This window comes from Arachis ipaensis, chromosome B1 (genome assembly GCF_059453495.1).
Source record: "Arachis ipaensis isolate K30076 ecotype BB chromosome B1, ASM5945349v1, whole genome shotgun sequence".
Lineage (NCBI taxonomy): Eukaryota > Viridiplantae > Streptophyta > Magnoliopsida > Fabales > Fabaceae > Arachis > Arachis ipaensis.
The window spans coordinates 10411234-10483132 of NC_142436.1; the positions used below are offsets into that span (position 1 = coordinate 10411234).

General features: G+C 37.2%; 4 protein-coding genes across 8 annotated transcripts; 3 read left to right on the forward strand and 1 right to left on the reverse strand.

Moving 5' to 3' along the window:
* The first annotated feature begins 11063 nt into the window (after nucleotides 1-11063).
* LOC107622338 (protein ENHANCED DOWNY MILDEW 2) lies at nucleotides 11064-25411 on the forward strand. 3 transcript variants are annotated; one of them, XM_016324231.3, is made up of 18 exons: nucleotides 11064-11707; nucleotides 11800-11896; nucleotides 12740-12793; nucleotides 12931-13079; nucleotides 13257-13353; nucleotides 13477-13575; nucleotides 14925-15172; nucleotides 15270-15359; nucleotides 15473-16015; nucleotides 16125-16266; nucleotides 16349-16450; nucleotides 16714-16806; nucleotides 17942-17983; nucleotides 21144-21254; nucleotides 22915-22986; nucleotides 23086-23204; nucleotides 23374-23437; nucleotides 23539-25411. In XM_016324231.3, exons 1-18 carry the CDS (start codon nucleotides 11289-11291, stop codon nucleotides 25159-25161), a joined length of 4164 nt encoding a protein of 1387 aa, XP_016179717.1. In that variant the 5' UTR covers nucleotides 11064-11288; the 3' UTR covers nucleotides 25162-25411. The 3 variants fall into 3 exon arrangements, with proteins under 3 accessions (XP_016179717.1, XP_020972916.1, XP_088357123.1); XM_021117257.2 differs by having other exon boundaries at nucleotides 11091-11688; XM_088500997.1 differs by having other exon boundaries at nucleotides 11116-11707; nucleotides 11800-12053; nucleotides 12427-12793.
* A 3592-nt stretch (nucleotides 25412-29003) lies between these two features.
* LOC107616484 (putative long-chain-alcohol O-fatty-acyltransferase 5) lies at nucleotides 29004-30381 on the forward strand. The gene has a single exon (XM_016318438.3). The coding sequence runs from the start codon at nucleotides 29247-29249 to the stop codon at nucleotides 30288-30290; it is 1044 nt and encodes a 347-aa protein (XP_016173924.1). The 5' UTR covers nucleotides 29004-29246; the 3' UTR covers nucleotides 30291-30381.
* A 1125-nt stretch (nucleotides 30382-31506) lies between these two features.
* LOC107622172 (V-type proton ATPase subunit e1) lies at nucleotides 31507-34999 on the reverse strand. Of its 2 annotated transcripts, XM_016324140.3 has the most exons (4): nucleotides 34787-34924; nucleotides 34471-34608; nucleotides 33215-33262; nucleotides 31507-32004 (listed from the first exon to the last, which is right to left on the reverse strand). In XM_016324140.3, the coding sequence occupies exons 2-4, from the start codon at nucleotides 34566-34568 to the stop codon at nucleotides 31938-31940; spliced, it is 213 nt and encodes a 70-aa protein (XP_016179626.1). In that variant the 5' UTR covers nucleotides 34569-34608; nucleotides 34787-34924; the 3' UTR covers nucleotides 31507-31937. The 2 variants fall into 2 exon arrangements, with proteins under 2 accessions (XP_016179626.1, XP_016179572.1); XM_016324086.3 differs by lacking the exon at nucleotides 34471-34608 and having other exon boundaries at nucleotides 34787-34999.
* Nucleotides 35000-39333: 4334 nt separating this feature from the next.
* Nucleotides 39334-44282, forward strand: LOC107622062 (FBD-associated F-box protein At4g10400-like). Of its 2 annotated transcripts, XM_021117265.2 has the most exons (5): nucleotides 39334-39763; nucleotides 39992-40380; nucleotides 40486-40632; nucleotides 40720-41029; nucleotides 44048-44282. In XM_021117265.2, exons 1-4 carry the CDS (start codon nucleotides 39457-39459, stop codon nucleotides 41011-41013), a joined length of 1137 nt encoding a protein of 378 aa, XP_020972924.1. In that variant the 5' UTR covers nucleotides 39334-39456; the 3' UTR covers nucleotides 41014-41029; nucleotides 44048-44282. The 2 variants fall into 2 exon arrangements, with proteins under 2 accessions (XP_020972924.1, XP_016179503.1); XM_016324017.3 differs by having other exon boundaries at nucleotides 39334-40380.
* The last annotated feature ends 27617 nt before the right edge of the window (nucleotides 44283-71899 follow it).

Consider the following 71899-nt stretch of genomic DNA (forward strand, 5'->3'; position numbering starts at 1 on the left):
TGATTAAGACGGATGGGCAACTTAGAGCTCTTTATTGAGTCAAGAGTAGGAGAGAGTTGTGTAGTGGTTGAAAACATCACTCTAAGTTTATAATGGTTGCATGCCCAAAGTTGAATGGCAATGGTTGGTGTAAAACCAAATTGCATGGGTCTAGGAGAATGTTTGGATGCTCAATTGAGAATTCTAAGGCTAAACCACCCAATTGGAATCATGATGATCAATTTGAAGATGAGTGTCAAAACAAAGTGTGGGATCCCGGATCGCACAATGAGGATCAATTTTGGGAGCTCATATCTTGGGAAGAATCTCACCCAAGCTTGGTGGAAATGGTTGGAAATTCTGACAACCAATTGAGGAGCAAGCATTCTTGGAAGATCAAGGATGAATACAAGCATAAGCCACCATGACAAGGAGCTCCCCATAAGTCCAACTTAAGGACAATAAACAAAAGTGCTAGGTGGGAGACACCCCACCATGGTAAACTCTTTTCATTTTTCCCTTTTGTACATATTGGTAATTAGTTTAATTTCATATTTTGTTTTGTTTGTTGAGTTCATTTGGTAGTATAGTAGGTTAAATAAGGTTTTATGGTGTTTGGGTAGCTGTTTGGAGGTTTGGAATGCTTGGTTTGGTGCAAGAACTTGGAAAATTTTGAAAAACAGAGCACCAACCCGCGCGTGTGCGCACTTGGCGCGTGCGCGCGCCTCAAGCATTTTCGACCATCCACGCGGACGCGTCATGTACACAGACGCGTGGATGCAAAAATCTCACCCCTCCATACATTGACCCGAGAGTTGCGCCTACACTGCGCCAGCACCATGCCTGAGGCACAAAACCACCCACGCGTGCGCGCACCTGGCGCGTACGTGCCCTTGAAGCTAATCGTGCAATGCGCGTGCGCACCGATAGCGCCACCTGCCCTCCTGGTACATGTTCCAGAGAGTTATGCCCAGTTTGTGCCTATTTTGTGCCCGCAACCCACGCGTGCGCGCACCTGGCGCGTACGCGTCCTTTAGCCAAACTGTGCATCGGTGCGGAAACGTGCATGACGCGTCCGCGCCGGTAAAAAAAAAAAGATTTTTTTTCTTTTCTTCCATTTTCTTTTATTGCATTTGCCTATTTTCATTCATTGCATTTTAATTTTGTTTTTATAGCTTAGTCTTATTTTCTTTTCTAAGTTTCTTATTTTAATAATGGTGTTGAATTCTCTTACTCAATTGTTGAGAATTTCTTGGTTAATCTTGGTGCTTCTTGACTTGTTTGATATTGATGGATAATGAAATTTCTAATTCAATGCTTAATCTTGTTTGATCCTTATATCCTTTGTGCATTGATATGAGCTTACATGTCTTTCATGACCCACTCTTTTTAGTTGAACTTGATGCTCTTGAGTGCTCTTCATGCTTTGACTTTACTCTTGCATCAAGTATTAGTTAATATGCCTTAGCTTATATTATTTTCTCACTTACATGCGTAGCTAACATGTGGTGAGAACCTTACTCTTATTTGGCATTAGCCCCGCCTATGTTCTACTTGCTTTGATATCTTTGATGTAGGCTTAATTATCCTTCTTTCTCTTTTCTTTTAGGTTGGCCACCAAGAAGGAAAGGATGGGAAAGGCTTCTAAATGGGGCAACAAACAAGTTCATCCGCACAACCTTTTGAAGGAGTTCATCAATTGTAGCAACCCGTCCACCTTGCTCTTCTTTGCATGCATCGAGGACGGTGCAAATTTTTAAGTGTGGGGAGGTCGTTCGACCGATCTCCATGGGTAGCAATTTCCTTTTTCAACACCAATTCTTGATTTTCTTTGTTAGATTAGTTGTTGCATTGCATGATAGGTTGCATGTTAGTTAGAATTTGTATATATTTTATTACTTCTTTTTATTTTAGGACTACTTGGTTAGGGTGATGATTTCTTTTCCAAGAAAACTGTTTTTAGGGTACCCTACCGATTCGAAAAATTTTTTTTCTTGTTGAACTTGCTTGAAGAATTTATTTTAGAAGATGGTTTTTGAGCTAAGAACACAAGCATGTGAGTTTTGAGCCCAATGGTGTGGTTACATCTTATAACCACTTATTTTCATTCTTGTGTATATTATTCTCTCTCTATGATTGTAATCTTTGATTTGTTTGATTCTTTATGTCCATTGTTCCATGTATACATGCATTTATATGATTGAGGCCATCATTTCATTTAGCTCACTTACCCAAATAGCCTACCCTTCATCAACAATTGTTAGCCAAATTTGAGCCTATTTAATCCCTTTTGTTCTTAATTATAGCACATCACTACCCCTAAGTGAAAAACATTAAATGTCCTTAATTTGGATCTTTGATTAGCTTAGGCTAGTGAGGGTGTGTATCATTTGGGTATGGAAAACTTGGGACATTGGTTGAGAGAAAAAAAATGTGTTTTTGTATTTTGTTGAATATTTTTGGGAGTTGGGTACATGCTTATGCATTAAATATGTAAAACCATATGCATTGATACGTTTGTATATACTTTAGAAAAAAAATAAAAAAATGAAAAAAAATGAAAAAGAACATATATATATATATATATATATATATATATATATATATATATATATATATATATATAAAAGAAAAAAATAGAAAAAGAAAAAAAGAAAAAGAAATAAAAAGGGGACAAAAATGCCCCAAAGTAAAGTTCAATAAAAAAATCAATGCATATGGAATGTGAATTAAAGAGAATGTATGAGTATGTGGAAAAAGTGGGAATCATTGGTAGCTAGGCATTGTATTAGAGTTGTATAGGTTGTTATATGTGTTAGGTGAGAGCTTAGGCTAATCAAAGATTCAAATTTCAAGCTCACTTGACCATATGCATCCTACCTTGACCCTAGCCCAATTACAACCTATAAATAAGCCCTTATGATGAATGTATGCATGCATTGAATAATTGTTGATTGTTAGATGAAAAATAAATCATGGAAAGCATGAGTAGAAGAGAATTGAGTGAATCGACCCTATACACTTGAGCGATTAGAGCGGATACACTTCCGGTGAGGGTTCGATGCTCAATTCCTTGTTCCCAGCTTTCATGAGCGTTCTTCTTGTAAGTCTCTTTAAACTTTATTTTGATATTCAAATTGGTAGGATTCATGAGTTATCATACTACTTAGCCCTACTTGATATATATTCTTGGGGATTGATTTACTTTTGACCAAGTAGGTAGAATCATCTTGCATTTAGTGCATTCATGTAGATAGGTTTATATAGTTTCTTTGCATTGAATAAATGTTCATATCCCTTTCTTGTCCTTCTTTATTCTTAGCATGAGGACATGCTCGGTTTAAGTGTGGGGAGATTTGATAAACCCCGATTTTGTGGTTTATCTTGTGCTTATTTTGGGGGATTTTATCACCTTTTCTCACATTTATTCAATGAAATAGCATGGTTTTGCAATTCTCCCTTGATTTGTGCTTAAAAGTGAAAACATGCTTTTTAGGCCCTAAAATTGATGATTTTAATTCACTTTAATTCCATTCGATGTCTTGATGTATTTGTTGAGTGATTTTAGGTTCATAGGGCAAGTATTGGATGGAAGAAGTGAAGAGAAAAGCATGCAAAGTGGGAGAATTCATGAAGAAATGAAGGAACCGTAAAGCTGTCAAGTCCGACCTCTTCGCACTCAATTGACCATAACTTGAGCTACAAAAGTCCAAATGAGGCGGTTCTAGTTGCGGTGGAAAGCTAACATCCGGGGCTTCGAAATGATATAAAATTTGCTATATGTTGCTTCACGTTAAGGGGCGTGCACGCGCCATATACGCGTGCGTGCCGATTCTGCCCGTGGGTCCACTTTAATGAAATCGCCCCCAGCGATTTTGCAGCTCATTTTGGGCCCAATCCAACCCATTTCTGATGCTATTGAATCCAAGGATTGAGAGGGAAATGAACAAAGTAGTCATAGTTTAGTTTTCATCATGTTTTAGGGTAGAATTCTAGAGAGAGAGGCTCTCTCCTCTCTCTAAAATTTAGGGTAGTTTAGGTTTAATTTTCTTGAATCTCACTTTTAATTCTTGTTTTGATTTAGTTTTCCTTTTAATTTTTTGTTGTTACATCTTAATCTTCTTAGTTTCTCTTGTTCATTTCCTTTATTTTGTTACTTTTATGTTGATGAACTCTTGTTAGATTTGGATCTTTACTTTTAATGCAATTTAATGTTTCCATGTTCTTTTAATTGATGATTTGAGTTGTGATTTACTTTCCTTGCAATTGATAGTTGGTAGACTTATATTTCTTGCACATTTTACTATGCTTTCCATGTATGCCTTCCAAGTATTTGACAAAATGCTTGGTTGGGGTTTAGAGTAGATTTTGAGCATTCTTGGCTTGGAAAGAGTGATTGGGCAATCTTGAGTCATGAAAACCCAACTTATGTTGGTGATCTAGAGTTGTTAGCTAATATTGTTTCCATTGACGCTAATCTTTTACTAATTTAATTAGTGAGTTGATTAGGACTTATGGAATATTGTTTCCATTGACGCTAATCTTTTGCTAATTTAATTAGTAAGTTGATTAGGACTTTTGGATTGAGATTAGCTAGTCTTATTAGACTTTCTCTCATGGAAGATAATATGATACCTTCTTCCAATGTTGGAGATGACGTAATAAGATAAATTCTTATCTATTATTGTGATATGATTGATTAGTCTTGTTTGACATTCTCCCTATTTATTGGAGTTGACTAAATAAGATGCATTAATCATCGCATGACTAGGATAGAAAGCCTATGATCTCAACACTTGCCATGAATGTCTCTATTTATTACTTGCTTTCTTTAATTGCTCTCTTTATTTTTCTTGTCATTTATTTTATTGCCCCTCTTATCAACCAAACCCCCTCTTGACCTTCATAGCCAATAATTGAGCACTTCATTGCAATTCCTTGTGAGACGACCCGGAGTCCAAATACTCCGGTTAATTTTCATTTGGGGTTTGTACATGTGACAACTCAAAATTTTTGCATGTGAGGACTCTTTGTTGGTGTAGAACTATACTTGTAACGAGAATTCATCCAATTGAGGAAATTCTATATCAACAAAAGTTCGCACATCACCGCCGCCAGGGCCTCGTTGGTCACTGACAAGTACAAGTATAGCGTTTCTCCCTTCTTAGGTCTTGCGAGGACAGGTGGTGCCGAGACTATGTTTGAATTGCTTGAAAGCTTCTTCACATGCCGGGGTCCACTCGAACGCGATTTCCTTCTTCATTAGGTTAAAGAAAGGTAGAGCCTTGGCCGCCGACGCGCCAAGGAAATTGGATAGTGCTGTGAGTCTGCCCGCCAACCTTTGGACATCTTTTACGCTTCCCGGGCTCTTCATCTGAAGGATTGCGTTGCATTTTTCCGAGTTGGCCTTCACCCCTCGTTGGGTTATCATAAACCCCAAGAACTTACCGGCTTCGACAGCGAAGGCACACTTCAGCGGATTGAGCCTCATTCCGTGCTGACGAATAGACGCGAAGACGCTTTCCAGGTCACTTAAAAGGGCCTCGGGCCTGGCGGTCTTGACCATGATGTCGTCTACGTATACCTCTACCGTCTTGCCGATGAGGTCCTTGAAGACCTTGTTTATCAGCCTTTGGTATGTGGCTCCCGCGTTCTTCAGTCCGAACGGCATGACTCTGTAGCAATATGTCCCTCCCGGCGTTATGAATGTCGTTATCTCTTCGTCTGGCGGGTGCATCGGTATCTGATTATACCCAGAATAGGCATCCATGAAGCTCAGATATCGATAGCCCGCCACCGCGTCGACAAGTGCATCAATGTTCGGCAGAGGGAAGGAATCTTTGGGACATGCTTTGTTAAGGTCGGAGTAATCCACGCACATTCTCCATTTCCCGCTAGGTTTTTTAACCAGAACCACGTTTGCAAGCCAAGTCGAGTAATTGAGTTCCCGAATGAAGCCCGCTTCTAATAGGCTGGCCGTCTGCTTGGCCACCTCTTTTGCCTTTTCTTGGGACATTTTTCTCCTCCTTTGGGCCACTGGCTTTGCCTCCGGTCTCACGGCCAGCTGGTGTGACATGAACTGGGGGTCTATACCCGGCATGTCAGCCGGCGTCCAGGCAAACAAGTCGCCATTGGCTCTGATAATCTCTATGAGGGGTTCTTTTAGGTTATGGGGTAGATTCCTATTTACAAAGGTAAAATTCTCGTCTGAATCACCGACCTTGAACTTTTCAAGATCTCCCTCTGGTTCCGGCCTGGGTTTGTCATCAACCCTGGCGTCTAGGTCAGCGAGAAAGACACCGGATGCTTCCTTAGATTTCTTTCTCAGGGAGAGGCTGGCGTTGTCGCATGCGACTGCCGTCTCTACTCTCTAGGTCTCCCCTGATGATCCCAACTGACCCATCATCAGCTATGAACTTCATTAGCAATAGCTTGGTGGAGATCACCACCCCAAATTCGTTAATGGTCTTCCTCCCCAGGATGAGGTTGTAGGCCGTCGAGTCTCTTAAGACCACGAACTCCACCATTAGCGACCTCTTCCCCCTGCCTCTGTCCATGGAGACCGGGAGGGAAATTACGCCGTCTGGCTTGATAAAGTTATCACCTAGGTCTACCACGTCGTGCTGGTGACCTCTGAGGTCGGCGTCTCATAGGCCCAAGGCGTCAAAAACATTGCGAAACATGATATTGGAATCAGCTCATGTGTCCACCAAGATCCGCTTTACTAGGCCGGTGCCCACCCTAGCCGTGATCACCATCGGCGGACTGATGAGCGGATAATTTATACGCTTTTTGGCATTGTTTTTACATAGTTTTTAGTATGATTTGATTAGTTTTTAGTATATTTTTATTAGTTTTTAAATAAAATTCACATTTCTGGACTTTACTATGAGTTTGTGTGTTTTTCCGTGATTTTAGGTATTTTCTGGCTGAAATTGAGGGACTTGAGCAAAAATCAGATTCAGAGGTTGAAGAAGGACTGCAGATGCTGTTGGATTCTGACCTCCCTGCACTCAAAGTGAATTTTCTGGAGCTACAGAAGTCCAAATGGCGCGCTCTCAATTGCGTTGGAAAGTAGACATCCAGGGCTTTCCAGCAATATATAATAGTTCAACTTTACCCGAGTTTAGATGACGCAAACTGGCGTTCAACACCAGCTCTCTGCCCTATTCTAGAGTTAAACGCCAGAAACAGGTTGCAAAGCAGAGTTAAACGCCAGAAACAGGTTACAAACTGGCGTTTAACTCCAAGGAAGACCTCTACACGTGAAAGCTTCAATGCTCAGCCCAAGCACACACCAAGTGGGCCCGAAAGTGGATTTCTGCATCATTTACTCATTTCTGTAACCCTAGTAACTAGTTTAGTATAAATAGAACTTTTTACTATCATGTTAAGAGCTGATCTTTGATTAGTTTTATGCTATCTTAGAGAGGCTGACCATTCTGCCATGCCTAGACCATTATCACTTATGTATTTTCAACGGTAGAGTTTCTACACACCATAGAGTAAGGTGTGGAGCTCTGCTGTTTCTCATGAATTAATGCAAAGTACTATTGTTTTTCTATTCAATTCAAGCCTATTTCTTCTCTAAGATATTCATTCGCACACAAGAACATGATGAATGTGATGATTATGTGACGCTCATCATCATTCTCACTTATGAACGCGTGCCTGACAAACACTTCCGTTCTACATGCAAACAAGCTTGAATGTGTATCTCTTAGCCTTCTGATCGTGAGATCAGAGTCTTCGTGGTATAGGCTAGAACTATTGGCGGCCATTCTTGAGATCCAGAAAGTCTAAACCTTGTATGTGGTATTCCGAGTAGGATCCGGGAAGAGATGGCTGTGACGAGCTTCAAACTCGCGAGTGCTGGACGTAGTGACAGACGCAAAAGGATTACTGAATCCTATTCCAGTATGATCGAGAACCGACAGATGAATAGCCGTGCAGTGATAGCGCATCTTGGACCATTTTCACTAAGAGGATGGAAAGTAGCCATTGACAACGGTGATGCCCTACACAAAGCTTGCCATAGAAAGGAGTGAGAATGATTGGATGAAGACAACAGGAAAGCAGAGGTTCAAGAGGAACAAAAGCATCTCTATACGCTTATCTGAAATTCTCACCAATGAATTACATAAGTATCTCTATCCCACTTTACGTTTTATTTATCTTTTAATTATTAAAACTCTATAACCATTTGAATCCGCTTGACTGAGATTTACAAGGTGACCATAGCTTGCTTCAAGCCGACAATCTCCGTGGGATCGACCCTTACTCACGTAAGGTTTATTACTTGGACGACCCAGTACACTTGCTGGTTAGTTGTGCGAAGTTGTGACAAAGAATTGAGATTACGATTGTGCGTACCAAGTTGTTGGCACCATTGAGATCACAATTTCGTGCACCACGGACTCTCCGCAACCTCATCGAACCACTGATCCTCGGGGCCGAAAGACATCGAGGGCAACCTGCGAGAGGTCGGTACGGGGCCAGAGGACATAGCCAGAACCTTGGCGTCCTTATTACTGGCCGACTTCGACCTAGGAGGGACATCCCTTCCTATCACCACATTCACCACGGTGAGCGCACGCTCCGTGTCCTCCTCGGGTTCCCGTCTCTGCTTTACGGCACGGCTTTTGTCCTCGGTTGACTGGTCCCTCCTCCTAGGTTCCCTTATTTGATGGGCGAACTCGGCCAGCTTCCCTTCTCAGATGGCCTGCTCCAGGGCGTCCTTCGGGTCGAAGCAGTCTTGGGTTTTGTGGCCATATCCCTTGTGATAATCACAATAGAGGTTCTTGTTTCCTCTCGTCCTGTCCCTGAGTTGTCAGGGCTTCGACAAGATGCCCTTGTCGGCAATTTGCTGATAAACCTCGACAATTGGAGCTGCTAAGAGGGTGTAGTTGGTGAACTTCCCAACACGGGAAAAGGGTTTGAAAGCCTTGGCCGTTCCTCCGTCTCTAGAGTGTTCCTTGGACCTCTCTCCGCCACCGGATGGGCGGGCACTAGGGTACGCGGGCTACTGTTTATTGGCTGCCATGACCTGACTTACCTCTTCATCTTTAATGTATTCCCTAGCTACGTTCTGGATTTCTTGCATTGTCTAGATGGGCTTGGTGGTGAGGTGTTTTCGGAAATCCTCATTTAGCAAACCGTTGGTCAAGCATAAGCTTGCCACTGAGTCAGTTAAGCTGTCTATCTCGAGGCACTCATCGTTGAATCTGTCCAGGTATTTTCGGGTCGGCTCGCTGTTTCGCTGCGTCACCCCTAGCAGGTTAATCAGGTGTTTCGCTTTGGCGATGCGTGTGGTGAACTGGGCCAAGAAAGAACGACTGATGTCGGCAAACGTGGTGATGGAGCCCTGGAGGAGTGCATTAAACCAACGAATCGCCGGCCCGGCTAAGGTTACCGGAAAAGCCCGGCATCTCACTTCGTCGCCTACCCCTTCCAGGTTCATTCTGGCCTCGAAGGCCGTTAGATGTTCCTGGGGATCTTGGGTACCGTCGTACCTCATATCTATCGGCTTGTCAAAGTGCTTTGGTAGTCGCACTCCAAGGATTGAGTGGTGGAAAGGGGTTGCCCCCATGACCACCGGTTGCCTTTCCCTACCGGGTTCTCTGTTAGGCCGGCCTCTCCTCGTCCTTTCTCGGCGGTGAACTTGATGTGGCCGGCCTCTTCTTCTCCGTCTTCTGTCACTTTCCCAGTCTTCTTCTTCGGTGTCTCTCATTGGCGATCGGTTGTAGACCAGCGGGTCTCACCTTCTCCTTGGCACCTCTCTGCTCTCCTGGCTTTCTGATTCTGTCCGGGGGCTCGAGGTGCGCCTGGAGCGACTCCTCCGGAGACTCCTTTCTCCCTTTTGAGTGGATCGGGAAGGCTCCTGGCTAGGAGTGGGCTGACGACTTTCACGGTTGGCTACTTCTCGCTCCAAGTTCTGCACCCTGTGGTGCAGCTCTTGTATTATCCTGGCGCTGTCGCTGCCTGTCCCTCCAAAGGGTCTTCCCTTTGTGTGTCGCGGGGGAGATCTACTGCCTTCGCGAACGGGGGCTCCGGTGGCTACCCCGCTGCCTCGGGGATCTACCCCCTTCCCGCAGGTCCCGGCCCCGCCGTCAGCCACACCAGAAACCAAAACAAAATCTATGTTGGGGGGAGAATCCCCACAGACGGCGCCAATGTTCGGTACGTCGTGTTACCGGACGGTTCGGGTTGTAGGTTGGTGTGAAGATGGGTCTCCGCCTCGGTCTGGATTCTGGGAACGATTTGCGCTGGCTGCCGGTCTGCCGAGCTCTTGATAGGTTGAGGGGGGTGCGTCACCTGCAATGACACTCCGACGCCCAAGTCAGTAGAGTGTATAGGTGATGTGAGAATTTTGAGTAGGGTGACGTACCTTGGGGGAGGGGTAGGACCCTCCCCATATATACCCTGTCAGGAGTGGACCCCACGTGGGTAAACCCACCTTCCTCGAAGCTTCCCAATACAACTGTAGCAGTGAGCTGTAAAAGACGCGTGTCCGGGTCGGTTGTGGGGCGTATCGTGCCCATCCGTTCACGTCGGGTGGTCTATGGATCGGGTCGGCCAGCATGACGTTTGGGCTGGGCCGTAACAATAACATCATCACATACATAATATAAATTAAAGTAAAAATTTAAATATGATACAATATTATTAATCATTTTATTAATTATTTTAATTTATTACACATATTATATATTAAAATTATATATATACCGGACGGGTATCATCTAAACCCGCCCACGCCCATGTCCAAGAACCCGTCCCACTAAAAACTCGCCCCAATGCGGTTACCCGCCCTGAGCAGGTAGAGGCGGGATGGGTACCCGCGTATTCGGGGGTGTTGCCATCCCTAGCGGTCTCATACTCTTGTTCAAGGTTTTGAAAATCGGACCGGACTGACCAGTTCGATTGGATTAACTAGAAACCGGTCATTTATCCGATCCGGTTAACTTTCAAAACCTTTCTACAAAGAACCGGTTTTAAACCGGATGAACCGGTGGTAAACCGGCGATCCAGTCAAACCGGCCGGGTTTTTTCAAGTATCGGTTCGCTAATCCAACAACGAAAACGGCGCGTTTTGATTCCAGAGAAGAAAAGTGCCATTTCCCCTTTCTTTCTCTCACAAACGCACCCTCACCAACCCTTGATTCTCCTGAACCCTATCAGAGCCACCATCCTTGTCGTGCGTCGTTTCCGCTTCTCCCCTCCTCGCCGTTAAATTCAATTGATTAAATTCAGTTATTCTCTGGTTTAGGTTTTCAGTAATTAAACTTTCCGGGTTTAAAAAACGTACAATGGCGTCTTCGGATGATGAGCCAGAGTCTCAGCCACTATCTGTCTCGAATTACCACTTTGAAGATGACAGGGATGCCCCTGTATCGTTTTCTGTGATGCCAATTCAATGGAGTGGGTCGGAGAGTCCTCAAGGCAAGAAAACAGAGTTGTTCCTCCACGGTGTGGCGGATAATGGGCTGCAGAAGATTATGATGCCGGTCATGGCGTGGCGGTTCGAGCTTTCCTCTGTGAAGCCTGAGATATCTGTGCTGTCATCCAAGGATAGGAGATGGATCAAACTTGAGAAGCCAAGAAAGAGCTATGAGGACATTGTAAGGGGTATTTTAGTAACTGTTTACTTCCTGAGTTTTGCAAAGAAGAATCCTGATGCAACCGCGAAAGCTGCGTGGGATAGCTTGAGTAAGAATAAGGAGTTTAGGCATGTCTCAATTGTTCTTGACTGTTTTGTTTTCCCGTAGTTATTACTGTGGCAGCACATTTTAAGATATTCATTTTATGATACTTTTACAGCTCTTACGAGGTTATGCCTTCGGCAAATGATTTAGTAAATCAGAAGGCTTTGATGAGTGAAGCAGCCAAGAGGGATGCTTTGTTGGCTAAGTCCAAGGTTTGTACTTTGTATTTAGGGTTTGTTTGGGTGAGTTTTTAGAAAAAAATCTTTTTTTGAGTTATTTTTTTTAAAAGATCTTATGAAAAATTAGAAATAATTTTATGTCTAGGTATCTCATGCAATAAGATTTTTTTTATCTATCAATTATGTTTGGGTATAAAAGTACTTTTTGTTTATTTATTACATGAAAACATCTTTTTTTAGGAAAAAAGATCTTTTAAAAAAAAGATGTAAATTACAGCTTCTCAAAAAAGATGTTTTTTTTTTCCTAGTGCTTTTATTTTTACTACTAGAAATTTGCTAAACATAAAAAAAAAATCTTTTTTCATAATTTTTTTTATCAAAATAATGGCGCCCAATCAAACACTTACTTCATAAAAAATATTTGCTGTGCTAGGAATTTTTTTTTTTGACATTTTGGGGGAGGGGTTGTGATTAGTATCTTCCTTAAATATAAATCAAGACTACTCAATGTTGGACTTTGGGCATCCCTCTACGGTAGAGAGTTCATATATGAACCCTAACAGATGCATAAGATTTCTACTTCAAGAATTAGTCCCAGTTGATCCATCATTTGTCTCTCTAATATCTTGCCAATCGTCTCCTGTTTTGCTGTCTCCCAGTCTACATTTTACCAGTTAAATATGTGCTCCGTCATAACATGTGGTCGATATTGAATGATGTCTCACCTTGGTTAAAAATGAATTAGTGGTGCCTTTTGATAAAAGATTTAATTTCTTCTGTTGGAAAAGGAATGAACTTATATTCTTCCTATTGTTATTAATTATTTTTGTTTTCCCCGGGCATATGGGACTAACATCATCTACTTGATTTGAGCAGCTTTTACCCATGGCTCTGGAGGGTAACCTGGGGGCTAAGAAACTTTTTGATGAGGTTGGTTTGAATTTTTTTTCCCTTCCTATAGAGAATCATTCTTTGGCATTTTTTAGTTATGTACTTTATTTTATTTATTTATTTCATATTTATTGATTATAAAGCTTTTATAATATTTTTTAATGCCTTGGTTTCAGGAGCTAAAAGATTTGGCACGGCCTGGATTTATAATTGATGATGATGTTGATGATGACATGACTGATGTAAATGATGAAGAGTCAGATGAAGAAGATGAATTGTTTGATTCTCTTTGTTCTATTTGTGACGATGGTGGTAATCTTTTGTGGTATGAAATTTTTCTCTATTTGTTCAATCTCTATGTGGTATCTATCCTTTTTATGTTTATATAGCTGAAGGTAGTTCCTCTTTCATATAAGTTATTAAAATAATATCTTACTTGCCACTTTATAGTTCCTGGTTTTCTTTTTCTTATAATTTAAAAAGTTATTCATGATAAATGAAGCTGTGATGGAAAGTGCATGAGATCATTTCATGCTAATAAGGAGGATGGCGTCAACTCTTCTTGTGTCTCTCTTGGTTTTAGCCAGAAGGAAGTTGAAGTATGTTATTTTGTTTTTTTCTTTACTTTTATATCACCTTTTTTTGTTTGCATCTTGTTTTTTTCCCAGTTCCTTTTTGTTGTATGATATAGAAATCTGCTTTGCTTCTGAAAAAATTCGCAGGACATCCCAAATTTTTATTGCAAGAATTGTGAACATAATCAGCATCAGTGCTTTGCATGTGGCAAACTAGGCTGTTCCGATAAATTCTCTGGTGCTGAGGTATAGCTATGTGAAGTGTTATCTTGATGATGATTAGTTTATTTATAAGTTGACATATAATCGCGTGTATATGCATGTTACAGGTTATTTTGATTTTTAAGTAAGCACACTACACAAGATACGGGTAAAGGAGTGCATTATATAGAAAGTTGTGGTAACACCTAATTGTATAAGATTGTAGAAGACTAGAATATTGACTTTGATGGTTTGGACATGTGTGGAGAAAACATGTAGTGGCTGCAATGAGGATAATGGATCAAATGGAGTTTAGTCAAATAGCTGGAACCATAAGTACAAGAGAGGGAGACCTAGAAAGATCATAATAAAAATACTAAAAGAGATCTTAGATATTAATGGCTTAAATATGATTTCTGATACAATGCTATGATGCTATCTCTTCCATGTAGACAAACCCATTTTGTCAGATAAGGCTTGGTAATTTGAGTGGAAATAGCTTTTGGCATATTGCACTTACTCACACTTTTGTGAAAAGCTTTGATGTTTGTGGTGCCATTTGATAACTTGGGACATAAAAGTTCTAGATTGTGTTGTGCACTTTATTATCTCAAATCCTTTCTGTCGTAGTTATTTTTTAGAGTTTGGAGTTAACTGCCTCATTGACAATTTGACATAGTTGTTGCCCGGCTGGAATGAATGAGCAAATCACCAAATTCTCCAAATATTTTAGCTTTGGGTTGTAGCAGCTCTGATGATGGGCCAGAATCATGTTGTCTTGGCTCAATCTGGGAATCATGGGCTTAATTTGTTACTTGTGCTAGACTTCATTTGAAGAACATGTTCTTTATGTACTATATCTATACAGTTGTTTTCTTGAAACAATATGATTCTTACTTTATTTGAGGTTACACATTTTTATAAAAAAATTAAATTTTTATTTAAATTTTCTGTATAATCCTTGTAGTCCAAGTGGGTTGGATGACAAATTAGATGCTTAGGATCTCCAAAAGGATTGCTACCAATTCTTTCATTTGGATAGCACGTATTCTATAACCAGCTAAAGCCTTTTTCATGTACAAAACATAACCTTGCAATTTTAACTATTTATTTAGTATTTCAATTTGTAAACAAGTGATGTGCATAGTGCTGTTTAAGCTTCAAAGCTTTTAATTCACATGTAAAGTAGCATATCCGTTCTTGTTAACTACGGAAATTGTTATTCTTTATTGTTTTTATTGGTTCAAACTTAGCTCTGCTGTAATTTCTGATTTATCTTCTGTAGTTTTGATTGATTAGTTAAGATAATGCTTTTCGCTTGAGAAACAGGATTATTTTCTCACAGAATCTTTCTCTTGTATGGAACTAAAAGGCATGTGAAATTTCTCCTTCAGGTCTTCCAATGTGCCTCTGCAACCTGCGGCTACTTTTATCATCCTCAATGTGTTGTGAAGTTACTTCATCGATTTAATGAGAATGCTTCAAGGGAACTTGAGACAAATATTAGTCGGGGAGAACCTTTTACTTGTCCATCCCATTACTGCTATGTTTGTAAAGAAACGGAGAACAAAAAGGAACATGAGTTGCAGCTTGCTGTTTGTAGGCGTTGTCCCAAGTCATATCATCGCAAATGTTTGCCAAGGTCATTTTACTGCTTTTACCTATGTTTTTCTTTGGTTCATTAAATAATTTTTAAGTGATAGTGTTTAGAGAGTTCATTTTCAACTTGTTTTTATCAGAGCAATTGCTTTTGAAGACATAGAAGATGAGGGTATAATAACGAGGGCCTGGGACAATCTAATACCCAATCGTGTTCTTATATATTGCTTGTAAGTGCTGAGAGTTGAAGTTAAAGTATTTCCTGAATCTTGTTTATCCTCTTAGCCTTCTATTTAATATTTTTACGGTTTCTATTTAATATTTTTACGGTTCCTTGGACCAGAAAACATGATATCGATAAAGATCTTGGGACTCCTAAACGAGATCACATAAAATTCCCCAATGATAAATCTAATGTTCAAGAAGCAAGTACAGAGCAGAAGAGAAAACCTGCAACTGAAGAGAGAGTTATGTTGAAGAATAATGTTAACCTGGATAATTCAGTCAACAAAAGAAGCATTGCTGATGTACCTAAACTGTCTACTAAAGTACCTAAACTTGCTGGAAAAAAGTCTTCTGGACCAGTTGGTATCAAGAAGTTTAATAAGGTTTCAGGATCAAATATCCAAAGGAAACCAATAGATATTGAATCATCTAGAAAACGTTTGTGTGAAAGTAAGAGACCATTCTCAAAGGAAACTGAAAGGCCTGATTGTGAGGAAAATGAGCCCTCAATTGGTGTGCAATTATATGCAATCTGGGAGAAGGGTTCTGGACAAACTGGCTTGGGCAATCAGGTTGATAACAAAGCCAGTGCCCAATCTGTTATGCCTACTAGAAAACCAAGCAGCCCATTATGTACATTAGATGCTGATTCGAAGAGGAGGTGATCAAATGTTTATAATTATGATCGAATTCTTTTTAAAACTTATACAATGTCTTGATCTTATGCAGTTATGATATGTTATTTTTAATTTTTTTTTCTTGTGATTTAGACTGTTGGATCTGTTTAATGAAGCTACATCATCAGTTACTCTTAAGGATGTTGTAAAAGAACATAAATTTGCTTCTCATTCTCACTCATTGAAAAATTTTATGGAGAAGACTACAGTTGGGAAGTTGGAGCGCTCTGTTGAGGTACATAGCTATCTATAATTAGTGCAATGTGGTGTCATGTGGATCTTATTTTAAGATTATGTTATGTCTTGTGTGCATTCAGGCTGTTCGAACAGCTTTAAAGATGCTAGAGGATGGGCGCAGCATTCGTGATGCAGAAGCTGTTTGTGGCCCTGATGTTCTTAACCAGATATATAAGTGGAAGGTAGTTGGCAATTTTTAAATGATTTTCCATAGACGTGTTTTGGGTGTTTAAATGTTCAGTTCTATCTTCTAGTATATTTCATAGCATGTTATTCTAACTTCTTTTAGCATGTTTCATCCATTTTCTCTGTACATATTTAATTATCTGCCATAAACTTGTGTGTAACATGGTTTTCATATATAAAACACCTATATGCACTTCTCTATTGTACTGGATATTATCGGGTTTAGCTATGTTAACCATATTGACTGAAATTTCTGCAGGACAAGTTGAAAGTATATCTAGCACCTGTTCTGTATGGTAACCGCTATACGTCATTTGGTCGCCATTTTACACAAGTGGAAAAGCTAGAAGGGGTATTCATAATTTCAGTCTACATTTTTTCTTAATATCTTAGTTAATTGTACTGCTGTATGATGTGCTTTCTTTTTTATATTATCTTATCTTTTGCTTCTGTGGATATTCTTGTGAACCTCAGTTTAAAATAATTTGTTCCATCTGGTTTAAGTGATAACTAAATTATTTAAATGTGTTTAGAAAACAGTTACTGTTAGGTTTTATTATAACAGCTTGAATGGTTGTGTTAGGTCCGAGCATAAATAAGTTTACCCTAATACACTTGCTGACAATTGAGTTGCATCCTTACTTATTTGATCATTTGAAATTTGGAAGGGCATATGAAGTGGAGTATTGATGATGCTCATCACATTTGATGCAAATAAATTTTTCCTGTATATATAAAAAACAGAATAAAAAACTTTTTGTTGCAGTAAACTAGTAACTTAATCAATGAAACTGTTATCTAATTGCAATTTAGTCCTAAATGTACGAGTCAGTTTTAATTTATAACAGTTGTACCAGCGAAGCCCTTTTTTGCATCTTTCTCATTCTGATCCATGAGGACCAAATTATTTTGAACTTTGTAAGGCTTGGTTTATAAAGCTTATTGGAGAGGTACTTGCACTTATCAAAACCCTGTGTTTGGTAAATTAAAAAATTATGTACTTATGCTTGCAACTTTTAAAAGTTTGGGCTATTTTAAAAGCACCTAAGAAGGTGTTTTTCAAGGCTAGCTTGTACTTATCAAAAGTAAAATGTTTAATATAACTTCATATATTAATAAATATCCAAATTTACTCTTATATTTATGTCTATTATGATTTTTTAAATTTAAAAAATTATTTTACCAAACATAATTGTTGTTGTTTGTGCTTATTGAAAGCCATTTTTAGTTCAATTTACCAAACATATGTGCTACAATTTTTGGAAAGCTATCTTTCAAAAGCCATGTCTGATAACCTACTTTCGAATAGCAAAAGCTTTACCAAACGACCCTAACTATAACACACTATTTTAAATCTTGGGACTTACGTTCTATTTGACCTTTTTTGTTGCGTTGGAATGAATTTCTTTATTGGTTGTCCCACTGCAATTACATCCACGTCAAGCCTTGGTCTAATTTTTTCTATTTTCTAATTTTTTTTATTGCAGATTGTTGATAGACTCCACTGGTATGTTCAGAATGGTGATACGGTAAGCGCTGATACTAAGTACAATTATTAGCCTTATCATTCTCATTTGCATTTATTTGTTGTATTAATTTTCCAACTTCATATTCACCTCAAGCTGATTAACATCTGTCCAAAGGATTTTGCATAACTAAGATTGTTTGGTAACTTTACTCAAACGTTGGAACAAATCCAGCATCCATATGCTTTTGTTTTAAAGCTAGTTGTTTCATGTGCCACAAGTCTGGTGTGTAGTGCACCATTTAAAATTTCGTGCTGCATTATGGACTAGAAGATTAGTTCTAGACTAGAACTAGTCCAAGCCATTTTCCAGGTGAGGGTAATATTCTATGGTGGGGATTACAAACTTGTGATCAGCAAAATTTCATCTCTTCCCTCCTTTGCCGGCCAACTCTACCCCCTTCTCTCTTCCAACTCCCCCTGGTCACTTCCCTTTGTTCTCATTAATCATACTGTGTGGCAGTCATTTGGGTGCAAAATTTTTCAATGATTGCTACTCATGTTAGAGACGAGTTTTGGTGGACTCTTCTCCAATTCTTCGCTCCAGAATACCATGATTTTTGTTTATTTAATTTTCTATACTCCTCTCAACGTCAGTGCTGTTAGGATAGTATGAGATGGTTACCATTAGTAAGACTGCAAGATTAAGTTAAGTAAGAGTGTGTAAGTTTATTAGTAGTTGGGATTGATTAGGGGGAATAGTATGTAAATAGAGTATAAGCTTGAAAGGTATCTTTGATCATTCGGTGAGAGTAGAGGAGCTCTAACTCTTCTTCAAATTAGCGAGTCCTGCTGTGGTTCTTGTTTGCCATTGATCTTATGGAAGAGCTACATGTGCCAATGGAAATCATTGCTGCAAAGACACATTGCGAAGAAAAAATAATTTCTAATGAAGAAGAAATCTTCTAGCCTATGTAATTTAAGATTTGGGACCCTGTCTTATTGTCTAGCACAAGGATCCCATTAGTATATGAGTTAGTTAACCTTATTAAGAGTTAATCAAGAGTGAGTGAGTTAGTTAGTTAGAACTTAGGATTAATTAGGAAGGAAAAACTAGTATAAATAGAGATTAAGGTAGAAAGAAGGTATCTGTGATCATTCGGCGAGTCTTGAAAGTTGAGGAGCTCTAACCCTTCCTCAAATTATTGTAATCCTTCTAGGGTTTTTGGTTTGTTGACATTGATCCTAAAACAACTATACAAATTACCTCTGGTTCTTGATACCAGTTTTAACAGGTTGGCACAGAATTTCTGCTTTGAAAGGTTCTTCTCATTCAATCACATCTTTTCATCTACTTCAAAGTTTCCTTTCGGTAGTTTCGTGGTCATCCACTTTTGTGGTTTGACTAATCTTTACTGTTCAACAAGTCTAGGAAAGAGCCAAAGAGGTTTTTATGTTTCTGGTTTCTTTTTGTTTCTTTTGTTTTCTTTTTTAACATGTCAACTTCATGGAAGATACTTAAAATATTTGTTTTTGTATTCCTTCTGTTTTAACCAAGGTTCTGAAAACCGGTCCGGTCATCAAATCGCTCTAGTAACTGGTTTACTGGTTCACTGGTCTAATTGGATCAACCGTGATTCAACCAGAAAAACCGTTTTATAATAAAGTAATGAATAAATTATAAATAAACATCTTAAAACATACTTGTACTATAGTACAAACTTTAAAATACCTTCCAAATTTAAAGCACTGCATAAAATGTTATCAACCAAGGTCTTACAATCTTATCAAAGTACAAATTCAAAAGTTAAATAACAAAAGAAAATATCCAAATATGAAATGGCAACATGAAAATTTGTTATCAATCATCAAAATTCCAGAATAAGCTTGGAATTAGAATGATTAGGATTAGCAACATCATTCGAAACGGGAGAATTAGTAGCCAAATTATTATCTACAGATGTATTATTATCGCCAAATATTTCTTAATTGATACCATCATCCATAACTAAAATCAATAAATCACCAAAGCACAATTAAATCACAAAACAGTAAAACACAACACAGCAAAACCAGTAGCACATCACTCATTATAATCAATAATCAAAAGAGGAAGAATTATAACTAGCAGTAGGAATGTATTTAGCATGAGATAGAGGAATTTCACATTGTATACAGCCAACCAGGGATGAATTCCCCTGCACATTCAGAAACACACACGAAATTTAACAGTGTATGTCATCAAAACCATGGTCTTATTCACTAGTCTTTAAGTTGATTATGTCACCAATACTAAGTAATTTCTGATCACGGGATGCCAAGTTTCTAAACTGAACATACATTTATAATATCTTTAATTGGTTCCAAATCCAGTACAACAAATGCGCCAAAAACATTTGCATTGAATCAAGATGAGTAAAGTTGTTACCTAATCCCAAACTTGAAATTTAATGTTGTTATATTGGACAATTTCAACATTAAACCCGATTGCTGCATCAAATTGTCAAATAAAAAAAAATCCATGAGTAATGACACAGAAAGCGTGTATAAGCAATTTGAGCAGAGAATGATGGAAAGAGGACCCGCACGACAGACGACAGCGACCAGGCGACGAGAACGACGAGGGACGGCGCGCGAAGCTCGACTGAGCAGGATGAGGGGTTGGAGCATGATGACTCAACGAGCACGACGACGAAGTTGGCGATTGGCGAATAGGGGCTGGATCACGACAAACAGACGAAGATCTTGAGCGCGACGGACGGCGGTAGTGAGAAGAATGGTGGTGGTGATGGAGGAGGCTAGGGTTTCTTTTGAGGGAAGAGCTCTGAAGGTTCTTTATTTTGAAGGTGAGGTGAGATTGTGAACGAAGAGAGGGGAACGAGAACCTGTGTTGCCTAAACGATGTAGTTTTCTGAAAACCGGCTGGGTCCCGGTTCAGTGGTTCTCCGACGGTTTGCGAATTAGCGATTTTGTTCATTAAACCGAGCTGCAAAAGCTTCCGGTTCCCGGTTGGGCCGGTTGGACCAGTCGGTCCAGTTTTCAGAACCATGGTTTTAACAATTAGATGGTTATAAATGTGTGTTCTCTCTGTAATTTCGGTACTATGGAAGATCAGATTTTCTTGAAATGATTATATTTTCTAGAGGATCAGCATTATTTACATTATGAACCTACTGCTAATTTTAAATTTTGAATGCCTGACTGGAGGTGTTACTCATGACCAGATTGTGGACTTCTGTTGTGGTGCTAACGACTTTAGCATACTTATGAAAAAAAAGCTTGAAGAAACTGGGAAGAGATGCTCATATAAGAACTATGATTTACTTCCAACAAAGGTGAATATACTGTTACAGGTTTATTAGTTCCTAATCTTGTCACCTTAATTTTTGTAGAAAGTTTTTGCTCATGTCACAATATCCTTGCGTTATATGTTTGCTGATTTTATTTTAAATTGACAGATTTGTTCATATTTCAGTGTTCAAAGCGTTTTTTTTCTTCTATTACGTTCACATCATTAGTGGCATCTTTGGCAAGTTAGCAGAGGTTTCAATATGCTCGTATTTGTGACGCTTATGATTAAACAGTGTTGTTCAAATGTATGGTATTTTGGTACCTCGACTTACATTGATGATAGTTGTCTTCTCATCAAGTGTCTGGAAAAGAAATGACCTATTGCTTGTAAACTAATGAGCTAACTTTTCTTTCAAGTGTCACTTTGACGTGTATGACCTGTTCTTGGTACAGAGTTGGCCCTTGTTTGCTAAAATACCTTGACCACATTAATTCTTTGCATATCATCTGATTTTTCCATTCCTTCTAAATGGTAGATGGTGAAGATTAGAAACTGATGTACTTGTATTACAGAAATCTTAGGATTAACAGAACAGCAAATCAATAAGGAACTCCATTCTTAATGGATTGAGGAAACAAGAACGAAAAATAGGTGACTAACAGAACCAATCATATGATATATTCTTTGATACTATATATAGATTCCATAGGATATTTTCTTTACTTCTAACAGCTGCATTTGATTTTTTTTTTTAAAATGAGTAAAATTTGTAAGCCAAGGCAGAATTATTAAAGCACTCTTCATCATAGTTAGTTAAACTATTTGGCTTTGAAATATATGCAAGTATTTTATTATGAAATTACAATTTAGGAATTATATATTGTAATTTAAGATGTGAAAATTCGGATTCCAATAATTGTTTTGGGAAGAGTAGTAGTTTTTGTGAGTGGAAGATCTTTAAAGGAATTTCTGAATTATTTTATTTTAAATAACAATAAAATTGAATATAGTGAATAAAGGTGTCCTAAAATTATAGATAAAAGAAAAGACTAACTTGTCTGTAGCTTTGTGTGCATTGTTCCTTTTATATATATTTTTTAAATATTCTCCTAATATTTTTAATATTATTATTTGAAATATTTATAAAAATTGTTGCTGTCTTTCAAAAAATTATTATGATATAGCTAAAATTATGAGTGTTCTTTAGGTTGCATTTGGATTCTATCTTTGTGGGGAGATACAGAGACATATTGATATTTTTTGTTCCCACTTTTAGGAAGGACAGAAAATAGAAAGAATTTTCTCTCTGAGACAGAAAATTGTCTCTGTCCCCGTCCCTGTCTCTGCAACTAAACAAGTTTGTCTCCATTGAATTTTGTCCTGCAGACAATACCAAACGCAGTCTTACCGTTTGTCAAAAGCAAAATTTTATGATATTGTTTTTGCTAGAACCAAACAAGAAAACGACTCTGGAGTTCCATACCAAACACTTCTTAAACAGAGTTTTGTAGACTAGTTTGTTTTTAGCATATTGTTTTGTAAATGATATGTTTGGCCTTTCAGCTAAGCTGATTTTTGGGTGTATGGGGACAAATACAGGGTTATGGGTCTAGTCATGATGATCTTCCATCCCTCAAATGAAAAGGATCCTTCCTCCCTTTCCTCTTACTAATTACCACAATGTTGCTTTATTTTGTTGACAGCACGATTTTTGTTTTGAGATGAGAGATTGGATGACTGTCCAGCCAAAGGAGTTGCCTACAGGGTCACAGTTGGTAAGAAGTGGTCAATTGCAATGCCCATGCATATTTCAATTCCAATTACCTTTTTCTCATTATTTAATTTATTTTGTTTCTTGTCTGCTTCCGGAACAGATCATGGGTCTTAATCCGCCCTTTGGGCTAAAAGCAGCTTTGGCTAACAAGTTTATAGATAAGGCTCTTGAGTTTAGACCAAAGCTCCTCATTCTTATAGTTCCACCGGAAACAGAGAGGTAGTGTCTTTTATCTTTTTTCTATATTATTAAGGATAAGATTAAATAATCTCTCCCTTCACACGAGGCCATCAAAACTAGGCTGAAGTAGTTACTTCGTTTATTTTAAGAAACAGATATTTATTATTTTCTGTTTGGTTGTGTTTCCATGTTTCTTTCTTTGTTACAGGCTAGACAAAAAAAGGTCACGTTATGATCTTGTCTGGGAGGATCGAAATTTTCTATCAGGAAAGGTAAAGAGACAACATACATATGGCAAGTTATATTTTGATTACTTTTGGTATTCTGACTGCTCTAATTTTTCCTCCCTGTTATGGTCTTGTTTCATGGCCAGTCATTTTATCTACCTGGATCAATTAATACTAGTGACAGACAAATGGAACAATGGAATCTGACATCTCCCCCACTCTCCCTTTGGAGTCGACCTGACTGGACTGATAAGCATATGGAAGTAGCCCAAAAGCACGGTCATCTGTTAAGCCTGCATGAAGTATCACGGATGGAAAGTTTTAATAATCAAAATTCACGTGCTAGCCATTCTATGGATGGTAATTTTGCCGACGACGATATGCTGGTTGATGATCTGTTGGTGTCAACTGATGATCTTGAAGTTCAGGGGCTTATTAATGACGATCAGCAAGAAATATCAATGGTTGGAAATGTTGAACGAGAGAGTCAAGAGAGACATGAATCTTGGACGGAAAGGACTCCAAATGAAAATGTTGGATGTGAGAGTCAAGAGAGACATGATTATCTAATGCGAAAGACTCCACATGGAAATGTTGAACAAGAGAGACATGAGGATCATACTAGAAGGAGTCCGCATGAATATGTTGAACGTGAGAGTCAAGAGCGACATGATTACCGGCTGGGAAAGTCTCCTCATGGAATTGTTGAACGAGAGAGTCAGGAGAGACATGAGGATCAGATAGGAAAGAGTCCACATGGAAATGTTGAATGTGAGAGTCAAGAGCGACATGATCACAGGATGGGAAAGACTCCTCATGGAATTGTTGAACGAGAGTGTCAAGAGGGACATGATTACAGGATGGGAAAGACTCCTCAAGGAATTGTTGAACTAGAGAGTCAAGAGAGACACGAGGATCAGATAGGAAAGACTCCACATGGAAATGTTGAATGCGAGAGTCAAGAGCGACATGATTACAGGATGGGAAAGACTCCTCATGGAATTGTTGAACGAGAGAGTCAAGAGCAACATGATTACAGGATGGGAAAGACTAAGACCTCATGGAACAGGAAACACACTGAGGAAAACAACAGAGGAGGTCCGCATGCGAGCTCACCTGCCAAAAGTAATGCCAAAAATCAAACTAAGGGATTACCTCACCGTAGTCAATCTAATCCGAAAGATGGGAGATCCTCAGTTGGGGGTCTTCAGCCAAAGTCTAGTGTGTCATCTGCCTATGGTTATGGTCATCTGGAACCCATGCGATTTGTAGCAGCTAGTGATTATATGGCTTCCAATTTCGAGGAGCACCATAGCAGCCTTTTGATAGATGGCACCAATACCCTAGGATATAACCCCTATGTTGGGGAGGATGACAGTTATCTGAGGGAACCAAGGCAACAACCTCGCCTTTATGGGCTTCAGGATCCAGATTCTCATTATCCGACGAGTAATTTTTTATCTGGTCATGATTCTGTGTATGGTCGTATGGGATCCGGTTATGGAGTACTTGGTTCGGGATCCGAGTCAGCTTACATGATGAGCACTCCAGCTATGCAACGGTACGCTTCGCGCTTGGATCCTAGGCTGGATTCTTTTGGATCTGTACCCCCTATGGTTGGTAGAAATGCCGGCTTTGAACACGGTGTTCCCCAACCTGAATATGGAAGTGGGACGCCGAGTGGTATGCCAGGTTTTGCACCTCAACCTCAGGATCCCTATCGCTATCCCAATTCGCGCTCGAATTCAGGAAGTTGGTTCAATGGGTAATTAGGATACTCATTCACTTCTGCATAAAGATGCTATATATTGTACATAACATAGATGACAAGATGCAATGTTCTGTACATATACAGATTGTTAATTTGGTTCTCAGATCTTAGGTTCTCCAGACAAACAAGGTTATTTTCTTCCAGAAACGCACTTGTGGTTTTTGGCTACTTGTAACGGATCTTCTCAGACAGATATCAGTTGTGTAGCATACTAATGTTTAGTTGGCTACTTCGGGAATTGTTTTTTTAACTTACAGTCTCCATTTATTAAGGTTACTAACATAAAAATTGTTAAGAATATTTACTTAAATTCGTCCTCAAAAAATTTTAAAGTGGACGATTTACTTAAAAATATTTTCTGGGATGTGTCACGTGACACCGGTGACTCAACTGTTAAGCGTCATGTGTTAAATAAGAACAAATTGGTCCTCCACGTGTTAAGTGCGACGTCGTTTCATGAAGTGAGAGTTTCTGATAAGGAGGTCCCTGTCTCTTTTCCCCACCGACCGCGGCCTCATTTCCTCGAGAATCTCAAACTGAACCCACGAAAAGTCTTCCACTCTTCACCGTCAAATCCGTCGAGCAATGCCTCTCTTCCATGGGAAGAATGTCAACATGCTCCCGAAGCTTCTCAACTGAGACCCCGCCACGGACCTCTATCCAATCCTCGATTTCCTCCGCAACGATGTCGGAATCCCTTACCCCGACATTCACAAATTGATCTCGCGGTGCCCTAGGCTCTTGATCTGGAGCGTGGAGGGAACGCTCGTTTCAAAGATCGAGTTCTTGAAAAGCTTGGGACTTTCGGAATCAGAGGTTAATTGAATGGTTGTGAGGTCCCCTGCTTTGTTAACCTATAATGTAGAGAAGAATTTGAAGCCTAAAATTGAGTAGTTTTTGAATCAAATCGCATACTAGAATTGATAGATTTAATTGAAGCCACCTTAGTTTATTAGGATCTTCTGCTTCATTTATTTGATCTCAAAATTCAACAACTGGAGCTGGTTTGTATTGTCTACTTCATCCCCTAATGGCACATAGAGAATTATGGAATTCTAAGGGATGAACCAGACCTTAATCTTATGAAGCATGAGCCACATGTTCAAAGGTTATGAAACACAATTAGTTTAAAATGGCAAAGATTTAAGAGGTGGCTGTACTGTTTTAAAAAATTAGAAAAATGTAGATCCAAACTTGTTCATGTCAAGCGAAATGATTATGGTAGTGTTGTCAAAATCTAGTTTAGATTTCTCTAGAAAGCATTAGTGTATGTTTGGGAGAGTGAAGGATTTTAAGGTTCGCGTTAGACCAATTTGTGGTGACATAACTTTTAGAATTTCGGGAGAATATAATTTTATTTTATTGAAAATATATCAAAAAAATTCTAGAAGGCCAATGAATTTTGGCCAATAGTTGTTTACATTTTATTAATTTCGATGCAAATTAATATAATTTGGATTCATATTACAGAGTTTGCTCATATATTGACAGAAAATATGCACAAAAATTAAAGGCTAATAAAACTGACGGGAAAAAACCTATTTTTTTTTTGGTGACTGGAAAAAAAAAAAAAACCTATTGATACTTAGCAAATCTTCCTTAACAAGTATTCTTAAAAAGAATAATAAATGTGAGGGTAAAGTATTATTTTAGTCTTTTTAAATTGAATTTTAATTTGATTTTTAATGTTTTAAATGTTCTATTTTAGTCCTAAAAATTTTTAAACATCCTATTTCAATCTAATTTTTTTTAAGCAAGTTTAATATTGTTCCACTATTAAATTTGACACAAACAATTCACATATTGAAGAACCAATAACATTTGATTTCAGTATAAGTAAAATCGATCTACTAACGATTACTAATATAAAAGTTTTTTCTTTGATTTTAAAGTTTGATGATTGATGGTTAGAATTTGGAGTTTTGTATAAAAAAAAATTAAGGAGAAGTGTTACAAGAAAGTTTTTGTTGCTTTTCTACCTCATAGAAGAACATATGACTTATCTAGTAATGTTATAAATGTCAAAGTCATTCATTTTGTTAACTATTAGTGTCAAATTTAACCATGATCTAACTTAATATATTACTGCACTTCAGAGGTAAACTCTAGCGCAGCTTCTCTCTCTCTCCCGTTGAAGTAAACCGCAAAGCTCTCTTGAGGGCCACCGCCGCCGCCTCAATCTAGGCTGCGGTGGCCCTCATATACTCCTGTCTCCTTTAACCTTTTCTCTCTTTTCGTCTCCCTGTCTCCCCTTCTTTCTCCTCCTTTCTCCTTCTCCTCTATTTCCCTGTTCTCCTTTGCCTCCGCCTCTGTCTCCGCCCACATTGTTCTGCCACCTCTTTATCTTCTTCTCTCTTATCTCCTTGCTTCCTGTTTCTTGGTTTGTTTCTATTTTTTTTGTTTTTCTTTTAGAGATTTAGATTTGAGATCCAGATCTAGATCTAAAATAACATTCCTTCAGACCTGAGCTTAGCTCTATATTCTTGATTTATAACCCATATGTGGTTTTCTCCCCTTATTTGTGGTGGCTTTTGGTTCTTTTTATGGTTGTCGGTGGTGTTCTTATGATACAAATCTTTTCAGATCTTGAAGGAAAACTCTATGAAAAAATAGTTTTGTTTATAGAAAAACTTTTAGAATCAGAAAATATTCAGATCTATATGGAAAAGAAGAAGATGTACCTTATTGGCTTGCAGCACATGTGTGTAGATTTAGAAACTAAAGAGATTCTATTTGGTCTCTATTTCTTCTTGTTAAAATTTTTGGTAATCGAATGTTGGACTTGTTATTAGATTTTAGTTCAATACATGGGATATCTATTTTCTTATTATCTATGTAGAATTGATATTTCTTTGATATTTGTAAGTGCCGTTTAGCTTTTTTATGATTGAAAAACGTTTCTTCTTGTAAAAAAAAAGTGTCAAATTTAATGGTAGGACATAAACATGTTTAAATCTTTTCAGGACAGAAATGGATGTAGAGCTAGTAATATGTACCTTACCCGTGTCAAATTTAATGATAGAACAATGTTGAACATGTTTAAATCCTCTTTCTTGTAAAAACTCAAAGTAATCACTAAGTTAATTAATTTAATTACTAATTTAGTACGTTTATAATGTTGAAAGAATTTAGAGTTAAAAGAAAAGTAACAAGATATTTATTTTTATTTGTTATTTTAATTTTATTAAGAATTTAATAATTATGCTATTTATAATTTTATATTAGATTTTTTTAAAGATTTTATTGTTTTTAATTTTGATTTAGATTTAGTCTTTTATTTTTTATTTTATTAATATGTATGAAAGAAATGATTGAATTTTATATTTACTTTAAAAATTTGATTTATGCGAATAAGAATGAATAGGATTAAAAATGTTAGAGTACGAATGGAGTTAGAATTAAGAGATTTTTAACTCGTAGATTAGACAATAGAGTTAAATTTTAAAAAAAAAAATTAATTTATGAATAGAATTAGAATAAAGTACAAACATTAGTCTGTTCTACTTATTATCAGTTCTATTATAAACATTTAAAATGTGAAGAACTAAATTAGGATTTTGTCCAAAGGTGAAATATCAAAATATTACTTGGTAACTAAGATCATGATGTTTGTGAACATGGTAACTAACCCTTGGTAGCTTGTAAGCATTTTAATGGATCTGACAACTCACCAAATTAAAGGAAGAGGTAACCCAGCATATTTACGTTTAGAGAAGTATTTAGTATAGAAAAAAATTATAAAAAATATTAAAACTTTGACTAATGTCCCTCCTTAACAAAATCCAAAAATAAATTCAAGTTAATTACCCCCCTCTCTCCCCCCCCCCCTCTTCTCTTCTTTCTTTCTCTCTCTCTCTCTCTCTCTCTAAGTAGATAAGGCCGTAAATTGCGATGTTGTGTCCTTGAGAAAAATATTTATTTTTGGTTAGCCTTGTGTAAGATCTTCTCTCCTTTATACGCGGCAGAACCAAAACCAAGATTCAAGGGAGGGAAGTTAATAACCCACACAAACAACAAAACAAGGACAAAGATAGTGAAAGAGAGAACAAAAAAAATAGTCAACAGAGGGAAGAACAAAAAAAAATGGATGATGAGATTCAAAATTTCTTCAAGGTATGGATGATAGCCACAATATGTCTCTGCTATTGCTACTACATCTCTTCAAGAATACCAAAAGGCTTCTTCAGACTCCTTTCCATTCTTCCTGTTCTCTTCATCTTCCTCACCCTTCCCTTCTCTCTCCACTCCTTCCACCTCGGTGGGCCCACCACCTTCTTCCTCGTTTGGCTCTCATCTTTCAAACTCATTCTTTTCTCCTTCAACCAACCCCCTCTTTCCCTCTCCCCAAACATCTTCCATTTCATTTCCATAGCTTCCCTTCCCATAAAACTCAAACAACAACCAACCAAAACCAATAATCCAAAATTAGATAACCATAAAAAACCGATTTTGCTTCCCCTAAAAGTGGTTCTCTTGGCCGCAATAATCCGTGCCTATGATTACAGAGAATCCATGCATTCTTACATGATCTTGATCCTCTACTGCTGCCACATGTACCTAGGTATAGAGCTTGTGCTAGCCATAGCTGCAGCACCGGTTCGAACCGTTTTCGGCTTCGAGATCGAGCCGCAGTTCAACGAGCCGTACCTAAGCACTTCACTTCAAGACTTCTGGGGTCGTAGGTGGAACCTCATGGTTACAAGTATTCTACGCCCTACCGTATACGATCCGGTTAGAAGTGTTTCTAACGGTGTTTTTGGAATCACGTGCGCGGCACGTGCTGCCATCCTGGCCACGTTCCTTGTGTCGGGGTTAATGCATGAGTTGATATATTACTATCTTTCACGTGTTTCTCCCACGTGGGAGGTCACGTGGTTTTTTGTGCTCCATGGAGTGTGTACGGCGGTGGAGGTGGCGGTGAAGAAAGTGATGATCCGCCGTGGGTGGAGGTTACACCCTGTGGTGTCGGGGTTGCTGACGTTGACGTTCTTGGCTGTGAGTGGGAACTGGCTGTTTTTTCCTCAGCTGGTGAGGAATGGTGTGGATAAGAAGGCTATAAGGGAGTATGCTATATTGGTAAATTTTGTGAGGTCTAAGTTACCGGTAAATTTGGTTAAGTCTCTATGATGTGTTCATTACTCTATATATTGAATTTTAATGTGTAGAAAATTGATCAATTAATTTTATGGGTAGAAATTGTTTCATCATGTTTACCGCAGATTTGTCGTGTTGAGACTTAAGAAGAGGTTTGTAGTGTAAGCAATTAATAATGTAAGTTTTTCTTTATATGAAAATTAAGTTGATAATTGAGAAGGATTAGATAATAATTTTAGTTAGATAATAATTTAATTATATTTATTAAATTATTTAACAGTTTTTAATTATCAATTTTACATCAAAATAATTATATGTGAGTATTTACTGTTTACTCTTTTTTTTTTCCCTTCAAAACTTAAACTCACAACCAAACTTTACTTTGGATATTAAAAAAAAAAAATTACACACACATTGCTTTCGATGTACTTTATTTTATTAAACAAGATATGTTTCTTTTTATCAATTCTCCGTAACAACTTCATTAAGAAAAATATTAGATGATTCAAATAACTTTGAGTTATGATCAAGGAACCCATATAATATTCAGAATCTTAACTTGGACACCTTTTAAATGTTCCAATTGTGATTTGGAACTTTCAATTTAATAAATATATAAATTAATTTATTTTGAAAGGTGCAAAGACTAAATAGGTACAGTCAACTTTAACTTCATGTGAAGTTAATAACTGAAAACTATTAAATAAAAATTTAGTCAAATCAGTTAAATCATTTAACGGCTCTCAATTTTCAATTTCACATAAAATTAACTTCACCTGAATTTTCACCAGTTACAATTACATGATAGTTAAATTGACAAGAGATTTTCTGATTTTTCAGTATATTTTTCTTAATATATATACATATATTAATAATTATAGATATTTTAATATTTATTATGCACAATACACTTTTATATATTATTATTCTTATTATTAATTTAAAATAGATTTGAATCATTACTTAGAAATAATAATTATAATATGAAGATTCCAATTTTTAAATATAAGTTTACCTGCAACCCTAAAGTCCATGACTACATGGTGATAATCGTTTAAGGTACTACATTATCATGCTCTATTAAATGTCAACTATTAAATTTATTGGAAAAAAAAATATTTAAAATTACTAGAATACTGATATTGCCATTTTAACTGGAAAATTTTTTAAAATCCCAAGGATGATCCCTGTATAAAGTGTGCTTTGAAGTAAAAGCTCCTGACTTGTAAGGTGTTCCAATGTGGAATAAGAATACTAAAGGGGAATACCATATATGATTCAACTATCAATACAATGATTTATCAATCAATTAATTTTAATAGCATAGTGACCAGATCTTAGTTCATTCCTACAGAATTGTACATAGAACGCCCAAATGCGGCAAAAACTTCTCACTCGACCCTTTCCATCTGTTTTTCTTCCTTTTTTTTTTCCCGAGGCATCATCATTTTCTTTAATAAGCTTATTTTTCACGAAAATACATAATATCACTGTCTATTAACTCCTGAAATGAATGAGGGCTAAATTCAACAATTGTAACACCTGACATGGTATTGTCCAACAAGAAATACACCCACCCTTATGAAATACTGAATGATTTATAAGAGCCGAAATCAAATCCCTCCAGCAGGCACAATTTGATCCATAAACTTACAAGGAGATACATCTGTGTACACAAAATTATTCGCCCTCATTCAGTATTGGTACTATGAGCGGTTTCATCTGCGCGAGATATACAATCGCCCACCTGAGAGCAATCGAATGACCAAAGTGTTATTGACGACAAAAACTTTCATGAATACAAACATTGAAAATTTGGAACTGCATTTATAAATTAACATTAGTTTATTACTCCAGGGAGGAAGATTTGGATATTTGAAAATTAAGTAACTGAAAGAGCAAAAAAAATGTGTAGCATCAATAAAAAAGTAGAGAAGATTTGGAATAAAAAGTAAACATTGGGGACAGTTTGATGTGATGCGCTACACATTATTCTCTCCACTCATGTAAATAAAATTTTATTACAAAATCCCTGTGGGATGGTAAAATACACGTAATGATGAATAGAAACTCAATCATTACATCAATTATTTTGTTCTAGTAAAGGATTTAGAATGCAGAAACAACGGATAAAAAAATAAATTAGTAGTTATAAGAAAGATTGATAATACACAAAGTAACAGCAATTCACAATTTAGTCATAGTAATGAAAATAGTGGTAAATCAACTACTTTTAATCTAAGTATCTAACCTGTAAATACAAGGTGAATTCTAGTATGTCTATGTTTATGGTGGTTAAGGTAGCTATGTAAGTGGTGTTAAAATTAAAGTCACACTTTTCTTAGCAACACTTTAAAAAGCACTAAAATAATAAAAAAATGTTGCTTTAATTTTACCAACACTTTTTGAAACACCATAGCCACCATAACCACTTTAACATAGGTATACTAGAATGACTCTAAATACAATGCCCTAGTTCAAGTCTTAAACAGAAGTATATATTACAAGTTATCAAGGCACTTCAATTACAGAGATTAGCCATTTTGTTTCAATCTTTCAGTTTAGTCATAGTAGTGAAACACGCTGGTACTACAACCTTTTATTCCTATCCTGATTATATAATAGAACTACATATTATTGGACACTTCAATTACACAGTTTGACATTTCATCTCAACTACTTTTACTTTATTGAAGGCTGCTATATAAGACACGTATTTGGAGAAAATCACACAGTAACATTCTAATGCCACTATCATGGACAATGTGCGTCAAAGAACAGTAATAGAAACAAGCAGATTCATAACCATTTAGTTACAGGAACATCTCATCCCGTGAGTGTAAAACTGGCATCATTTAACAATTTCCTCACCCAATTGATACACAAATACTGAAAGCTATGATTTCTAATTCTGACATACTGCATACTACCAAAAAATGCCAACAAACAGAACTTACATCATCCAGCAGCATATTGTTGCAGTAATGACCAAAGTTAGGTGAAAGCTGCAAAATAATAACAAGTGATTAGAAACATGTACTAGCTGGTGTCAGTCTAGATTTAGCTAACAAAATTGAATAACTTATTATTAGAAAATTTGCTTTAACCCATTCTTAGACTAAAGCCCATTCTTCCAAATCATGTTTATATAAATTTTATATTACTCCCCAGTTTTTTATTACATATTTTACTTATGTCAAAAATAATATTATAAACTTTTAAACTATATAAAATAAATACTTTTAACTACATTATTATATTGATACTGAAAATGTGTTTAATTTTGTTTCAAAAAAATCGACACACGTGATCACTATCTGGATTAATAAAAATTTTAATCCATAGCGGTAAAGGGTGCAAAGTCTTACATCAATGTTTAAAAAAGGGATTCATATAGAAGATGACAACAAATACTTGAAAAGCCGATCATACACTGTCTTAGCAACATTATATTCGATTAAGTCCTACTCCTACACAGCTTTTCCCATGAATGGATCCATTTGTTTTGCTGTGAGCCCTAATCATTAGCTATTCTGTATTACAGGGTGGCAATCACTGTGTAGAAGATTGATATAGATTTTTTTTCCCCCAAAATGAAGAGAGATTAGGCTGATAAATAGGCTGTTAAATAAAAAATTTCTAACTAGCTTGTAATCCTAGAACAATAGGTGGAAAAAGCAAGTGGGGTGAATCCATTGATGATACTTCCTTTTTTCCTAGCTATCTATTCATATTTGTTCTAATTCAAATATCTACAAAGATGACAGTTTTGCACCATGTGATGCGATGGCAATCAAATAAATCTTCAATCCTTTGATGAATTGGATTTTAAAAATTAAACATCCTCAAAAACACCAGACATTTCATACTCCTCCGAGTCCATCAGTTATGCGGAGTATAACTTCCAAGTCCACACACACACTACTACTATCATGTGCACAAATGAACTCATTCTAAAGTCAAAACCCGTGATGAAATAACTCAAATTCAAGCATATTTCAGTTGAGACGGCCATAATAAAATCCTCTTCAACATTATCCATACTCAATTAAGCTGCAGAATAGTTCAGAAACGTAAAACTAAAATCCAATTTCGTGCACAGCATCCTAGTTCTACAAATGTAGCAGTTATCAATGTTGCACAAATTGATAAAACTGGGGGAATAAAACCCTATCAAAAACAAAGAAATGAAAGATTAGGAGCAGCATATTACATATTAGTGGAAGGCCCTCTGTTGCAGCAAATTCTGGTGAAAAGGCACGCAATTATACCAACAACTAAAAAGATTAGCGACGTTACCAAGAAACCCATGCCGATTCGATTACGGATCCTGATCAGAGAAAATGGATTCCTGACACGAAGAGAAATCGAAAAATTTTGATGAAGTTGAAAATCTTTTCGGATAAAAAGGAAAACCCTAATTTTTGGGGTGGTTCTGTGTTTGGTTTCCGAGAAAAAAAAAAAGAAAATTAAAATTGAAGGAATAAAAAGAGAAATCCAAGCGTTACGAATGAGTGTTACTATGTTACCTCGGAGGTTTGTGAAGCTTGGTGATGACAGTGTAGAGATCTCATGGTGCCCGCTGCTTCGTCACATTTCGCATATACTGAAACGCGTCGACATTCCTCTGATTCAGAGAAACTGGGCCTGGGCCTTCCTAGGCCCAAACAACGGCCTCTCTCTCCCAGTGGCTTCCATTCCCGGTGACTACAAAGATTTTGAAGTCCAAATTCAAGTGACATTCATACTCTCTTAGGTAGCTTTTGGTGGAGACATCAACGGATGAGACTGAGAGACAGAGATTAAAATAAATTTTAGTATTTTGTTTGATATAAAGTGGGAGGCAGAAATTAAAATAAAAATAAAATTTTAATTTAATTTGTACAAAAGGTAAAATTGGAATTAATTAATTGAAATGAAGGTATTTTAGATATAAAATGTTATTAAAGTTTCGGTCTCCATCTCTAAAAATTTTAGTCTCCTGTATCCTCACTTTTTGGAGGTATTGAAATACTGAAATTTTGGAGACAGAGACAGAAATTTTAATACTAATCTATGAACCAACAAACATGATACTTAATCTCAGTCTCCCAGTCTCTGTCTAAGTACCTCAAAACAAACGCTACCTTAGTTACTCTCTTCCACTCTCTTCCACTCGAAAGTAGATTTTAGCTCGCACTTGTCCAATTGAGGCTAATAGAACGCCTCATATAGTTTGTGTTCGTGTCAGTCCAAATAGTCGACAAGTGTATTGGTGACTAACGATGTGTAACATTACCGTGATAATTCTGACCTTTAGACAGGTTTATCTAGTTTTTTAGTAATTATATTTTTCGATGTTGTTTTTAGAGTTGATGCGTGATATACATATTTTGCAGATCTAATGCATAAATATGTTATTGTTACAAGTTGGACCATTCTATTGGGTTTGCGAACGTTTTTTTCAAAAAAATTAGTAATTTGTGTTTGTTAAATGAGTAAAATTAGAGTTGAACTTTCTTGATAAGTTAAATGAGTTGGACACTTGGACTTGGCACCGGATTCGATCTCAGAACGTTTGGACCATTAAATGGTCTCATAATAAAATATGTTTTTAAAGTCTTTTTAACAACTGCTACATAGTCCTTTAACTAATTTTAATTACAAATTGACTCCATATATTTTATTTAATTATAAAAATAGTTTTTTATTTTATATATTATTATTTTATCAATCATCTATTATGTTTATTAACAATCAAAAACAAAAATAATAACGAATTAGATCTTCCATTGATCGTAATAAAGCTTTTGACAATTCCAATGGATTAAAAGTTTATATTTGATCGGTGACGTGATGAACCGTAAAATCGTATTTCATTGAAAACTAATCGATTGAAATTTCAAAACAATCGATTGAATTATAACTCAATCGATTGGATTACAGTTTATCACAAAACAATCGATTGAAAATTGCAAGGCAGACGCATAAATCAATCGATTGGTTATATGACCCAATCGATTGAACGATGAATAAAAATTGGATTTTTGTAATTCAATCGATTGTTTATAATTCAATCAATCAATTTGCCGTGTCTTTGTTGCTGTTTTGTTGAATTTGTTGCTACGTTGTTGAGTTTTTGTTGTTATTGATGATAAACTTTGATGTTGGGCAAAGTATTACATTGCATTGGATGCCTCTCCAAAAGCAATATAATTCAAACCTGAAACCTGCCTCCAAGATGTGTATATTCAACAATGACACCTGAAAAAAGTAAAAATTTATTATTTTTACCACCACATTCAAGATACAACTCTTGCTTCCTTAAGTAGCAAAATGCATAGAACTCTCTGCAACTCCTTGGCATCAATCAACCCTTCTTTGTTCTCATCATAGACATCAAAATCTTGTTTCGCCTCATCATTGCTTTGTTATCTTTATCCTGTCAAATTAAAATTGTTATCTTACTAGTATATGTGCCTGCGCATAGTGCTATGCACGGGGAAGTGCTAAATCAAACAAGTTTAGATGAAATTCTTTTATATATCATTTAGAAAAACATTGGACCATGGACTATGCAGACTATATATTGATAGACTAGATTGGTCATATAGCAATAAAAACTTTGGACTATGCAGGCTATATGTTAGTAGAATTGACATTCTATAGCTGTTTAATAGTACTCAAACTATATATCTGCCAAAGTCATTGGTTATCTTTTCTAAATACGAGGCACATATTAGATTGATATTTTTTATAACAAGGATACAACTATTTTCATGTAAAACTCTCCATGCTTCAAAGATGTTTCTGTAATATTTGCTAATTTACCACAAAAAGATTAGAATAAAAACACTAAATTAATATACATTCAAATGATTAAATCGGAGGAAGAATAGATATCACATAAACAGTCACAATGTCAATCTGTTACCGAGGATAGCATCTAAAGGTCCCATACAAATATGCTCTTATATCTCTTGCACATCCACAAGTCTAGGAATTAGAAATTCTTTAACTGACTTACAGAGAAATTCTTTAATGGTAGATTGATGGTGGTCTATGCCTCTATGTCTGCATCACCTCTGTGCATGTTAAAATTAAGTTGTGTTCATTCTGTTAACTAAATTATACTTCCTCAAATATATTAGATTCTCCAAGTCCGGCCACTATATTTGGTATTTACCCATTAAGAATCACTGTTTCATTCACCTCAAAATAACAGAACACAAATAAGTTCCTCATTTAGTTAAAGGATAAAACCAAATCAGCCTTGTAGCTTTTCAGCTCCTGCAGATTCCAGTAGCACTTAACCTTGCATTGACAAATTCTAAGAGTAAGTGATCAGAGGACTAAATTAGAATATAGCACAAAAGATAAGATTTATAATTTTTTTTAAAAGCTAAAGGGAAAAATTTTAAATAATAAAAAAATGAAAGAAAAATGAAAGACAAGAAACCAAAATAATCCATTTACAACTAATTAGGAGGTTTTCTTCTTCTTTTTTCTTTTCTTGTTAACTTTTATTTTGATTATCTAACTACTTGGATACTCAAGCAATCGATTGTTTTGGTGAGACCCCAGATTGTTTTCAAGCATTCAATCGATTGGAGGATATAAACAATCGATTGAATTACAAAAATCCAATTTTTATTCATCGTTCAATCGATTGGGTCATATAACCAATCGATTGATTTATGCGAAAACATGCTGCCTTGCAATTTTCAATCGATTGTTTTGTGATAAACTATAATCCAATCGATTGAGTTATAATTCAATCGATTGTTTTGAAATTCCAATCGATTGGTTTTCAATGAAACACGATTTTACGGTTCATCACGAACGTCACCGATCAAATATAAACTTTTAATCAATTTGAATGGCCAAAAGCTTTATTACGATCAATGGAAGATCTAATTCGTTATTATTTTTGTTTTTGATTGTTAATAAACATAATAGATGATTGATAAAATAATAATATATAAAATAAAAAACTGTTTTTATAATTAAATAAAATATATAGGGTCAATTTGTAATTAAAATTAGTTAAAGGACTATGTAACAATTGTTAAAAAAAACTTAAAAAACATGTTTTGTTATGGGACCATTTAATGGTCCAAACGTTCTGGACCATCGAATCCTTAGCCCTTGGACTTTAAGATTAAATTTAAAAAACACTTTTGAAAAGGTTAACAAAAACATTATAAAATAATATAAAAAAATATTATAACTAATGTTATGATTTGGTGGAGTATTTATTGGTGTTATTGTTGCATAGCATATTATTGACTTGTTCTAATTGATCTCCAATAGAACATACCTCAACTAGAAAATCATATATAACAAAACATTAAATGAGTACTTCATTCTTCATTCTTTTAAAATAGCAAAAATTGCAGAACACAAACAAAATGTACTTACCGTCAACACTCAATAAAAAATACAGACGTGTTGAAACTTGAAAGTCTTCAAAATGTTTATATTTCAAAGTGTAGGTTCGCTTGTCTATGTTTCCATGGTTGTCACCAGCATCTCAGACTGAATGCATAACTACAGCTCTTTTAAGATGTTGGCATACTAAAATTTCCTGTTGCGGATGTTTTTTGTTTTTTTAATCAAGGGTATGAACTATGAATAAATTTTGTTTTTTATTTTCTCTTTTTTATTTTACATATTGTTAAAGAATTTTCTTTCTCATTTTCGCTTTTTTTTTTTACCGATGAAATTTTTTAAAGATTACCATCCATTAAATATTTTTATTTTTAATTTTTCACTTGCTTTTTTTTTTTTTCCACTTTTTCTCATTCATAGGATTCCATTTTTCTTTTGTATGGTCATGAATTAAAAAAAGGTTTAACATTCTAGCCTAATCACGAATTGGACCGGCCCTCGTGATAAAAGATACGTATTCAGCTCAATAAAACAATTTGGGCCAAATTATGTCTGGAGTAGAGTCCAACAATTTATTAAATCTTATGGGTTACCTTTGAAAATACTATGCTGTGCCTTTTTTAAAACCTAAATCTTTAGGGGTCAAACGCAATTCCATGATAAATCTGAAAACCCAGATTAAAATGTCCCCACTCGAAAGGCCAAATCAAAACCAAACAGCAATGTAAAAAAAAAAAAAACTCTTCGAATCCAAATTCAATTGCCATTCACAGTGGTCTTCCAGTGGCTGCCATTAAGCAGAACCTAACAGCATCCCTTGAGGTTCAAGATGGAGAGGATTGAAAAAAGAAAAATGGACAGGTTTAGTGCCCTACCGGACTCCCTCATCGGCCACATTCTGTCCTTCCTCCCCACCAAAACCGCCGTTTCCACCAGCCTCCTCTCTCGCAGGTGGCGCTACCTCTGGCAGCATCTCCAAGTCTTCAACTTCCAACTCGAGGAAGAGGAAGAGGAAGAGGAAGAGGACGAGCAATACGACTGGTCCTTCATGCACTTTTCTGCTTTCGTAAACGGAGTTCTTGCGCAGCGTAGGAATCGAGACATCCGCAAGTTCCGCCTCTCAAGCAGCTACACAGGTGAAGCCTCGTTCCATGCACGTTCTTTCAATTACTGGTCACTTGCTGCCATTGGACCTCAACTCCAGGACCTTAATCTTTCTTTGTATGCTCCGTATTTAAAGAAACACTTCGTGTGGTTTCCTTCTTCCAGCGTCCTACGTGGCATCTTCAGTTGTACTTCTCTCATTTCACTCACTTTGGATGGTTTGATATGCGTCAATAAGATATCGTCTGTTCATTTGCCAGCCCTCAGGACTATGAGACTCTCCATGGATACACCGTATCCCTTAGACGTGAAGATTTTTTCTGGCTGCCCGGTCCTTGAAGATCTTTATCTCCAGTTTAACCAAATAAATGCTCCCAAGATAATTTTTCCTAATTCCTTGAAGAGGCTGGAAGTTCATAATCGCAAGTCATCTACACGTAGAGAAGTTGAAGTTGAAATAGAAGCTCCGGCACTTGAATATCTTACTTTCTTCTTATATATTGGACTAAGCCAGTTGACTGTCAACAATTTGCACAATGTGAAAGTAGCAGATCTTGATCTCAGGGAAGACGATCCTGATTATATACATATGCTTCTAAATGCACTCAACCGAATAAAAAAGCTCCACTTGCATATTTCGATATTAGAGGTTGGTTATTCAAATCTTATTAACATTCTTGTGGATTTGCAATTGTTAATTGTAGCTTTGATCCTATCAATATTATGCTTAATATATGCTTGTCTTCCGCTTCAGTGCATACTTGGTGCCCCAGCTTTTGATTTTCCGGAATTCAGTTGTTTACTTCATTTAGAGCTAAAATGTTTCAATCCGACTCTAATCATAAACCTGCTTTACAAGTGTCCTATGCTTCAAGTTTTCAAGATTTGTAATTATGAGCAGGTTTGTCACTTATTATTTTGTTTGATTTTTGATTCATGATCTGGTATTTCCTTGCATCCTCTTAGCCTTCTTGTACCTTGTTTTCAGATTTGGATTGAGCCAACCGGCAATTCTAGCAGCTGGACACCCCCTACTTGTGTTCCTGATTGTCTTGCATCACACTTGACAAAAATTGAATTCAAAGGATATAAAGGTTCTAATGATGAGCTGGGATTCATTGCCTATATCTTAAAAAGTGGGATTGTTTTGCAAACAGTTACTGTTAATCTTGATTCGCTTAAGAATGAAAAGGGCAAGAGCAAGAAAAAATACAATATCACTAAAGAATTGTGTGCCATCCCAAGGGGATCCAACATGTGCCGAATTGAAATTAAAGACTAAGACATATTCCCTTCAGGTATGTATACGCACCATCCCTGTCTTTTCTTTATTATTTTTTACTTTGATAAAAACCATCTCTGTCATTTGTGTGAATGTGTCTGACTAAATTAAAGCTGTTATGAATTATTTCTTACTTGTTTCCATGGTGTTCTTCAAGAATAGGATATATTATGAAAAAAATTGATAGATGTGTTCTCATGTGAGAGTCTTATCAAATACTTGTGTAGAAGCTTTGGATAACATTATTTGATTGATTCTAATTTGCAATATTGAGTGACACTGTGAACATACTAGAATTAAATACCAAGAACACACTTATTCGATTCCTTATTGCTGTCCTTGTATGTACCGAGATTCAATTTCATTGTTAAGCTTCCAAAGTTCATCCTTAAAGTGAATGTTGGAATTTTAACTTTGTTTGTTTTCACTTTTCTGTACTCAAATTACATCCATGCTTAATATGTATTCATTCTAATTCAGGATTTTTATTTAGCTAATAGCTATTCAAGTTAGTGATGGATGGACTTTCTTTTGTGAAATTTTTGTTGTAGAAGCATTGTTGTTTCATAGAGAAAACTTGCCTTTGCTTTCTTTTTTATTCCCCGTCTTAAATCTTGTGTGGTCGAAGAAGAAATTCTTTTGTCCATTCTATAATCTTTTTCAGGTTAATTTATTTAATGACTTGTGATTAAGGTAAATAGGTTATTCTAATCTTATTAAACTTTCTAGTTGACTTAAGGGCTTGTGAGTGAAGGTTCTGTTTGTAAAGAGCCTTCAACTGGTACATAGATGTGATTGCTTGATTTCATCTCCCTTAGGATAATTAAGAATTTTACCTTCGATACGAAAACGTTTTAAGAGTGTAAAATCTAAGGCAGTTGGAGTTTACATGGTGGCACATGCTTGTTTAGAGACAATTTTTTGTTTATCTTTTAGTAGTTTTATTTATATTTTGCTGATTGTTGTAATATTTATTTGTAAACAATTTTATAATTTTTTAATGTATTTGACATTTTTGCTATTTCTTGCGATGTCATGGGTATGACGTCATAGTGATTTTTTACCGTTCTACTTTTATATCAACATCACCATCATCCACCATCTTTAGATGTAGTAAACAACTGAATTCCGGAAAATCAAAAGTTGGGGAACAAAGTATGCGCTGCGAAATTAATAAATAATTAGTTAATAAATTAATTATTATTCAAAGAAATTAAAAAAATTAAATTTATAATTTAAAAAAGTAGAAATATTTAAAATACGAATTTTGACACTAATGTTAAAGATTTTAGTCTAAAACCGAACCAACAAATCAAACCAGTTAAACCGGATCTAAACCAGACCCAAAACCCAACTTATAAACCACCGAAAATGAGCTTTCTCCCTTCTCTTATATGAAATACGCTGAGAAGAGAGAGATTCACCTAAAGAGGAAAGAACCATAATTCAATCGTCCGTAACTTTTAATCTGGAATTCCGATTGACAAGCCGTCAGCGGCCACGTGTTCGTCTTGGAATTCTCTTCAATTCTATCTAAACAAAGTGGTAAGAAATTTGCATTTCTCACCCAGTTCATTCTCCTCAATTTCGTGATTTTAGAGTTTGGGTATTGAAGAATTGAATAATTTTGATGGTTTAGGTGAACTCTAGTAGCAGATAATCACTAGATTTTTGTTCAATTAATCTGTGGGTAAAGTAAGAAACTATTAAACCCTTGTGAGTCATTGAATAAGTGAACCCCATGATGATTATAATGATATTGTGTGAAATAGATTGTGTTTTGGTTGACTTGAAGTTCAATTGGGCGATTTGAAACGAAATCCGGGTGATTAAATTTGAGGAATTGACGTTTGGAAACTTGAGACTTATGAAAAGAGAGGTTTTTGATGTGTTCCGAGCTTAGGGAGGAATCAGCCAAAGTATGGTTTTGGTTTCTCGTAGTTAATGTTTAATATCATGTGAAAACTTAGGCTAGAAGACCTTAAGATAGGAATGAACTGAATGAATTTTTGGAATTGTGTATATGGTATGTGATGGGTGATTCAATTTTAAATACGGTTCGCTATTAGAGTTGATTGTTTTTTTGAAAAAGATTTAATATTGGAATTGGTTTGATTTGGAAATAATTTGATACTAGGAATGATTTGAATGACTGAGAGGTGTTTGATTTGGTGGTTGGGACCCTTGAAGGGTAGCAAAAGTTCAAGTTTTAGAGGAAATACGGTCGAAATTTTTATGAAAATTGGAGGTTTTGTTTGAAGTGATTATTTAGAAAGATTTAGGTTTAATGATTTTATGATTTGATTTTGAGTTATTAAGAAAATGATTACGCTTTAAGATTGATTTATTTAGAAAAGAATGAATTAAGTTTTGAGTATGAATTTTTGACCGGGTACTTTAACTCCTCGAGTTCCTCCATGGGCATATATATATATATATATATATATATATATATATATATATATATATATATATATATATATATATATATATTTGAGCTTGGGGATGTGCGCACAGAGGGATTGTCCAATAGTTAGCCACCAGGACATGTCAGATTGACTATATAACTGACATGAGATTCATCAGCCATATGACAGACATATATCATACGCATTTTGTATGTTTTGTTTGAGTATGCATTGTTTTAGTTTGCTTAATTGCTTAACCCTGCTTATCTTTTACTTGTTCTACTTGCTGTAATTGCACCTCTATCTGTGATTTCCTTACTTGACTTGCATGTGTATATTTTCTGAGAGACCCCTCTTGGCAGAGGTGTGAAGGGGGTTGTTCCACCGGTGATTTGGAGAAATGGAGGAGACAGAAAGTGAAGTGTTAAGTTAAAGTTAGATTTAGAACTTGAATATCTTAGATAACTTAATTTCTGGTTTAGTCGGATCTTTAAGCTGAAATCTGAGTGTCGAAATTCTAGAAATGCCTCTAACTTTTCTAAGACCTTTTATATTAACTATGTGGGCACCTTTACCATGCTGAGAACTTCTGGTTCTCATTCCATATATATTCTGTTGTTTTTCAGATGCAAGTCGAGAGGCACATCGTTGAGCGTCTGAAGCCCTCCTTACAAGCAAAGAACTATCTTTTGGGCTGTTATATTTTGTTTTAGGTTATGTATATATGTATATAGAATTTCTGCATGTTATATTTTGTATTTTGCCCTTTTAGAGGTTACTTTTGGAGAAACAGGTGTTTTATTTATTTTTTTGGGAAAAACTTTGGGTTATGTATATATATGTATATTCTGGCTGACCTTAGCTTCACAATTCACAGGTCGAGTTTAGAGCTTAATATCTGTGTTTTGAAATTCTGATTTGTATATTATGTTTTTAGCCTTCTTTTGATCTCACTTATCCGTTTTACGATTAACCTTGCGATTGTGACACGATTTTCTGTTTTCGCTTTTGTTTAGCTTATTCTTTAAGACTCCTAGATATGAATTCTTTCAATTATATTTATGTACGTAGTTTACTTTTAGAGGTCGTAATATCTCGCCACCTCTGCTTTATGACTTAAGCATAAGGTTCTGTGTGGTAGGGTGTTACAATGCGCTTGTTTTGGTTCAATTCAACAGGTTGTATGGGCAAACGTCCTTCACGTAACCCGTGATTCTGACAACTAGCCGCTGGTAGAAGTTTTGAAAAAACTGGGTCTGCCAAGAAGGGAGACCCACCCAATCGTATAAAAATAAGAGAGAGGGACCTACCAATGGCAAATCTTAAAAAAAATGTTAGTGGAGTCAAATATATAATTAATTATATATACATATTATATAAGAAGATTTATATTTAAATTAAATACATTAACTTTTATTTTTAATCATTATAAATTTATAATTACAGTACTAAATAATTAAAAAAATTAAGAAATCACAATTAACATGATAGCATCCAAATTTATAATAATATATATTGTCCAAATCAATTTTTTTTAAAATATTGAAGTTCAATAAAAAATATAAAATGATAAATTTAAAATATAATAATTTTTTTTATTTGATATTATGATACCAATTACTATATTGTACAACATATTTTGATGATAGTGATATAAAAAATTAAAATATTAGACTTATTTTAATATATATATATATATATATATATATATATATATATATATATATATTGTTTATCTATTTTATAATTTATTTGAAAAATAATTTTGTTTTAAAAAATATAAAAATTAATAAAATATATAAAATTATTTGTTTGTATTATTTATTATTTTATAGTTAGATTTTATTTAGTTCATTATACTTTAAAATAATACGATTATCTTTTTTTATTATAAACTTAAAAAATAAAAATGAAAAAGTGAAAATTTGTTGACATTAAAAAAGGGTATATATATATATATAAAGAAGAGAATGTGTTTGTAGTAAATTTTGAATCCAGATTAAAAGCTTGTGGAAGACTTACAACAAAAATAAAAACCAATTAAATAACTTGTATCAAATAAGATAAGTGGTCACAATTTTTAGTTTTATAAAATATTTGGAGGGCCATGGTCTCCTACCTCTTTTCGAGTATGTCATCGTTATCTTAATACTAGTTGTATCATTGTACGGACACTAATTTAAACGTTGAAGTATCTTTATAGATGATTCTACCCACCGACCAACCGACGACCCACTGAAGGCCCTCTGTTGCAGCAAATTCTGGTGAAAAGGCACGCGATTATACCAACAACTAAAAAGATTAGCGACGTTACCAAGAACCCATGCCGATTCGATTACGGATCCTGATAAGAGAAAATGGACTCCTGACACGAAGAGAAATCGAAAATTTTTTATGAAGTTGAAAATCTTTTCGGATAAAAAGGAAAACCCTAATGTTTGGGGTGTTTTTGTGTTTGGTTTCCAGAAAAAAAAACTAAAATTAAAATTGAAGGAAAAATAGAAAAAGAAATCCAAGCGTTACGAATGAGTGTTACTATGTTACCTCAGAGGCTTGTGAAGCTTGGTGATGACGGTGTAGAGATCTCATGGTGCCCGCTGCTCCATCACATTTCGCATATACTGAAACGCGTCGACATTCTTCTGATTCAGAGAAACTGGGCCTGGGCCTTCCTAGGCCCAAACAATGGCCTCTCTCCTCCAGTGGCCCCCATTCCCGGTAAGGCGGTAACTACTTTAAAATCTAAGTGGCATTCATAGTCTCTTACTCAGTTACTGTTATTGGGTGGCTGTTACAATACTGGGCCTGGGCTGATACAATACTCCTCTAATGTTGAGAGAGTTAAAATTCCGTGAAATTTAAATAAAAAAATTTGGATTTATCTAAATTTTTTAATTTTATTTTTTTAATTTTATTTTAAAAAAATTACTTTCGTCTCTTCCTCTTCTTGTTAAGAGTGATTGCTATCCTACCCTCTCTAAAGTAATACGTATTACGTAAGTTACCTTTATCACATTTTAATTGGGTGTTTATTTTAACATGAGTTATTTTAATCTTATGAGAGTTGGAAAAGTATAGGATACCAATATATTATCTGCCAACTTATTGCCAACAATAATTAATTATTATATTTTAAGAATAAATAACCATTTGTACTCTTGAAAGATGAATACGCTGACATTTGTACCCATCGTAGCCTAAAACTAAACTTGTACCCACGATAGATGCCCTCCGTGTGACAAAAGTGTCCCGCCTTGGATCTGCACTTGGTTTGTGGTAATCCGATCCTATGTGGCCCTCCAACCCTCCAAAGCCATATCTACGTGGATTTGAATGTTGTCTATCACTAAGGGTGTGGAAAAAAGAACGACACTTCGCGAGAGAATCCATTGCGCCCTAGCAGAGGTTCATCGTTGCTGTTGCTCCATTCCTAGTTGGAGAAGACGACCGGAGCACTCCTAATCGATCACCAGGAAGACGTAATAAAGAATCATCCATAGATTAGCGAGCAGAGCCTTATACCAGGCCTTTCCTCTTTGATAGTGAAGAGGTCACTCCCTTTGAAGAACAGAGGTATGTCGTTGCCACTAATGATTAATTTCATATGTCGTTGCCACTAGTTAGACAGAGCTTGTTACCTAATCAAACCCTATGATTAATTTTATTTCTTTCAAAATTGATAGAATAGTTGGTTGAGAGTTTGTGTTAGCTGCAGTTACAGACAATATTTTTTTATTGTTTTGTTTAATTTTACTTCCAGGGATGGCCACCATCCGCATAACTCTGTCCATTCATCATAGAGGACGGTTTGAGAGAGGACCATGTGGGAAGGTTATTTACATTGGTGGAGAAGTAACAGAGATAGAGAGGGTTAACGTTGATACCCTCAATGGTTTTTTCATATCTGATTTGCTGAAGGACATTGAATATATGTCTATTGCTGAGTTTTACTGGCAAGAACCTAGAATGGAGCTTGATAATGGATTACGGTTGCTAAGGGTTGATATTGACGTAGTTAAAATGTATGAGGCAACCATGAAGAACGGTAACAAAATTAATGTCTATAGTCTATACAGAGCATCAGGTGGATCATCTTATACTAGTTGAGGAGAAGGAAATGACTCCATCAAAGATGAGAAGAAAGAGCTGTGCTAAAAGGGTACCAACTCTAAAGAAGAGTCCAAGAAGAAGATTGCTAGTAGTGGAAGATGATGACGATGCTGAGATAGCAGGTAATGTCCAACTTGTGAAGCAGCCCCAAAAAAGGGGTGAGGCCTAGCCCATGGAAGAGGCCCAGCAAGAAAACAACCCAGCTGATGTTGATGCCCAAAATGAGGACAGTTTTACAGTGCCCCAACAGATACCAAATCCAGCACCTTCAGCATCCCATGAAACAAGACAGATTTCCCAATCTCCTCCAACACCTGTCCTACTGAATGAATGATACATCCCAATTTTGTGGTTTATCTTGTGTTGAATTTAGGGAATTTTATCAACTTTTCTCATATTTATTTAATGAAATAGCATGGTTTTGTGAATTTCTCCTAATTTGTGCTCAAGAATAAAAACATATATTTTAGGCTCAAAAATTGATAAATTTAATTCACTTTAATTCCATTCGATGCCTTGATATGTTTGTTAAGTGACTTCAGGATTAGAAGGCAAAGATTGGGTTGAAGGAATGAAGAAAAAGCATGCGAAAATGGAGAATTCATGAAGAAATGAGGATTTGTTGAACTCAAGGCCACGCGCATGCGCCACCCACGCGTACGCGTAAGAAGAAAATTTGCCAGCGACGCGCACGTGTGAAGAGGAATTTTGCAACGTGACGCGTACGCGTGACCCATGCGTACGCGTGACAAGCTGCACGTGACTTCACTAAAGACAAAACACTGGGGACAATTTCTGAGCTCAAGCAGGCCCAAATCCAACTCATTTCTGATGTTTTTGAACCCAAGGATTGCAAGGGAATGAGGGGGGAGCCATAGTGTAGTTTTCATGATGTTATAGGTTAGAATTCTAGAGAGTGAAGCTCTCCATTCTCTCTAGAATTTAGGGTAGTTTAGGTTAAAATTTCTTAGATCCAACTTTCAATTCTTGTTTTGATATAGTTTTTCCTTTTAATTCCTTGTTATTACACCTTTTCTCTTCTAGTTCTTGTTGTTAATTTCCTTTTCATGTCATTTTTATGTTGATGCACTCTTGTTGATTTCAATTTCCTTTTAATGCAATTTTATATTTCTATGTTTCTTGATGTTTACCTCACTTGCTATTATTGATTTCTTGCTTTTGTTAGTTATAGCTTTCATTAATTCTTGCATTTTGTGATGTTTACTTTTATTGCACACTAGGTGTTTGATAAAATATTTTCACTAGTTTTAGAGTAGTTTTCTTTACTCTTGGCCTAGGCTAAGGGAATTGAGTGACCTTGAGTCATTGGGTCTTATTGAATTGGTGATTTGAGAATTCTTAGTGGTCAATTTGATAACCATTGATACTAGTCTACTACTAAGTCAATTAGTAGCTAAGTTAGGACTTATAGATTGATATTGATCAAGCCTATTTGATGTACTTTAATCTTGAAGTAGACATTGTACGTACTTCAAGCATAGAAGTAGACTAAATAGGTTGGTCCCTCATAATTGTCAATACATGGTTTGTAGACAAGGATAGTGATCTCAATTCCTATGCCTAGCCAAGAGTTCTTTTCTTTTCTTTTATTAGTTAATTGTCATTTACTTTCTTGTCATTTATATTTTCTTGTCAAATATCAAATCAAACCCCCTTGTTCCTTCATAGCCAATAATTGATCACTTCATTGCAATTCCTTGTGAGACGACCCGAGGTTTGAATAATTCGGTTAATTCTTATTGGGGTTTGTACTTGTGACAACCAAAACATTAAAATTTAACTTGTCGGTTTGGAACTATACTTACAACGAAGTTATTTCCTCTTTTACCGAGAAGAAATTTTAAGCCGACGGTTTTGCTCTTTCAAATTTTTGGTGCCGTTGATGGAGAATTGCAATGGTGTTATATTATTGGCTATTGTAAATATGTGAATATTGTGAATATGCTTGCTTTTTTGCTTGTTTGTTAGTTTTTGTTAGGTTTAGAAATTTTTTGCTTATTTTTGTTAGCTTTTGTTTTTATTTGCCACTATGAATTCTCACCCTTTTGGCTTTGAGTGTGGTTATAGGAGATGAAATTACAATGACGACATGCATCAAGGATGGAACAATCAAAGATGGGAGGAGTCTCAAGGATTTGATCACCCTTCTTGGCAACAACCTTCCTAAATGTGCTATGAGCAAGAGTCATTCCAAGATGCATACCAAGACAATGGATAAGGTGGACCCCCTTGTGAATACCAACAACCCCACCATATGCCTATGAATCCCCTCCTCAATATAGCCCTCAACCATCATACTCACAAGCCTCATACCACCAAAAACCTCATATGACCCTAACCCATATCCACTATACCAACCACCTTGTGAACCATATGAACCATATGTAGAACCACCACAATTCCACCACCAATACCCTCAAGAACCACCAACTCACTATTCTTACCAAGATGAATCACCTCCCATGTATGAGAATTTTCAACCACAAAATAAATTCTCCTTTCCACCACAACCCTCCATAGAAGAATATCCATATCTATTGGTCCAAGAGCAACAGGATCCTACCTATGTTAGTCAAGTAGAACAAGAGCCAAGGGGTCACTTCAAGGAAGAAATGGATCGGTTTCAAGTAATCATCCGTCAAAAGGAGCAAGAGGAAGCCCAAAGAACGAATGAAGCTATCGAGGCTAACCTTGCCAAAATTAAAGCCAACTTGGACTCATGGGATTTATACCGTAGACAAAGCGTCTCCATGGATGAATATGAGAAATCAACTGAAGAGTGGAGCATGAAGGAGATTTTAGAATCCCAACATGAGGACAAGGAGATGGAGTGTGTTGTGCAACAGGTAGAAATGATGGAAATTGTTGAAGAAGAAGAAGTGGTTGAAGACCTAGGCGAAATTGAGTAAGAGGTGGGAGAAGTTGAGCAAGCAAGCTCTACCATTGAAGATGATTCCACATCAACCAATGTGTCTTTTGGAATTGATGAACCTCCCTCATTGTGTTATGAAATTAATGACAAGGAGGATCGTGCACAACCTCCGACACATGGCTTGAGCAATGAGGGATGTATAGAAAAAGTTGGTGAACAAGGAATTGAAATTGAAGAAGCTTGCCAAGAGGTGGAGGTAATCAAGGAAGAGTATAAGGGAATGACACTTTCAAGATCATTGGAACCACCCCTTCCTAAGTCACCATCTAACACAACATTCAAGTGGGTAAAATTCTTATCCATAAGCTTTACTTTCCCACTTGAATATGGTTTGCTTGAGACGGATGGGCAACTTAGAGCTCTTTGTGGAGTTAAGAGCAAGAGAGAATTGGTTAATGGGTGGAAATGCCAATCAAGGTTCTTTATGATTGGAAACTCCAAGTCTAAGTACAATGGTTAGTATAGTTCTCAATTAAAAGGGTCTAGGAAGATGGTTTGGTGCTTACTTGAGAATTCGGATCACTTGCCACCCAAATGGAATTGTCTTGATCAACTTGAAGATGGGTGTAGAAACAAGGTTTGGGATCTAGGAATATATGAAAATCAATTTTGGGAGCCCTTAGCTTGTGTGAAACTTCATCAAAGCTTGGTGCTATTGATTTTGAATTTTGGAGCTTGTTGGAAGTCCAAGCATTGGTGGAAGTTCAAGGAAGAGTACAAGCACAAGCCACCTTGACAAGGAACATCCCAATTGTCCAACTTAATGACTTAAACTAAAAGTGTTAGGTGGGAGGCACCCCACCATGGTAAACTCTTTCCACTCTCTTGTATATATAATCAATGAATGAATTGAGTTGCCATTGTTAGGTAGTTTTCTTCTTTTTATACTTTTGCATACCTTGTTTTGATTGTTAGGTTACTTGTTAAATTCATGCTTTGATTATGATAGTTGTTTTGAATTGCATTTCACTTGAAGTGCAAGTTTTGTTTGTTTTGTCTTTGAAAATTTTTCAAAAACTAAAAGATTTTTGTTGAATTTGAATTTTGGTTAGTTCAGAGTGTAAATAGGCTAGGAAAGTGCCCTGTTTCTGTTTTATGCTTTTTTTTAAAAAAAGAAGAGGGCATCCACGCGTAAGCGTGGACGACGCGTACACATTACTGGTCTTTCTCGCATACCCACGTGTAAGCGTGAGCGACGCGTATGCGTCGAAAAGCTGATGTTGGGACTCCTAGTATAAAAATCAGAAAGTTGCGCTGGAGTGGTGCTGCGTTTGGACTGAGAGCACAATTTAGCTCCACGCGTACACGTGGATGACGCGTATGCGTCACCTATCTTTTCTGCGATCCACGCGTACGCGTGGACGACGCTTACACGTCGTTTTCCCTTTTCGCTTTTCGCACGTGCACATCACCCACGCGCCCGCGTCGCCTTAGCTGCCTTGTTTTTGTTTTGCTGCTTTCTTTTCTTTTCTTCTTCTTTCCTCTTCTCTCCTTCTTTCTTTCTACCTTTCTTCTTCCCTCTTTTCCTTTCTTACTTTCTTGTTCTCCCATTTCTTCCCTTTCTTCTCTTCTCACCTTTCTCATCTTTTCTTTCTTACTTCTTTTTACTTCTTCTTCTCCCTCTTTTTAAATTTTCACTTCTTACTTTTCTTATTTTTTATTTTCTTTTGTTTATTGCATTTGGATACTTTCATTCATTGCATTTTAATTTTGTTTTTATAGCTTGTTTTTATTTTATTTTCTAATTCTCTTATTTTTATATTGGTGTTGAATCCTTCTACTCAACTGTTGAGAATTTCTTAGAACATTTTGGTGCTTCTTGACTTGTTTGATATTGTTGGGTGATGAAACTTTTAAATCAATGCTTAATCTTTGATGACTCTTGCACCCTTTGTGCATTGATATGAACTCATATTGTCTTTCATTACCCACTCTTTCTTGTTTGAACTTGATGCTCAACATGCTCTTCATGTCATTTACTTATGTTTTGACTTCACTTTTGCATCAAGTATTAATTGATATGCCTTAGCTCATATTGTTTTTTCACTAACATGTTGTAACTACCATGTAGTTGAGAACCCTACTCTTATTTGGCATTAGCCCCCGCCTATGTTCTATTTACTTTGATATCTTTGTCGTAGGCTTAATTTCCTTTTTTTTTCTCTCCTTTTAGGCCGGCCACCAAGAAGGGAAAGGAAAAGCTTCTAAATGGGGCAACAAACAAGTTCCTCTGCACAACCTTTTGAAGAAGCTCATCAGTTATAGCAACCCATCCACCTTGCTCTTCTTTGCATGCACCGAGGACGGTGCAAATTTCTAAGTGTGGGGAGGTCGTCCAACCGACTTTCGTGGGTAACAATTTCCTTTTCCAACACCAATGCTTAATTTTCTTTGTTAGTTAGTTGTTGCATTAAATGATAGGTTGCATGTTAGTTAGAATTTGTACATATTTTTACCACTTTTTTCTTGTTAGGACTACTTGGTTGAGGTGATGATTTCTTTTCTAAGAAAATTATTTTAGGGCACCCTACCAATTTGAAATTTTTTTTTTGTTGAACTTGCTTGAAGAATTTATTTTGGAACATGATTTTTTATCTAAGAACACATAAGCATGTGAGTTTTGAGCCAAATTGTGTGGTTACATCATATAACCACTTATTTCCATTCTTGTGTGTATTATTCTCTCTCTATGATTGTAATCTTTGATTTGTTTGATTCTTTATATCCATTATTTTGTGTATGAATGCATTTATATGGTTGAGACCATCATTTCATTTAGCTCACTTACCCAAATAGCCTACCATTCATCAACTATTGTTAGCCAATTTTGAGCCTATTTAATACCTTCTGTTCTTAATTTTAGCACATCACTATCCCTAAGTGAAAAATAATAAATGTTCCTTAATTTGGATCTTTGATTAGCTTAGGCTAGTGAGGGTGTATATCATTTGGGTATGGGAAACTTGGGAACATTGGTTGAGGTAAAAGTGTGTTTTTTTATTTTTGTTGAAGATCTTGGAAATTGGGTACATATTCATACACTAAATGTTAAAACCATATGCATTGATACATTTGTATATACTTTAGTGAAAAAATGATAAAGAAAAAAAAATATATATATATATGAAAGAAAAAGAAAAATATATAGAAAAAGAAACAATAAAAAGGGGACAAAAATGTCCCAAAGTAAAGTAATAATAACAATGCATATGGAATATGAATTGAAGAGAATTCATGAGTATGTGAAAAAGTGGGAATCATGGGTAGCTAGGTGGTGTATTAGAATTGTATAGGTTGTTATATGTGTTTGGTAAGCGCTTAGGTTAATCAAAGATTCAAATTTCAAGCTCACTTGACCATATGCATCCTTACCGTTCATATCCTGGGTCGAGCTATCCGACATGGGCTGATTAAAGACAAAGCGACCGACCTCTTCAGGTCAGGTCCCCTGTTCATGCCCTGGGTCGAGCTGTATGACTCGGGCTGGTTAAAGACAAGTCGACCGACCTCTTCGGATCAGGATTACCCGACCTCTTCATAAAAGAGTTCGGCCAAATTGCTACAAAGGCCCAAGTAGGCTCAAACAGAGGAACACGACCCAAATCTAAAGGAAGCCCAAACCTAAAAAGATAAGGGCGGTTCCCTTAAAGATAAAGATGACTTCACTCAAAGATAAGATAAGATAACTATCTTATCTCAAGAGAAGATCACTCCACACCATTATAAGAACACCCAGGTATAACTCATACTCTGATTCTACAAAATACCTGCTTAAAACCCATGCTAACTTAAGTATCGGAGTCTCTTGTAGGTACCACCACCCTCCAGTGACAAAGGATCAACTACATCAGCACCACCACCGCCTCCAACAAGTCAGACGTATTAGCTCCGGCCGCCACAGCAGATCTCATTCGAGATCGACCTAACAGTTTTAGATAACTCTCGAAACATTGGCGCCATTTTCGGGGAACCTGGAAGTCATTCCATCACCATGGCAGATAACCTTGACAACGACCACGACTTCGGATTGGAGGAGAGAACTCCGCATAAGAACACGAACACCACACCAAAGGATACGCCTCAACCAAACAAAGACAAGAATGTGCCAAACACAGAAATCATGGAGGCCCTACAAGCTCAACAAGATCACCTCAAATAGCTCGAAAAAGAGGCCGAACATCAATGGGAAGTCGAAAGAAACCTTTAGAGAGAAACTAGGCGACGCCGAGAGTTGGAGGACAAACTCCTAAAACTCGAAGCCGACCTGAAAACCAAAACCATCCAAACCGGTCGCAATGACACATCCCACAAGGATCAAGACCCCTTCATCAAGGAAATCATGAAAGCTAAGGTTCCAAAGGATTTTAAAGCTCCCGAACATGACCCCAACGACAGTACCTCCGATCCCAGCCATCATCTCAGCAATTTCAGAAGTAGATGTATCTCACTGACGCCTCAGACGCTACTCGATGCAAAGCCTTCCCGACCACTTTAACAAAGACAACAATTAAGTAGTTCGACAATCTACCCCCTAGATCCATCACAAGTTTTGATGACTTAGCCAAGAAATTTCTTGCCAGATTTTCCATCCAGAACAACAAAGCCAAACACGCCCCAAGCTTATTAGGGATCAAGCAAGGAGATCGGGAGAGTCTTCGTAATTACATGGAAAGATTTAACAAAGCGTGTCTGGACATATAGGATTTGCCAATAGAAGCAGCCATCATGGGTCTCATCAATGGCCTACGTGAAGGTCCTTTTAGTCACTTCATATCAAAGAAACATCCTACGTCTCTGAATGAAATACAAGAACGAGCAGAGAAGTATATCAACATGGAGGAAAACTTTTGATTAGGAAAAACCTCAAAATCTGGATTCTCCTACCCCTCTCAGGACAAGGATAAAGCGTCTAAGAAAAAATAAGATCAACATGGAGAGAAGATTAAAAAATACCACAATTACACCCCTCTTCGGGTGTCTCTCGTGGAAGTTTACCGAGAAGTATGCCACACTGAGAAGATTCTACCACCTCGACCAATCAAAAGCAAAAGAGGAGGTGGAAATCGGACATAATATTATGAATATCATCGAATCTATGAACATCCCACCAACAAGTGCTTCGACTTGAAGAATGTCATAGAAAAATTAGTAAGAGAGGGGAGACTAGATCAGTACTTAGCTAGCAAGACAGATGAGCCCAGAAAAAGAAGAAGGGACGAAGAGGTGGGACGAACTGAATGACCACCTCTCACCCCGCAGAGACATGTTCACATGATAAATGGAGGATTTGCAGGAGGAGGAATCTCTAAATCATCTCACAAAAGACACCTTAAGGAGATATATCATGTCGAGGGAGGAGAAAGAGCACCCGACCTCCCTACTATTACTTTCACCAAAGAGGACGCGGCAGGCATCATCCCGGGACATGACGATCCCATGGTCATCACTATCATATTGGCTAACGCTAATCTCCACCGCACACTGGTGGACCAAGGAAACTCGGCGGATATCTTGTTTAAATCCGCCTTCGACAAACACGGCCTACAGGAAAAAGAGCTCAGAGCATATTCGAACAGCTTGTTTGGACTAGCAGATACTCCAATCCAACCACTTGGATACATCTCACTACACACAACCTTTGGCAAGGGAACTCGATCAAGGACACTCAACATAGACTACATCGTAGTCGACGTAGGCTTAGCCTACAACGCCTTGATAGGTCAGACAACGCTAAATCAGCTCGCCGCGGTAGTTTCAACTCCACATATATTCATGAAATTCCCAACTTCAGAAGGGATCGCCACGATAAAAGGAGACCAGAAAATCGTGCGGCGATGTTACAATGAAAGTCTGAACCTTAGAGGCAAAGAAGAAGAAATCAACACTATCGAACTCGGGGGAGTTCGAGGTCGGGAAGAGCTTCGTCCACAACCGGAGGGCGAGATCGAGGTAGTCCAGATCGGGGACGTCCCAGATAAGTCAACAAATATTGGGGCGACTTTGAAAGGAGACATAAAGGAATCTCTGATACAGTTCCTAAGAGATAATGTCGACCTCTTTGCATGGAAGGCCGCAAACATGCCGGGCATAGATCCTAAGCTAATGTGCCACAAACTGGTAGTATACCCAGGATCTCGGCCAGTACAACAGAAGCATCGGAAGCTCGGTCCGAAAAGATCCCAAGCTATGGAAGAACAAGTACAAGCTCTACTGGAGGCAAGATTCATAAGAGAAGTCAAGTACCCACTATGGCTAGCCAACATCGTATTGGTGAAAAAGTCAAATGGAAAATGGAGGATGTGACTGAAAGCCTGTCCAAAAGATCCCTATCCACTCCCAAGCATAGACACTCTAGTAGATGCCTCCTCCGGATACAAGTACCTTTCCTTCATGGATGCTGTTCATACCTAGGTCGAGATGTCCGACCCGGGATGATTGACAACAAGCCGACCGACCTCTTCAGATCAGGACTATCCGACCTCTTCTCCAAGAGCTCGGCCAAATCACCAGAAAAGCCCAAGAGGGGCCCAAACAGAGGAACACGACCCAAATCCAAAGGCAGCCAAAGCCTATAGAGATAAGGGTAGTTTTCTTGAAGATAAGATGACTTCACTCAAAGATAAGATAAGATAAGATAACTATCTTATCTCCAAGAAGGTCACTCCTCACCATTATAAATACACTGGAGCACCCAGATATAACTCATACTCTGATTCTACTAAAAACCTGCCTAATACCCTTGCTAACTTAAGCATCAGAGTTCCTTGCAGGTACCACCACCCTCCGGTGACCAAGGATCAGCATCACCACCAGTCCAACACATCGGAAGCGATAGCTCCGGCCACCACTTACAAGTCGGACACGTCAGCGCCGATCAGCACAGAAGATCTTGTTCGAGATCGACCTACAGTTTCAGGTAACCCTCGGAACATTAGCGTCGTTGCCGGGGAACCTGAAAGTCATCCTATCATCATGGTGGACAACCTTGACAACGACCACAACTCTGATTTGGAGAGCAGAATGCCACATAAGAACACAGAAGTTACACTAGACGATACTTCTCAACCTAACAAAGACAAGAATTCACCAAACACGGAAGCCATGGAGGCACTTCAGGATCGCCTAAAACAACTCGAAAAAGAGGTCGAGTATCAACGGGAAGCCGAGAGAGGCCTACGAAGGGAAGCTAGGCGACACTGCGAATTAGAGGACAAGCTCCTAAAGCTCGAAGCCGATCTCAAAACCAAAACTACTCGATCCAGCCACGAAGATAGCTCCCGTAAGGACCAAGACCCATTCACCAAAGAGATCATGAAGACTAAAATCCCAAAAGACTTCAAATCTCCCGACATGACTCTATACAATGGCACATCAGATCCCAGCCATCACCTCAGTAATTTTAGAAGTAGAATGTATCTCACTGATGCCTCAGATGCAGTCCGCTGCAAAGCCTTCCCGACTACCTTGACAAAGACAGCAATTAAATGGTTCGACAATCTGCCCCCTAGGTCCATGTCAAGCTTTGACGACTTAGCCAAGAAGTTTCTAGCCAGATTCTCTATCCAGAAAGACAAAACTAAGCATGCCCCAAGTCTATTAGGGATCAAGCAAGGAGATTAGGAAAGTCTCCGCAGCTACATGGAAAGATTCAACAAAGCATGTCTGGACATACAAAGTCTGCCAACAGAAGCAGCCATTATGGGTCTCATCAATGACTTACGAGAGGGACCTTTTAGTCACTCAATATCGAAAAAACATCTCACATCCCTGAATGAAGTGCAAGAATGATCAGAGAAATACATCAACATGGAGGAAAACTCTCGACTAGGAGAGACCTCAAAGTCTGGATTCTCCTACTCCTCCTGAGATAAGGATAAAGAGTCTAAGAAAAAAGAAGATCAGCATGGAGAAAAGATCAAGAAATACCACAATTACACCCCTCTTCGGGTGTCTCTTGTAGATGTCTACCGAGAAGTATGCCATACTGAAAGGATACCCCCACCTTGCCCATTTAAAAGCAAGAAAGGAGGAGGAAATCAGACAGAATACTGTGAATACCATCGAATCTATGGACATTCCACCAATGAATGTTTCGACTTGAAGAATGTCATAGAAAAATTGGTGAGAGAGTGAAAACTAGATCGGTACTTAGCCAGCAAAGCAGATGAGCCAAGAAAAAGAAGAAGGGACGAAGACGTCGGACGAATTGAACGACTACCTCATACCCCGGAGAGACATATCCACATGATACACGGAGGATTTGCGGGAGGAGGAATCTCCAAATCATCTCGCAAAAGACATCTTAAAGAAGTATATCATGTCGAGGAAGGAGAAGAGCACCCGACATCCCCACTATCACTTTTACTAAAGAGGACGCAGCTGGCATCATCTCGGGATATGACGACCCCATGGTCCTCACTATCATATTGGCTAACGCTAATCTCCACCGCACACTGGTAGACCAGGAAAGCTCGGCTGACATCTTATTCAAAAACGCCTTCGACAAACTCGGCTTAGAGGAAAAGGAACTCAGAGCATATCCGAATAGCTTATTCGGGCTAGGAGACACTTCAATCCAGCCACTTGGATACATCTCGCTGCACATAACCTTTGGAAAAGGAAACCGGTCAAAAACACTCAACATAGACTACATCGTGGTCAACGTGAGTTCAGCCTACAATGCCCTGATAGGTCAGACAACGTTAAATCAGCTCGGCGCAGTAGTCTCGACTCCACATTTGTGCATGAAGTTTCCAACCACAGAAGGGATAGCTACGATAAATGCAGACCAGAAGACGGCGCGCCGCTGTTACAACGAAAGTCTGAACCTTAGAGGCAGAGGAGAAGAAATCCACACCATCGAACTCGGGGGAGTTCGAGGGCGGGAAGAACTTCGTCCACAACCCGAAAGCAAAATAGAAAAAGTCCAGATCGGAGATATCCCAGATAAAACAACCAATATCGGCACAATCCTAAAAGGAGACGTAAAGGAGTCCCTCATATAGTTCTTAAGAGATAATGTCGACCTCTTCGCATGGAAGGCCGCAGACATGCCAGGCATAGACCCTAAGCTAATATGCCACAAGCTGGCAGTATACCCAGGATCTCGGCCAGTACAGCAGAGACATAGAAAGCTCGAGCCAGAACGATCCCAAACTGTGGAAGAGCAGGTACAAGATCTAATGGAGACAGGATTCATAAGGAAAGTCAAGTACCCACTATGGCTAGCTAACGTCGTCTTGGTGAAAAAATCAAATGGGAAGTGGCAGATGTGCACCGACTACACTGATCTCAACAAATCTTGCCCAAAAGATCCTTATCCACTCCCAAGTATCAACGCTCTGGTAGATGCCTCCTCCAGATACAAATACCTCTCGTTTATGGACGTTTATTCGGGATATAATCAAATCCCAATGTACCCACCTGATCAAGAAAAAACCTCATTCTTAACCCCAAAAGTAAACTACTGCTACGTCGTTATGCCATTCGGACTCAAAAATGCAGGAGCCATTTATCAAAGATTAATGAATAAAGTCTTTGCAGATCACATCGGGAAAGTCATGGAAGTCTACGTGGACGACATGTTAGTAAAGACACAAAGTGAGGAGTCATTACTGTCTGACCTCACCCAAGTATTCGACACTATAAGAAGGCATGGTATGCGACTTAACCCTGCAAAATGCACGTTTGCAGTAGAAGTTGGCAAATTCTTAGGTTTCATGCTCACGCAAAGAGGAATCGAGGCAAATCCGGATAAATGTCGGGCTATACTCGACATGAAGAGTTCGACCTGTGTTAAAGAAGTGCAACAACTCAATGGAAGACTGACGGCCTTGTCCAGATTTCTAGTCGGATCAGCAATAAGATCTTTCCCCTTCTACGCCACTCTAAGAAAGGGAAAGAAGTTTGAATGGACAACAGAGTGCGAACATGCCTTCTAGAATTTTAAAAGGTTCTTAGGACAACCACCTATTCTAACTCGGCCACGGGAAGGAGAACCACTTGTGTTGTACCTCGCAGTAGGAAATCAGGCAGTAGCCTCAGCACTGGTCAGAGAGGACGAAAGTGGACAACAACCTATATACTTCATTAGCAAAGCACTACAACTACCAAAAATAGAAAAATTCGCCTATGCTATCATACTAACGTCTCGACGATTTCGCCCATATTTCCAAGCCCACATTATCAAAGTTTGGACCAACCAGCCCATAAAAGGCATTTTGCGGAAAACAGATTTAGCAGGAAGAATCTTACAATGGGCAGTCGAGTTATCCGAATTTGACCTTCAATATGAAGCTCGGACAGCCATTAAATCATAGTATCTGGCCGACTTTATTGCAGAGTTTACCGACACTCCGAAAATCCCCACAGAATGGAATCTCTACGTAGATGGCTCCTCGAACAAAACTGGAAGTGGCGCAGGTGTGATAATAGAAAGCAACCAGGGAACCCAAATAGAACTTTCCCTCAAATTTGGGTTCCCTGCTTCAAACAACCAAGCCGAATATGAGGCATTATTGGCCGGTTTAAAGCTGGCTAAAGAGGTCGGAGCTCAAAAACTTATCATCTTTAGCGACTCATAAGTAGTCACCTCACAAATAGCAGGAAGCTATCAAGCCAAGGATCCGACCATGAAAAAGTACTTGGATAAAACCAAGGAACAACTCGGACAACTCGGAGAATATGAGGTCCGCCACATACCTCGGGAACAGAATGCTCGAGCTGATGCGCTCTCAAAACTAGCCAGCACTAAACCAGGGGGCAACAATAGAAGCCTCATCCAGAAAATACTGCAGAACCCCTTAATCTCGGAAGAAGAAAAATTCCTAGCCATAATAGGTCTGGATCAAGGATGGATGACTCCCATAATTAACTACCTCAAAACAGAAACACTCTCCATAGATAAGAAGGAGGCAAAGAGGTTAAAGCGGGAGGCACAATACTACACCATCATAAACAATACTCTATACAAGAGAGGAATTTCAACACCACTGTTAAAATGTGTGCCAACTTCCAACACTAAGGAAGTTTTAGAAGAAATACACAGTGACATCTGTGGCAACCATCTCGGAGCACAAGCTCTCACCAAAAAAGTACTCCGAGCTGGATTCTATTAGCCAACTTTACAAAAAGAAGCAATGGAATTCGTAAAGACATGTCCACCATGTCAGAAACATGCCAATTTTCACATCGCCCCACCAGAGGAACTCATCAGCGTAACCTCACCTTGGCCATTTGCAAAATAGGGACTCGACCTCCTTGGGCCCTTCCCTCAAGGATCAGGACAGGTCAAGTTCCTCATCGTTGGGGTAGATTATTTTACAAAGTGGATTGAGGCAGAGCCCCTAGCTAACGCCAATGCTCAAAAAAGTCAAAAATTCCTATATAGAAATATTGTCACAAGGTTTGGAGTTCCACACTCCATCACCACAGACAATGGCACTCAGTTTACAGACGCAGGCTTCAGAAAATTGATGGCCAACTTGAAAATAAAGCACCAATTCACATCCGTAGAATACCCCCAGGCTAGTGGACAAGCAGAAGCTGCCAACAAAGTCATACTGGCTGGGTTAAAACGGAGATTACAGGACGCGAAGGGAGCCTGGGCTGAAGAGCTCCCACAAGTCCTATGCGCATATCGGACAACACCACACTCCACCACAAAGAAATCACCTTTCCGATTAGCTTACGGGATGGAGGCAATGATCCCAGTGGAGGTCGAAGAAGGATCGCCCAGAGTGATCGACTACAGTGAAGAGGCCAATTCCCAACTTCAAAGGGAAGAACTCGACCTACTTCCAGAAATCCGAGAAAGAGCTCGGATTAGGGAAGAGGCGTTAAAACGCCGAATGGCCTCAAGATACAATCGGAAGGTAGTACAACAAAGCTTTGCCAACAACGACCTCATCCTAATCCGAAATGATATCGGAACAAGTCGACTGGGAGAGGGGAAGCTAGCAGCTAACTGGAAAGGACCCTACCGAGTCACAGAGGTACTGGGAAAAGGCTACTACAGGGTGTCTGAACTAGAAGGGCGAGAGCTACCAAGGTCATGGCATGCCTGTGGTGCGGTAATTTCTAACCCACAAACTTACCGGCAAGTGCACCGGGTCGTACCAAGTAATACCTTACGTGAGTAAGGGTCGATCCCACAAAGATTGATGGATTAAGCAACAATAGTGTTTGATAGGCTTAGTAAGACAAACAGAAAATAGTGTTTGGAAGTTCAAAAGCATTAACAGTAAATTTAGAATATTAAAGATAGACAGATAAATAAGTTGGGAATAAAATATTGAGAAGGCAGTTAAGGCTTCAAAGTTATCTATTTTTCGGATTTACTTTTCTTACTAACTATTTTAATTATGTAGGATTTAATTTATGACAAACTATATGTGACTAGACCCTAATTCCTTAGACCTTTCTACTCTCCTCTAAAATTCATTAACTGCTAATTCCTTGGTCAATTAATTCCAATTAGAAGCTACATGATCAAATTTCAATTTATATGCCACAAAAACTCTAATTACCCAAAAATAAAAGGATTATATGTCACGTATCCCGTTAAATCCAGTTGATTAAAATTTAGGAGAATATGTTTTCAAGCTGTTGTTCAAGTAAAGAGCTTTTCCAAGTTTTACAAGAACTCAAATAGAAAGAGGGTCATACTTCCGTTCCACCCAAATTCATAAGATAAAGAGCAAAAACAATTCTTAAATTATAAACCCATACATGAATTAGTTGCTCATGGTTCAGAGTAGAAAGTTATGGAATACAGAATGTAAATTTGTATAGAATTAGGATGTCTCCCGGAACCCCCTCCAAAAGAGAGGTTTCCTCTCCCTTTTATATCTAATCCTAATAATTTAAAATCTAATATCTTAAATTAAAATAATATCTTTTCCTAAAATTTAAATTTGAATTTAAATTAGAATTAATTAACAAGTCTTCAGCTGATGGGTGGGGACCACTTATTTTGTCCATTCTGCAGCTTCTAATCTGTGTTTTTTGGGCTGGAACTGGGTCAAAACAGCCCAAAAATCGCCCCCAGCGTTTTTCTGCATTTTTTGCACGTGGCGCATGTGACGCGTACGCGTCGATGGTCTTTTCTGCGAGTCACACGGACGCGTCAGGTACGCGCACGCGTCGCTGTGCAAATCTTCAATTCACGCGTACGCGTTAGTCACGCGCACACGTCGCCATGAAAAGCTCCAAATCACGCGTACGCGTCAGTCACGCATACGCGTCACTCCTCACTGCCATCTCCTTTGATTCTTGTGCTGCAGAAACTCTATCAAATCCAGCCGAATGCTACCTAAAATAAACAAAATTGCAAAAGACTCAAAGTAGCATCCATATTGGCTAAAAGATAATTAATTCTTTATAAAACTCAACAAATTGGATGCAAATTCACTAAGAAAAGATAGGAAAGTTGCTCACGCATCATCAGGCAGGTAGAAAATGGTGTTTTGAGGTTTTAATTGCATTAAACTGTAATTTCAGAGATTTAGAAGGCAAACAATGAATTTGGAGTGAAAGCTATGTGAGAGAACAGTTAAGGTTTCAGAGATGTTTAATTTTCCAAATTAATGATTCTTACCAACTACTTTAATCATGCAAGATTCAATCCACGAAAACTGTGATTGATTAAATCCTAATTCCTTAGTGATTTAATTTCCTCTAACCTAATCAACTGCCAATTCCTTGGTCACTTAATATAGGATTAAAGGATTAAATCCAATTCTAGTTTATTAGCCACAAAAATCTTAATTACCCAAATATAAGTTACATGTCACGTATCCCGTTAAATCCAAGTAATTAGTGTTTAGGAGGAATTATTTTTAAGCTATTGTTCAAGTAAATTGCTTTTCCAAGATTTAACAAGAACGCAAGTAGAACAAGGTTTATCTTCCAATATACCTAGTCCCTAAGACGAAGAACGAAGACAAATCCTTGAATTAAAATCAATACATAATTAAAAGTAGAATAGCAATAGTATCAATCCATAGAACAAATAGAGCTCCTAACCTTAACAGGGGAGGTTTAGTTGCTCATGGTTTAGAGAGAAAACAAGGGTTCAAAGTGTAAAAACTGGAATGAGATGCGTAAGAGAGAGGAGCCCGAAGGGCTAACTCTTTTCTCTTTTATATCTAACCTAATTTGATTTAAAAATAAAACCAAATAATAAATTCTAAATCTAAAAGATTTTGTTTGTAAATAAAAATAACTAAAACAAAATAAAATGCAATAATTAAAAGCCAAATTTTACTAAAAATGCTTCTTTGGGTTAGGTTGATCTGCGTTACTGGTGCTAAATGCCAGAATCGTCATTTAACTCCCCAGGTGGCAGTAACTCCCTATTCAATTCTGTCTTGGCATTTAGCACCCCACGAGGCAGAGGCTTGGTATGAATCACGAGGCACTTGGCGCTAAACGACCAGGTTCACGTTTAGTGCCAGCTTGGTAGAATGGTTGCACACGTCCCAAAGCCCCTGGGTGCCAAACGCCAGATGCAGCATTTAGTGCCAGCTTAGCAGATTCAAAATTCTTCTCTTTTCTTGCACACGAATTCTGTCAAACCGATCCAAACTTCACCTGAAATAATCAAAACACTAAACTGACTCAAAATAACAGCCAAATAGGCTTCAAACACTATAATCTAAATAAAACTCAATATATTTATATCTAAAATAATAAGAAAATAAAGAAAAGATACTCACGCATCAATCGACCATTAATAGTTACCAACATAAAAGCTTTTCCTTTGATTCTGTATAGAAGATCAATTGATAGAATTTGAGTTTTTGAAGAAGAAAAATGAGAAAATGAAGTGTTACAAGAAGATTGTGGTTATATTTCTCTAATACACAAAAATAAGAAGATAAGATTTAACTAATAATATTGTTAACATCCACGTCACTCATTCCAGTTATTATTCATGTCAAATTTAATGGTAGGACAAAATTAAATTCAATTGAAACTTTTTAAGACAAAAATAGGATATTTCAAAATATTAGAGACCAAATTAGTATTTGACCAAAATGTTAGAGGCCAAAATAATGATGAATGCTAATTGTCACGGTAAATTTTAGAAGGTTAAATTTAACGGTGTTTGTATAGTTTTCTGGAATGTTTGAGAATGCTCTAGATGGTTTTGGAACGTTCTATAATGCTCTAGAAGGTCCTGGAATATCCTAGAAGGTTCTAGAAGACTCTGGAAAGTCATAGAGTATTCTAAAAGAGTGTTGATTTATATAGAAGTGTAAAGAGTAATATGGAATAATCTAGCTAGAAGTATTTAGAAAATTGTGTTAGGATAGATATTTGTAGTGAAGGTTATAGATGATTAATCTAGACCGTTGATTAGATTTGATCCTAACCATCCATTGATGGCTATAAATAGGGGGGGTAGAGTTAGAGTTTGGATGAGTGAGTCATTTGAAATAAACATTTGAGTAATAAGGTATTCTTTTCACCAAATCATCATTTCTCTTGTGTTCTTAGCTTTCTTGCTAAGTATTGAGGGTTAGGCTGACCTGGTCTTAGCTCAAGAGATTGAGTAACTCCGAGTGCCGGTATGGTAGCGTTGGAGTGTGTCCAAAGCCGTGACAATTTGTCATCCGAGTAAGGTTCAAGAGGGAGCACAAGTGGTTTGTGGGTATGGCTTCTAATGTAACCATGGAGCATGTTGAATCTCAAAGAGGAAGGGATGTCATTCCTTCTCAATGGAGAGGTAAGAAGGTGCGTTCTTCAAGTGAGCCTAGTGTAACACCCTACCACACAGAGTTTTACGCTTAAGCCGTAAAATAGAGATAGTGTGGTATTACAATCTCTAAAATAATATATATATATATATATATATATATATATATATATATATACGTATAATAATTGAAAAAATATAATATTTGAGGAGCCTTGAAGGTTGGTTAAAGAAAAATCGTGAAATTAAAAGCGCAACGCTCAGAAATGACATTTACTTGCGTACGAAAAAGCATATGGACATATATATATGTATAGACAATGAGAGAAGAGAGTCAAGGATACAAAATATTCAAGTTCTGAGAACAGCCTACAAAGCTAAGGCTGGCCGGAGATTATTTACATACATACATATAAATCCCAAAAGGTAAAGAACTCAAAATAAACCCTAGTTCTCCACAAAACCTCTATGAGGTAAAAAAGTAAAACATATATATATATATATATATATATATATATATATATATATATATAAGGAGGATTCTATACATATAGATATATCTAGACATGGCAAAATACAACATCCCAAAGGTCCCACTTTGCTGTAGAGAAACTCCAGACGCCTAGCGAGGTACCTCTCGACCTGCATCTGAAAAAGACAAATATCCGTATGGAATGAGAATTGGAGATTCTTAGTATGGTAAATGTGCCACATACATAAGATATAAGGTCCCGGAAAAGCCAGAGGCAATCGTAGAACTCCGACCCTCAGATTTGAATCTTAAAGATTATAAACTGTAAACCACAACTAGGGTAGGCTATCTAAGGTTCTAAATCTTACTAAACTCTAGCTAAATCCCTCAATCCTTCGCCTTCCTCCAATCCTCCAAACTCCGATGGAATCACACAAACAAACAAGCAAACAATGACAAACATAAATAGGATACAGATAATACAGATAGTAAGTATGGCAATTATACATAGTGATTCACAAAAGCACACCCAATTAATTCACCAGCAAGCAATTCAAACATATGCATATGATGTATGCATGCCCTATGGCTGATGAGTCTCATCTGTCAATTATAAAGCCAACTCGACATGTCCGGCTGCTAAACCCTGGACAGTCCCCGTGCACGTATCCCTAAGAGTCTATGCATAGCTTTTTCTCATTCATAATTAAATTCTGCTCATTGGGAAAATTTTCGGGGTGTTAAAGTGTCTGACCACATCTTGCGACAACAGAGTATCGAGTGCCTCGATCTGGAGCACATGGTGGCAAGTCACTGCTCTTACCCAGAGAAACTCGTATCTCAGATAAAAGAAGTGCATACGTCATATCGTCAATCATTTTCATTCATAATCAATCATAATCATTCATTATGGCCATAAACATCATATATACATCATATCTTTGCACTTCTTATTCATAATTCATCATGTCTCAAACTTTTTTCACCTCCAAGTTACCCCCCTTTTCTTAGCTTAATCTCTTCGCTATACTTAAAACTAATATTTAGGGTCTAAAAGAGTAAAAATAGAGGTTTAGAGGTTTAAAATCATGTTTAAAACACAAAAATTTAATTTTATAAAAAACAGAGTCCCGCGTACGTGAACTATGTCCTGCGTACACAGAAGTATGATTTTTCTCAACTCACATACGCACCCCTTGTTCGCGTGCACGAGTACACTGGACAGAGGCGAATGACCGCGTAAGCGGCCGTGTTCCCACGTACGTGAGTGCCCATTTGCCCATGCCGCGTACGCAGTACTTGCCTGCATACACGAGTGCACCAAACAGAAGCAAATGACCGTGTACGCAGCCTTAAGCCCGCGTACACACCACCTTCATTTTCCTTAAAAAGCTGTTAAAGTACATATTTCACATTTTACACCTCCAACTTCCAACGGGCGTAACTCTTTCGTTAAAAATCATTTTTACCCGTTCTTCAAATAGTGTAAACTTCACGGACTCAAGTTTCATATAAAATAAGTTTGGAAAAGTTTGGGGATCCGAAAGCCGAGTTATGGCTCGCCGAAGTCCGGCCAAAAATTTAGTTTTTCACAAATTTCTCCAACCTCTATTTTATCAAAATCATAACTCATTACCAACACTGCAAACCTTCAAACATCACCAAAACATACCAAAACACATCTTAGAATTTCACATTCATATCATAACACTTCCATACATACTTTCACCAATTCCAACCCCAACCATTCACATTCAATACCACATCTATACTCAATCATCAATATATCATTGTTATTCAAAATAATCATTATTTCATCAACCATTCACCACATCCATTTAACAACAAACATACCTAATAACCACATCAAACAACACATAATTCAATAATCAAAACTACCAAATCTGTACCAACATATGATTCATTTTATCCTATATGGTCGTCTAGCATAAGTTTTCACAAGACATTATATATTACATATGAGAAACTAAAATCATACCTTGGCTGATTTCTCCCCTAAACCAAAGACACCAAAATTGGCAAGATCACAAGCCTCCAATACCAAAATCTCAGCACCCAAGGCTTAATCAAGCTTCCAATATCTTTAAATGAGTTTCAAATTCACATATACACTACCTAACACATATTATCACATTCAAATGCACCAACTTAATGCTTAATCACAATTAATCAAGAAATTTACTAGGGTTGGAGAATCCTCACCTTACCTAAGTACCAATGGGACAAAACTTAGTGGTTTTCTCAAGCTAGCTTGATCCTAGACACCAAAATCATCAAATCTCAATACCCAATGGCTCTAATTTTTTAAAATTAGGGGTAGACAATGCTGAGAGTGTTAGTAAGAGTTTCTTACCAAATTAATTATCGAAATTTTCAGAGCTTGATACGGTAAACACGTGGCCGCAAACGGTGTAAGGATCAGAGCTCGGAGTTGGAAGATATATGTATTTGAAGTTGGGGTTAGGGTTGGGAGCTTACCTCCTTCTTCCCTCTTGTGTTCGGCGTTCTTCACATGTTGAGGAAGAGAAAATGAGCTGATGCTCATTGTTTAAGTGTTTAGGGTTGGGCCCTTGGGCCTGGTTTGCCTAGTTCGGCCCAATCTTGGACCAAATTTTTTAAAATTAGTGTCAAAATTCACGTTTTAATTAATTCTTTCTCATTAAACTATAAAATTCTGTTTTCTAATTTCTTGGATTAATAATTAATTTATTAGCTAATTATTCATTAATTACGCAGGATTTACATCTAGAGGTAAGGATTCTAACTTCATAGAAAAGAGAATTTCTATATTGAAGAATATTCTATCATCTTTAGATGAGCGCTTCCAAAGGATAGAACACGACAAAGAGACCCTCGAGACTCATGTGTTAGGAAAACTAGATATATTTTCAAAGAAAGCATACTCCAAATAGAAGATAAGCTTAAGAATTCTTTGAAACTATTCGAGGAGGTTCGAATTTGGTTCGAGGAGGTAAAATCCCGACCAACCATTATAAGGAGACCCTCGAGACTCATGTGTTGGGAGAACTAGATATATTTTCAAAGAGAACATCCTCCAAATAGAAGAAAAGCTTAATAATTCTTTGAAACTATTCCAGGAGGTTCGAGGAGGTAAAATCGCGACCAACCATTATAAGGAAGACAACAAAGATTGATCTCCCAAAGTTGAAGGAGTTCAAGGGCATGAGGGATGCTCAAGAGGTGGAGAACTTCCTGTGGCAAATGAAGAGGTACTTCGAAGGTCAAGGGTTGGTCAAAGAAGTAATAAAGGTATGCACTGCATTTCTCTATTTTTCTAATAATGCTACTTTATAGTGGAGGAGAAAGTACGTAGATATGGAAAAGGGTATTGCAACATAGCCACACGGGAAAATTTCAAAAGGGAGTTGAAGCAAGGAAGAAGTCGAGGGATTTGAAGCACAAGAGTACGATTAGTGATAGAGGGAAATCGTCGGTTAGGAATTTTCACAAAATAATTCCGTTGAAGTATAGTTCCAAACCAACAAATAGCCCTCAATTAAAGTTTAATTTGTTTGTCACAAGTGCAAACCAATAAAAACCGAGAGTATTTAAACTTCGGGTCGTCTCTCAAGGAATTACAGGAAATTGTGCATGTTATTGGTTATGGGGAAGTATTTTTGGGGTTTTGGAATAAGAGAGCAAGAAATGTAAATAACAAGAAAATAAGCTATCAACTAAGAAAGATCTTGGCAAGAGGCGAGAATTAGAATTCCTATCCTCATTATCATCCTCAATTTGATGGTAGTTGTTTTTTGCTCTCACTTAGTTATCCTCTAATAATTGAATGGAAGTCAAGTGAGCACAGTCAACTCTAATCCACAAGTCCTAATCAAAGATTAGCTTTAGTGGAATTCAAGCCAACTAGCAATCCTCAATCACCAATCAACAAAAGAATTTGACAATTCAAGAGTCTCTAATTACTCAACCTAAGCCAAGAATACAAAATTCTACACTAAAATCTAACCAAGTATTTATCAAACACTTGGAAGGCATAAAAGGAAAGCATAGTAAATTAGCAAGAAATAATAAAATCTAAACTACCCAATATAAGAAAACAATAATAACAACTCAATTAAGCATTAATAAATAAAGAAACATCAAATTGTATTAATAGAAAATAAAAATCCAACAAGAGTCATGAACATAAAAGCAACAATATAAAGGAAATAGCAAATAAAACTAAAAGAACAAAGATGTAAGAACAATAAATTGCAAGGGAACTAAATCAAAACAACAATTAAAACCTAAGCCTAAGAGGAATTTAATCTAATCTATCCTAAATTCTAGAGAGAATAGAGAGCTTCTCTCTCTAGAATTATATCCTAAAACATGGTAAAAACCTCTCTATGACTACTTGGTTCATTCCTCTTCAATCCTTGGATTCAATAGCATCAGAAATGAGTTGGATTGGGCTTGGATGGGCTCAGAAATCGCCCTAGTATATTGCCTTTAATGAGGTCACGTGCTGTTGTCACGCGTACACGTAGGTCATGCGTACGCGTCGCTTGACGAACTCTGGTCATGCGTACGCCTCGCATGGCAGATTTCTGAAACTTTATTTTTTCATGAATTATCCACTTTTACATACTTTTTCTTCATTCCTTCAATCCAATCTTTGCGTTCTAAGCATGAAATCACTAAATAAACATATCAAGGCATCGAATGGAATTAAAGAGACTTAAATTTAGCAAATTAAGGGCCTAAAAAGCATGTTTTCACTCTTAAGCACAATTTAGGAGAAATTCACAAAACCATGCTATTTCATAGAATAAATGTAGGAAAAGTTGATAAAATACACCAAATTCAATACAAGATAAACCAAAAAAATTGTGATTTATCAATTAGTGACTACTCTTACGCTTTAAATTCCCAACTTAGCATCAGAGGATGCGTTGTTCGTCTTCATTGATGGACTCCAACCTTGGGCAAAGCAAGAATTACAAAGAAGAAATGTTAAGGATGTCGATGAGGCCATCATGGTGATCAAATTACTCACTGAGTATTATCGGGGAGACTCTAAACCTAAGTCTTCCTCCAAGTTAAGTTCTACTAAAGGTGGGGGAGACAAGGGAAAGAGTTTCTCAACCAAGAAAGAAGGGAAGTACTCTTCAAAGAAAGAGTACGAGAAAAAGTAGAAGGCTTTCGTGCCCAAAGAAGGATGCTTCATGTGCAAGGGGACCACACCAAATGAAGGACCGTCC

Excerpts from the sequence above, each read along its gene's own strand:
- LOC107622062 (XM_016324017.3), top strand. The coding sequence starts at position 39,457 with ATGGAGAGGATTGAAAAAAGAAAAATGGACAGGTTTAGTGCCCTACCG. Across the intron at positions 40,381-40,485 it reads TGCATATTTCGATATTAGAG|TGCATACTTGGTGCCCCAGC; the intron begins GTTGGTTATTCA and ends CTTCCGCTTCAG. Across the intron at positions 40,633-40,719 it reads AGATTTGTAATTATGAGCAG|ATTTGGATTGAGCCAACCGG; the intron begins GTTTGTCACTTA and ends CCTTGTTTTCAG.
- LOC107622172 (XM_016324086.3), bottom strand. The coding sequence starts at position 34,999 with ATGTCACTTGAATTTGGACTTCAAAATCTTTGTAGTCACCGGGAATGG. Across the intron at positions 33,263-34,786 it reads AAGCTTCACAAACCTCCGAG|CTTTCACCTAACTTTGGTCA; the intron begins GTAACATAGTAA and ends ATTATTTTGCAG. Across the intron at positions 32,005-33,214 it reads ACAATATGCTGCTGGATGAT|GTGGGCGATTGTATATCTCG; the intron begins GTAAGTTCTGTT and ends GATTGCTCTCAG.
- LOC107622338 (XM_016324231.3), top strand. The coding sequence starts at position 11,289 with ATGGCGTCTTCGGATGATGAGCCAGAGTCTCAGCCACTATCTGTCTCG. Across the intron at positions 13,354-13,476 it reads TTAGCCAGAAGGAAGTTGAA|GACATCCCAAATTTTTATTG; the intron begins GTATGTTATTTT and ends AAAAATTCGCAG. Across the intron at positions 15,173-15,269 it reads CATCGCAAATGTTTGCCAAG|AGCAATTGCTTTTGAAGACA; the intron begins GTCATTTTACTG and ends TGTTTTTATCAG.
- LOC107616484 (XM_016318438.3), top strand. The coding sequence starts at position 29,247 with ATGGATGATGAGATTCAAAATTTCTTCAAGGTATGGATGATAGCCACA.